General features: G+C 37.8%; 1 protein-coding gene and 1 long non-coding RNA gene across 2 annotated transcripts; one reads left to right on the top strand and one right to left on the bottom strand.

Moving 5' to 3' along the window:
* Positions 1 to 8,038: 8,038 nt before the first annotated feature.
* Positions 8,039 to 50,978, bottom strand: slc6a17 (solute carrier family 6 member 17). Its single transcript, XM_007232972.4, has 12 exons — positions 50,651 to 50,978; positions 33,266 to 33,689; positions 25,436 to 25,593; positions 22,640 to 22,766; positions 19,283 to 19,464; positions 18,493 to 18,603; positions 15,604 to 15,845; positions 13,669 to 13,861; positions 13,387 to 13,579; positions 11,191 to 11,350; positions 10,518 to 10,680; positions 8,039 to 9,261 (listed from the first exon to the last, which is right to left on the bottom strand). Exons 2-12 carry the CDS (start codon positions 33,561 to 33,563, stop codon positions 8,893 to 8,895), a joined length of 2,196 nt encoding a protein of 731 aa, XP_007233034.2. The 5' UTR covers positions 33,564 to 33,689; positions 50,651 to 50,978; the 3' UTR covers positions 8,039 to 8,892.
* Positions 50,979 to 63,110: 12,132 nt separating this feature from the next.
* LOC111190596 (uncharacterized) lies at positions 63,111 to 63,785 on the top strand. The gene is made up of 2 exons (XR_007441489.1): positions 63,111 to 63,290; positions 63,404 to 63,785. It is a non-coding gene; the product is annotated as an uncharacterized LOC111190596 (long non-coding RNA).
* The last annotated feature ends 4,139 nt before the right edge of the window (positions 63,786 to 67,924 follow it).

Genomic DNA, 67,924 nt, shown 5'->3' with positions numbered 1-67,924 from the left:
TGGAGCTGCATTCATTTGTGCTTGGAATGATGTGCTGGGTGTATGTTATAATGTAGCTCATTACAGTGTATTTTTCCTGCTTGCTGAGTGTGTGTGTGTGTGTGTGTGTGCTTTAGCTTTGTGTTAGTAGTGTAGCAGTGTTTGTTCCCTCTGTTTGTGTAGATCTAGTTTGTCAGGGTGCTGAAGACAGTTCTGATGTTTGTACTGATGGTGCGGGTGGAGGAGAAGAGCCCACGCTGGAAATTTTAACAGAGAGCCTTTACCCCTGTATCTCTCTCTCTCTCTCATGCAATCACTCAGTCTGTCCGTCTGTCTGTCTGTCCATCTGTCTGTCTGTACTCATTATTCAGTCCAGGCAATTAAGTGCTGCTGAAATCAGCTGGGGCTGAATAAACTGTGGTGAACTCTGAAGCTCTACACTTTCTTATATGTAGATTTACTGGTATTGGGATTATTAAGGTGGAACTTTGAAAAGAGTAAGTAACCTGGCTGCCTTAAATGTTAAGATTCTATTAAAAGTAAATACCATTGTAAAAAAAAAACAGTGTTATAGTTGTAACACAAGTATGTATATACAGATGCTGGACAATGAAAATGAAAACACATGTCATTTTAATGTGGGAGGTTTCATGGCTACATTGGAACAGCCTGTTGGCCAATCTTCATTAATTGCACATTATTGCACCAGTAAGAGCAGAGTGTGAAGGTTCAATTAGCAGGGTAAGAGCACAGTTCTGCTCTAAATATTGAAATGCACACAACATTATGGGTGACATACCAGAGGACAAATTGTTGGCGCATCTGTGACCAAGACAGCAAGTCTTTGTGATGTATCAAGAGCCACGGTATCCAGGGTAATGTCAGCATACCACCAATAAGGACCAACCACATCCAACAGGATTAACTGTGGATGCTGTAAGAGGAAGCTGTCTGAAAGGGATGTTCGGGTGCTAACCCGGATTGTATCCAAAAAAAACTCCAATAAAACCACGGCTGATCAAATCACGGCAGAATTCAATGTGCACCTCAACTCTCCTGTTTCCACCAGAACTGTCCTTCACCACAATAAATTATTGTGGTCTAAAACCAGGAGTTTCAATTTCATTGTCCAACCCCTTTATATATATTGCATCATACAATGCCATTAGGTAGAGCTGATAAATGCTTGGATCACGTTAATTTTTTACACCCCACTAGCATCAACTGAATGAAGTAAAGCATTCAGCATCACTTATCTCGCTTGTTATCTGTTTACTCAGTTAATTACATTTTCAGAAACTGGCTGTTCTGCAGCTAAAAGCTAATCCCCACTGGTACTAGCCAGGTTGGAAAGAGCAAAGTGTAATTAATTGATGTAAAATAGTTAGGACTGAACATAATAAACAAAATGCTATTTGAGCAAAAATGTTATTCAGTGTGATAAAAATATATATAGGCCACTCACATTTTAAGGCAGCCAGTGAGTAGCATCATGAATTTGTGCCTTTATTTTAATCTTATTAAAAGCCATATGCAACTCAGGCTCAATTTAAATCAAGAAAATTCTATTCTAAATTCACATTTACATTACATTTATGGCATTTATCTGACGCTCTGATCCAAAGCGACTTGCAAGGAGAATTACATCCTATTACAGGATTGGTGGGACTAGTGCTGAGCAATTATGGCCTAAAAAAAATAACTATGATTTTCGATCATAATCAATTTTTCCCCCCTACTAAATATCAAACTACAGAAGACAAAGAAATTGCTTGAAACTAGGTTTACTTGTAAAAAAAAAAGGTGTTTGGTGGTCAGACGCTTTTGGTTAAGTCGACTCATTGAGTAAATCAATGATTCAAAACATTGTTTACAAGCTCATGCCTTCATATCTGGGGCTGATCTCGTATCTACACAGCCACAGAGTTACTCACACACTGACAGATGCTGGATTATACTTCAGAGCACGGGTTTGTGACTGAAAATTTAGAAATAACGAACTAAATGAGTCACAGAAGAAACTTTGAAGGAGAGATTATTATTATTTTTCATGATTAATCAAGGATCCTAACTGGAGAGCGATGGCGCTGCTGTTTTTAAAAGCGGTAGGATTTATTTCTAGCTAAATATATGCTTTATCCCACCGGGTGTTTCTGTGGAAAGTGCTGGAACAGTGCTGGAACTGTTTTCAGTACGAGCTCAGTCCTCAGACTGAATGTTTAGAAAATATGCCTGTGTTAGTCTGTAGGAGGCACACCTCAGAAATGAGGAGCGTTTTTAGGTGTTTTCGATTAAAAAGAAAAAAGGTCTGTATGTAAAATCGTGATTACTCCTTTTTGAAAATTGCATTAAAACTGTAATTTAAATGAACTGAATTAATCGTGAAAATCGCCCAGCACTATATGGGACAAGGTTGTGCCTTAAAACTCTTATTGCTGTTGCACAGCACTCAGTCACCCAGACCTGGAATTGAACCCCAGTCTCCCACCTGGTAGCTCACTGGCAGGCAGTGGTGTTATCCACTACTGCACCTCACCAACCACACCAATTCATGAACATTCTGATGATCCAATGGCGACAAAACCAGAAATTACAAAAAATAATCTGTCTGTGAGCTTCCTGTCTGAATAAAACCTATAAACCCCAACAGTATTTCACACCTACAGACTAAACATCAGAACGGCGTTACAGAAATCATTAATAGGCACTGTCTCGCAGCTGTGCTGAGGAAAGCGGGGGAGGTGGGGGCTGTTCCACTGACATTTCGGAGATGGCGTGGGGGAGCAGGAGGCTCAGAGACACACCTTCAGCTGTCTTTAACTGGCAGACGATGACACACTGTGGCTACAATACGCTACTACAGACAATACGACAACAACTACTCGACAAATCAGGGGCGCACAAGTTCAGTTCAGCTGGGAGGGGGTTCAGTACATCCTGGTGATTACCTGCTCTAACTTACCTAATCCAAGCAATTAACCAGCCAGGTTTTATAATGGAATGGAAACATGCATTCAAGTAAATACTCGTGCTAAAGAATGAAAAGTTGTACTGTCAGATTTTAAAAATAAATATTTCAGTGTTTTTCCCCTGATCTCAATCTGCTACATCTGTATCGTACAGTTAATTACAGCAGATAAAAATAATCATGTGGATGCATTTCCCTGCAATTAGAAAAGGACAGAAGGTCTGTTCATTCATAACTAGAAGAGTTCAGTTTCTATAGTGGCGTATGTATTTCATAGTGCCATATGAAGGAGGATATCACCATTGAACTGTTACAAATTATACTGAAAAAAATATTTTTCAAGTCAAAGGTGCCATAGAATGCATTTATTCATTATTTTATACCATATAGTTGCTCCCTGTCATCCTGTAATAATACTTTTGAGTGCCACTAAAACAGTAACAAAGCATTATAGTCTCACATTCTGAAGAGTGAGTGTGTGACAGTGTCGCCATTTTTTGCAAAATCATAAATATATATGAGTTAATTTTGGGGGCGTAAATATAAATGAGTCAAGAATGTTCATTTTTTTGTGACTTATAATTTTACCCCACTTTCTATCCAATTCAGAAGGCCAATTACATGAAAATCTAATTTACATGAAATCCCCCATCACTAGTAATCAGTTTTGAGATATCAGATACCTGTGTTGACCAATATCACACTAGGAGAAATGCCCAGGGAAGAGAGCGCCATCTACCCACCCAGAGAAAGCATGGCCAAGCACAAAGCATGTGCTCTCTCGGACTTCGGCAGCTGATGCCTTTGAAATTGAGGGATTTTTTTTTTTTTAGTATAAGCTTTATAGTATAAGACTACAGTACAGTCAGTCAGTTCTATGCACTCTCTATTTATTCTATCTTTAATTGGCTATGTCTGAGAAAATAGAGTTTTTTTTTATTCTATGGCACCTTTTACACAGATTATAACACAGATTTAACAGTTATAACAAAAGAGAATTTATTTTTGTATTTTACTTAATTCTAGCAGTAATTATATTGCCAAAATATATATTTAATATTTATGGCTATATTTTCACACATACTTGTTTATATTTTACGCATCACTTAGTAATTATATGATATTGGTAAAATATAATTAATTTGTATGGCTATATTTTCACACATATTTGTTTATATTTTACACATAATTTTTCACATTGTTTCCAGTGAGTGGGTTCCCTCAGCTTGTTTTTTTCATGCTGTGGATGAGAGCACTGAGTGGTTGCCAGGTTGCCAGGGGTTCTACTCTACGAAGCTCTGGTAGAAACAGTACATCTGTGCTGGGAATTGCCCCCCTCTCCACCCTCTGCCTCGCCCGGTGAGAATTCGTTAGCATGCGGCCTCGCTGTGTATGACACGGGCTCCCCTGGGCACCGGATGCTGCGCGCCGCTATGTTCGCCTCTATTTTTACATCGTGAGCCGTCGTGCCAGCCGAGGGAGACGACACACAGAGCGGCCTGGAGCTGCCTAGTTATCAAACGTTCTACTGCCTCGCTTACTGAGGAGCAGAAAAAGGGAAAATGGGGCTTAAGGTGTGCAGGTTTTTAGTGATGAACACACTAAACCAGGGTACAGATCAAGAAATCCAGTGTAAATGCCTATTCCATACGACTTGTGCACAAAGGTGTACCAGTTCTAGCGCGTCTGGTACGTCTTGGTCCATTAGGTACGCTAGGTGCTATCAACAAGGAGGCCTATAGAGGCTATAACCATTGAAGTGCAGTGCAAGTGATGTGAAATGATAGTTATACACAACGACATGTTATCGACATACATACGTAACATATATAACATATATAAAAATATCCTGTATTTATCTTCTTCTGTATAATTACATCCATTACTGTCAGAAAGGGTGGTCCTCGCTAAGCACAAAAACTACCACTTGTTGCTTTTTTTTTGAAGAGCATTAGTACTTGTTCACTCCAAAAGGTGAGCAAGCTAGGCTAATTAGCTTGCTTAGGTTAAAAGTTCACCAAAAATTGTGCAATTTAAATATTTCTGAGGAAAATTTGTTGGCTACTGTTATCACTGGCCGCTTTTCCACTGTTCACTGTTTTTGCTGTGTTGCTAAATCAGGACCAATGTCTCTAGTTTACATTCTTACCCTGATTTCACGAAGGTAGCAAGTTTGTATGCTATGTTGTAAAACATAGAGCATACATACTGTAGATCAGGGCTTGGCAATTAAGTTTGGCTGTGGGCCAAAAACAAAAATTCTGTTTTGTAAAATGAAGTTTAATGGGATGAAGTGTTACAGACTAATAGCTCTCCAGCCCAGAGGGTTGTTGAACCCAACTGCAGAACAGCTGATCTCTAAGCAGGTAAACCTAAGAAAAAAGGAAAAAAATAAATAAATAAACACACCGCTTTTCATGCGGGATCGAACCTGTGTTATCAGGGTCGCGGTCCAATACATTACTGCTGGCCCTGCTAGTGAATTGGGACACGGCCATGGAAAAAAACGCCCTTATAAGAGGATAGGGAGCCCAAGAACGGGCAGAAAAAATGAGAACAAGTGCGACAGAGGAACGGGGAGGAATGTAAACACAAGCTCGCCAGAGAAGCATTTCATTCATTTAATTTCTTTTTCATTATCATTCGTTATAGTTCAAACATCCTTACGGACCAGCTATTTAATGCTTGTGAGCCACATCTTGGCCACAGACTGCCTATTGGCGACCCCTGCTGTAGATAATTAAATTTGAAACAGAGAACTGAAACAGAGAGCCTTTCCGAATACATCACTACTGCAAACTTAGCATGTAGAATGCCAGCATCGCTACTGCAGTGCTAGCACATTGGTTACAGGTGTTGTCCAGCATTCCTACTGCAGTGTTAGCAAGCTGGCTACTGGCCTCATCCCACATTGCTTCCGCAGTGTTAGCATGCAGGCTACCAGTCTACCTCAGAGTTAGCAAGGCTCAGCTAGCTATCAGACCTAATTTCTTAACTTCTTAGTTAATAATTCTTCAAGTACAGTTAGCTATCCCTGCTGAGAAAACCGAGCCCAACCCGGTTTGTTACTCGTTTGATCAGGGCCCAGTTTCTTGAAAAGCATCTTAACATGAAGAGAGAAAGAAAGAGAGTGCTTAATGGTAAGCTCTCTCAACCATCCAAGAATCACCTAGAATAGTGCTAAGAACATTTTGGGAAATCCAACTCAGAACGGTACAGCCTCTACAGTGGAAAAGCGGCCAGTGAGGATCATTTTTCTGTCAAAATGTTTAATATATTATAGATTTTATTTTTTATTATATAATTTTATATACTGCACTTTTTATGCAGTTCTTGTGCTTGGTTAAGACCTTGCCTTTGCATGCCTTCTTTACTGTTATTGCGATTCCAAATATACCAAACATAAATGAGCTTTTCTTTTTGTGCTATATCTGTTTTTCTTTTTTAATCTGGCAGTCATTCAACTACTAATACAAAATAATATGCTTTTAAAAATCTTTATCTAATACAGACTTTTCTTAAAAAAATAAATAAACCCTAAGAAAAAACTATGGCAAAATATTCCTATAATCACAGAAGCGAGCTGTTGTTGATTGATACTGTGTGAGTGATACTGATGCTTTGAGACTAAATGCATTGTGGTTGACTGTGTGTTTTGTTTAGTTATTTATATATATTTTTTGGTATATACACTGCCCCCTACTGGAGGCATTTGGTCAGTACTACGTGAGATCATGGTAGACTGTGACCGACCGGCCTATCTATCTATATCTTATGAGCATGAACACTTTTACAAAGGACAAGAGTTAGAGTTAAGAGTAATAAATACTATTGATTATATCAGTATTATCTATACAGTATATTCCTCACTGGTGTTTTGGGTGCAGTCAGGTCTCTATATGTGCTTGGCTACATCACCATAAATTAGATTATTTTCTTTTCCTTGTTGTTGTTGTTGCTGCCTTCTTTCACTTCTTACTTTCTTCCCTGCTGTGTAATGTACAGTATTCATGTAAAAAACACTCAGACACACAATAAGAGGTCTAAAAGCAGCTTTCAGTGCCTTGAACAGGGCTGACTAACCACTGCATCGACTTAGCGACGTAGCGCAGTAGCTAAAGCTACAACAGACAGAAACCCAGTACTGAAAATCCTTACACACACATATATAATATATATATATATATATATATATATATATATATATATATATATATATATATATATATATATAGTACGTATATGTGCTTTATCCCTCCTGCATTCATTAATTACTGGACCCAGTAAGGCTTGCCACACACATATATAATCAGATAATCAATTATGTGACCAATAAACAATAAATCTTTAGTCTTCACTCATTGTCTAAAAGTAGCTGAACCCAGAAGGAATCAACCGACAGGAATGCAACATGAAACTTGGTGGGTAGCTGTGCAAAAATGACAGAGGGTCATCTTCAGTGACGAGTCCTGCTCTTGCCTTGGTGGAGAATATCAATAATCAGTTTGTGGAGAAACCATGATCAGTGGTTTGGTGCATCAATGCCACATTTGCATTGCAATCAGTGGCGCTAATTTTTCTAAACACACACTGTTTCAGCAGGACAATGCTCGTCCACACACTGCTGCCCTCTAAAGAGCCTACCTTGATACTATGCCATGGCCAGCTGCATCACCAGAGCTATTCCAGATTGAAAATATGAATTGTGGGATGTTAACAACACTTATTAACTCACTTATCAACTATCAACCCTGAAGACTCATCTTTTCTAAACTAGTTTCTAAACTAATCATATAAAAAAAAAAAATCGGTACCACTTTAAAATAAGACTACCTTTATAAAGTGTTTAAAAATGGTTTACAATTAAGTTTATTAATGGTTACTAATTAGGTTGTAAATGCCTTAAAAATCATTATTAATTATTAATAATCAGTTATAACACATACGTAGAAAGGGCAACAATATAGATGGCTGTGGGTTCACTATTTGGCAAACAACAGGTCATTGTTGCCCTTTCTACGTATGTGTTATAACTGATTATTAATGACTTTTAAGGCATTTACAACCTAATTAGTAACCATTAATAAACTAATTGTAAACCATTTATAAACGCTTTATAAAGGTAGTCTTATTATAAAGTGGTACCAAAAAATCTCCTAGGGTTCTAAACATGATCAAGCTCTATGTATCTCTTGATCCTAGTCTACAAACTAGCTATGGATATTTTGAATTAACAATGAAGCACTGTTGTAGGGCGTCTGCTAAATACCTCAAATGTAAATATAAATGTAATGTAAATGTAACCCATACTGCAAAATCTGCAGGAAAAAGGCATGTTGGGTTACATATGTGTTTTAAATGTGATACAAAGCTGCTCATATTAGTTTAAATAAAATTGTATTTAATTTATTTGATCTGTTTTTATTTTAATTCCTTCTGGGTGCAACTATGTGAGTATTTGACGATGAGTATATTTGTAGTAGGCAAATCTAGATGTAGAATGTGACCAGGGCAGTCATAGTAAAGCACTCACCAGAGGGCAGAGTGAACCTCTGTCAGTATTCAGTATTGTGAGGATGATTCAGTGTGATCTCTATCCACCCCCTCATTGCTCATTGGTGGAAATGCTTAGCAGCTTTAGTCCAGATGGGTGAGTAGGAGAGAGACACGGTGTTTCAGAATTTACCTTCTGGTGCTTTCCCAGCTAGTTTTAGTGACTTGGTGAATGCAGTTTGTTTTATTTTTTTTTTTTTAACTGTATTCCTGTATTTCATCCTCCTCCCTCCATCCTTTCCTCTGTATGGCTTGAATTAAAGTATGTGACGTATGCTGTGACTTCATCCATCTCCCTTTCTTTTTTTTCCTCTCTCTTCCACCTCCGCTCCTTCCCTCCGCTGCGTCCAGCTCGTCCTCGGTCCCGCTGGGACGGGCTGGTGGGCGGGGCTTCACGACTCAGACTTGGGCGGGGCAGGGTTGGTCTGGTAGCTGCTGCCGTAGCCGCTGATGGAGGTGGAGTTGGTGATGAGCTCCACGGGCGACGTGCTGCCGGGCCCCAGGTATGCGCGGTGGCTGGGCATGGGGGAGGGCGCCTCGCTGGGGTTCTTGCCCAGGATGAAGCGCGTCTCGTCCTCCAGGTTGGACGTGTCCTTGGTCAGGCTCTTGCGGTAGGACACGGACAGCTTGTTGGAGCCGTCGGGCAGCCAGTTGAAGTGGCGGGCGAGGAAGACCAGCGGCAGGGGAAGCATGGCCGTGATGATGAGGGCGAAGCACATCGTCAGCGCCCACGGAGGATAGCTCTGGAACCTCTCTGAAGCCTGGAGGAGGAAAAAAAAACAAGTACACCTTATTCACCTTATTCAGTTTATTCACCAATACAGTCCATAGGACTTCCTTAACCCTAGAACACTAATGTTAAAATTAGTAACACCATCACTAACATTGGGTATACACTGTATGACTGAAGTTTTGGAACCCTTCTTTAATTTTACAACATACAACATCACATAAAATAAAAAAGGTACCATGGATGACCCTATAAAAAAGCAGAAAAAATATTGGAAAAATCAGGTAATCCCTAACAGGTAATGTCATAACAATAAAATAATAATAATGCTGCTGGGAACTTGGTCTTTGTTCCACCCATTCCTGGAACATGTGAGCACCTGATTTAAACACACAAACACACTAACTTAGATCAGGTAAATTACACTCATAAAATATCTTACTCTCTATCACTAACGTCGGATGAAAAGCACCTGAATGCATGCCTCTTAAAAAAACATAGATGGGAGCCCTGAAGCTACACAAAGTCTCATGCAAGTCAGACAGCAGCAACACAATGAAAATGACATGAAAAAATTGTGTGGGTGAAAATCACCTGGCGTTAGCATTCTAGGGTTATAAGAAAAAAGTGCCCTGGTGATCCGTTATAATGGTGCTTTATTCTGCTGGAGGAGTGGAGGGGGGAAACGATAGGCTCATAAATATTCACACATGCAAACATATCACCTCTGATTGGCTAACAGCAGTTTTAAAACACCACAGTGTCTCTGCTGGACTGAGAATAGTCTACCAGCAGCTTCCTGTGGACAGCATCCTATATGGGCAGCATTCTATGACCACTCATGAAGAACTAAAGAATGATCAACACTGTAAACTGTGCAGTAACAGAGGAGCTTCTGTCTCTGAAGACAGAAGGTGGAGCAGCTACTGTAGGTAGGAGTGTGTAATAGAGTGGAGCACAGTGAGTGATTTAACACAGTGTTTAAAAACTCCAGCAGCACTGCTGCAGTATCTGATAACTCTATTCATAATGGAATTTAAATGTATACATAATTTACTGTGCATCAGACATGAAGTATGTGAAAAGTAAAAAAAAAAAAAACACAACACAAAGCTTTAAGACTTTAAGCGAGGGAAAAACATCCAGTATCAGCAGATACTTAAGGAGGCAAAATCATATCAGTGTTAGATTATAAAAATCTGATCACAAAATTAAACCAATGTATTGATGCTTTTTACACTCCTAAGTTTAGAGACAAAGAGATATTTTAATTTTTATTCTACTCACCAGGTCCTGAACCCAGGCATTATATCCAGGTGGACTGATCGCCATCTCCACGACTGAGGCAGAGATGAGCACAATAAGGCAGACTGGAGAGACATACTTCCAGAGGTAGAAGTAAACTCTGTACGGTTTAAAACCCAGCATGTCCTCTAGATCCTGCACAAATCTGAAAAAAAAAAAATCCCCATCAGAATATTCAGGCATTATACAACAATAACAATTTTTTGCAATCGATATGTTGTCCCAGAAATTATTGTGATAAACGATATTGTTGGCATTTTAAGACCATTAAACGGCACTAATATAATGATAACATAATATCTTAACAAATTAATTGGACCCTTTTAAAGACAATAAACTTTCCATTTCTGTTCACGGACCTAATTTTGGAACCCGAAAAGTTCCCAGCTTAAACCAAAGTAAGTTATAGTCATAAATAATATAAATATATACACATTGTTAAGTGCGGAGGCAGGGGAACCGTAGGTGCACCCCACACCATGACGTGTAGCCCCGGTCTGTCGATAATTTCGACGATAAAGTCGATAATTTAATTATAATGTGACAGGCCTACTTGGAACACAGAAATTAAATGTCTCCAGATGAGGAAGTGTTCAGTATTCCTGTAGTTGGACACTTGTCCACAACCTCCATAAACTGATTGTACACTGCGTACCTCTTGGTGCCATATATCCAGGCCACAGACACATTTTCCAAGATGACTACGATAGTGAGAGGCAGGCCGGCGGAGTAGTCATCAAACATGGTGACAAAGTAGTTCCCTGAGCGCTGGACGAACAACAGGCCGCAGAAAAAAGCCACGATACAGCAACCCACTGAGGACACACAGGGATAAAAGGTTTTTAAGGTCTGCCAAAATGTCTTTTAGCATGTTAGTAACCCAAAGCAAAAGAAAAATGGAAATACTGCCTTATTTTTTTTATATTTTCATGTTTTATAGAACAAAATGTTAAATAAAATAAAGATTTTATTTTATACATATATATTATATATATATATATATATAAGTGCATCTCAAAAAACATTTATATCATTGAAAAGCTACTTCATATCAGTAATTCCGTTCAAAATGTAAAACTCATACATTATATAGATGTATTAAACACAGAGTGATCTATTTTAAGCATTTTTTTCTTTTATTGTTGATGATTATGGCTTATGAAAATAAGAATATTATATAAGACCAATTGTTATTTTTGGCAGTGTGGGCAGTGTGCCAAGTCCTGCTGGAAAATGAAATCCGCATCTCCATGATTGTCTCCAAGTTGTCAGCAGAGGGAAGCATGAAGTGCTGTAAGATTTTGCTGCACTGACTTTGGACTTGATAGAACACAGTGGATCAACACCAGCAGATGACATGTCTCTCCCTTTCATTTTCCAGAGGATTTGGCACACTGCCCACACTGCCAAAAGTACCAACTGGTCTTATATAATATTCTAATTTTCTGAGACACTGATTTTTGGGTTTTTATTAGCTGTAAGCCATAATAGATCACTCTGTGTGTAATACATTTATATATATAATTATATGAGTTTCACTTTTTGAACTGAATTACTGAAATAAATCATTTTTTCAATTATGTTACATTTTTTTTTAGATGTACTAGCGTATATAAATGCTAAAAGGCATGTAGAAAAAGCTCAAAAGCAATGTATTAGTACAATACAAAATCTAAGAAATCTATCTATAATCTACCCTGTCAAGCTAAATCATTAAGTCCTGGACATTTTGAATGAGAGTTAAATGTTTAGAGAGTAAAACAAAAGGTTTCATTGTGTTTGGGATTGACCAAGATGCACAAACATTGGGAAACAGTTGTTCATGCTTACTGCCCTCCACTGGAATCTTTAATTTAATAAAGAACACCAACTCCCAAGAATCTCCCACAGCAGTCAAGTGTCTCCAGCCAATCAGTACTAAATGGTAAGATCAGCTTCACCTGAGTTCTAACTTGTTTCAGCTGCAGACTCTGTTTGTCTATATTGTTGCGAAGTATTGCCAACCTGTATTTAAACTGATCAGTTTTTATCAATTTTTGCCTTTTCTTATATTATGAATGCTTTATGAATTATGCTTTTGCCTTGGTGTTTTGTGCTGGTTCTTACTTTGGCTTTATTCTCTGGTTTGTTTTATTTCCTGTTTGTTTCTTTGCCTAGCCCATTATATACCTTTTTGCTATTTATTTATTCTTAACTTTTATTTTTTTTATTATTTTAGTTCTTCTCTTTGTTCTTTATTTTCTTTTTATTTTTTTCCCTTATTTTATTATTATTATTATTATTATTATTATTATTATTATTATTATTATTATTATTATTATTATTATTATGTTTTTTATAGTTTTTTATTATTGTTTTTTAACTTATTTTGATTTTCTTTTATTGTTATTACTATTATTATTTGTATTATTGCTTTTATGTTTTTAGTTCATTTATTTATTTGTATTTTTATTGTATTATGTTAAAGTTAGTTTTAGCCCAATTTTAATTATTTTTTGTTGTATTAATCTTATCTTTTTTTTCATCTTAATTTTTTTCAATTAAACCAAGTTTTATTATAATTGTTATTATTATTTTTTATTCTAATTTTATTTTTTAATCCTTTTTTTATTTACTGATATTTTATAATTAAATTTAACTTTTTTTTTATAATGTCAATCCCTGTTTTTGTAAATGCTCAGCTACATTAAAAATGAGGGTTGCCCTAAATGTGCTTACGAGTCAAAATAAAGGTTGTTTGGTTGATTGATCTTTTTTATTGACTTAAACCATATTTGACCCATATTTTGTGCTCCTTTATGAAGAAAACACTTTTTTAAATTCTGTAACAGCAGTGTATGAAAGCTCTCACCTGTAAGGATCTCTTTGCGGATTTTGAAGGTGTCGAGGATGGGCGTGGTGATGCCGGTCATGGTGCCGATCATGCTGCCCAGGCCGAGGTTAATCAGCATGAAAAAGAACATGACTGACCAGAACGGGGACGCTGGGAAATGCGTCATGGCCTCTGTGAAAGCGATGAAGGCCAGACCAGTGCCCTGAACAGCCTGTAATTAATAAAAACATTAAACAGACCTTTTATTTATGTATAAACTAAAACAGATATGAGTTTTATCTCAGTGGAGAAAGACCTTACCTTATTGAGCTCATTCTCCAGCAGACACTGCTCCAGGCCCAGCTGAGCAAAACTGTCCTCCTTTACAATTTTAATGACTTCATACATCTCTGCGTAGTCTGAGGCGGTCAGGTGGGAGAAGTTGACGTGAGGAGGGATGAGATCATGGCTCAGGACGTTTGAGTTTAAGAGGCCCAAAATCTTTTCTGCATTGCTAAATAGAGAAAAAGGATAGATAAACCATATTAAAGCTACTCTTTACATTTCAAATTATGAAAAATTATCATTAAATCATCCATTACATACAAATATAGCTACTGCTTCAATGCCTAGGAAATGTGACATGAAGTGTAGACTTATTCATTCATTCATTCATTCAATATTCATAATCTTGCTTATATATAATACACTGACATGCCAAAAGTCATGGGAGAGTAGTATGCAAATTGATTATAAAGGGTTACCACAAGAGACAGCTTGGTAATGCCCACACCTGGATAAGTTATGAGGCGTTATCTTGTGAGTTACGTTGAACACTGGCCAGTGTGCTCATGGCAAGGTGACATGAATTACACACTGTAAACCCATATGTTGTTTAAACTGTTTTACATAAAGTCTGTTTTACATAAAACTGGAATTTTCTAAACAATACTCAACTATTTTGATACAATATATCGTGACACAGAAATATCATGATATTAACAATCCATATCGTGATAATAGGGCTGTTCTGTCTTAAAAGTAGTCTATTATTTACTGTGAAGCTTTAGGTTTATTTATTGTATAATTGGTTTAGTTTGCAGTTTATATGCATGCACTAAATATTCTGCAATATTTTTTGCTGCATTATATTATTTTATGCTATATTATTTATTTTGCCACATTATGATTATACTGTTTTACTATTATACTATATTCCTGAAATTAATTAATTATTTTAGTTTTCCTATATCGCCAAGTATATCGTTATCGCAAAAATACCCTGAAATATCGTGATATTATTTTAGAGCTATATCGCCCACCCCTAGTGAGCACATATTCATTTAAACTTATAATAGCTGAGTTTAGTCTGTTGCCATTGGCAGCTTCTTTTCCATTGGCTTCTGTCACAATCTATTTGCATACTGGGTGTGTCCAACAGTTTCTGACTAACACTCACCATCAGTGTGTAGTGATTCACCCTGAGCTACATTAGAAATAAATCAAGTTCCCCTTTAGTTGTAATAACTTGATGTTTTAATTTATGCTAACTCAAGTTTTCATTCCCCGTTACTTAACGTTTTTAAAGCAAACTGGTTTCCTCAATATTTTTAAGTAACTAAAAAATTTTTTTAAGCAAACCAGCTGCTTTAAAAAAGTTAAGTAAAGTCAACTTATCTGGCCTTAAAGTATAACAAAAAAAAAGTTAAATCAATTTCCCCTTAAGTTGTAATAACTTGATTTTCTAAGTTATGCTAACTTAAATTTTCATTATCCATTACTTAACTTTTTTAAGGCAACCGGTTTCTCAAAATATTTAAATAAAAAATTCAACTTATTTGGCCTTACAGTGTAGAGGAGGAAGTTGGGATGAGGTCTGATAGGGATGATGTCACATAAGTAGAGGGAATATGTCATAGAAGGCTAATATTACCACTAACAGTGGACAGCACAGCACAGTGGGTATAAGTAAGTACAAATAAGTAACAGAATTATCATGTATTATCACGACATTTGAAATATATATACCATATATTACTGCTGTCAGGCAAACGCCATTTTTTGAACCCAATTTTTAACAGAATTTTAATCTGGCATTTTTTTTACTAAAATTCAATATAATCTCTGTACACTGATTTCCAGTAAATATTAAGGAGTTTGTAAAATTTCCATTTTGAAGATACAAGGTTTGTGCATGACAGTGGCAATATATTACACAGTATTTACAGGCAGCTTCAGAGAGAGAGAGCCACTCACTCGACCACGCATTTCTCATTCAGGATGTTGGCCTTGAATCCGAGCACAGCAAACACCACCAGCGTGGCTAAAATGGAGGTCAGGAAGTTGATGACGGAGACCAGCACTGCATCAAAGTGGCAGTTATTGTCCCGCTTGTTGTAGCTGGAGAAAGCAATCACTCCACCGAAACCCAGACCCAGAGCGAAGAACACCTGAGTGGCAGCCTCGCGCCACACCTGCGGCTCCAGCATGATCTCCAGCTGCAGAGGTACACGATGAAAAAGAACATGTGGTCAGTTTGCAGATGAACCAGGTTCTAAACCTGCAACGGTGCTGATTTATGTCCATTTCTGAACCCTGAATGAAGCATAACCCATACATGGCCATGATGCTTTAGGTTAGGGCTGGGGAAATAATCAGAACATTTTTAGAAATTTTAAGAACTTTCTATTGACGTAATATTGACCATGACCATGATAAGAAGAATATATATATATATATATATATATATATATATATATATATATATATATATATATATATATATATACAGCTCTGAAAAAAAATATATTTTCTGCTTTTGTTTGGGTGGAGATTAGGCACCCTTCAACTGCATGCTATTTATATACAGCTCTGGCAAAAAAATAAGAGACCACTTAATGATGTTTTTCCTTAATCTTATCAAATTGAAAATCTCTGGAATATAATCATTAGGAAGATGGATAATCACAAGACATCAAACCAAACTGAACTGCTTGAATTTTTGCACCAGGAGCAGCAAAAAGCTATTCAAAAACAGTGTGTAAGACTGGTGGAGGAGAACATGCCAAGATGCATGAAAACTGTGATTAACAACCAGAGTTATTCCACCAAATATTGATTTCTGAACTCTTAAAACTTTATAAATATAAACTTGTTTCCTTTGCATTATTTAATGTCTGAAACCTTGAGCCTTTTCAAATTTTTTTTGCAAATAAATGCTTTAAATGACAATATTTTTATTTGGAATTTGGGAGAAATGTTGTCTGTAGTTTATAGAATAAAACAATGTTCATTTTTACTTAAACATAAACCTATAAATATATACAAAATCAGAGAAACTGATTTTGAAAACTGAAAAATGTCAGAGCGGTATATATGTATATTTATTTACTGTTCTTTAAAAACATACTACTGCATGTGCAATCAAAAACCATAAAAAATAATTGAAAGGGACTCTACTAAATACTAAAGGTAAATGAAAAATCATTAATTTATCATAGTTGAGATCAAAAGTTCAATTAATTGTGATCCTGAACTACATTAAGCATTATGTAAAACTCTTGGCTCCTACGACTCTTGTTACCATCCTGAGTCAGTTTCCTCTGGCAGGAATAATTTATTACTGTAAAATTAGACCCCAGTATCTACTTATAGTCCCCTCCTTAGTACCTCATTTATCAGACCCCTCCTATGACCCGTGCTCCGCTCGGACACGCATGAGTAATGACTAATACATTCATCTCAGTGTGAATAAGCGTGTAACTACACTCAGCTCTCCAGCAGGGGGAGATACAGGTTAAAGTGATGAGCTCTGAGAGAGAGAGAGAGAGAGAGAGAGAAAGAGAGAGAGAGAGAGAGAGAGAGAGAGAGAGAGAGAGATAAGGTGGAGGATGTAAAGCTTTGGATTCAGCCCTTTTTGACTACTTAAGCCCTGCTGGAACTGCAGCATAATGAGTGCCCTTGCCTCTCTGCTTAGAGGTGTGGAAAAAACCCTCAGTCCTCTGATTAGTTTTAAGTGCGAATTTGTGAGTCTGCTCAATTATATATGCAGGGTATCTGCAGATCCTTTAGAACGCTTAAAAAATATAGCAATTATATTAAAAAATATTTTATTTATCTTCTGAAGTTCATAAAACGGCACTGAGAACTTTGAAAGTTGAACCAGGTACCAATTATACCACCTATTGAGCTGCTAGTCAGCTGTATATCCCCCATTACTAGTGATGCCTCAACACCAGGAGGGTGACGACTAGCACATGCAAAGTCAGCCTCCGCCTCTTTTCCAACTGCTGCTGATGCAGCATTGCTCAGTAGCATCACAGCGCACTCGGAGGAAAGCGCAGCGACTCGGTTCAGATACACCAGCTCACAGACGCTTTGAGCTGATCGACATCACCCTTTGGAGTGATGGAGGAAAAAGAGTGCCATCTAACCACCCAGAGAGAGCAAGGCCAATTGTGTTCTCTTTGGGCTCTGTCAGATGCTGGCAAGCTGCATAACCGGGATTTGAACCAGCAATCTCCTGATCATAGTGGCAGCGCTTTAGAATGCTCAACCACATGGTGCCTCACAGGTAATTTTTTTTTTTTATGAAAAAGATAGGAGCTGGTGGAGCTGGAGTTGGCAAATATGGAAAGATGGCAGAATATGGGGATTATTCATTTTGAAATCTGTTCCCCTATCCTACCTATTCTTTTTTCCTTTTTGTTTCTATTTTTTGTTTAATATATATAGTATAAGACTATAAGATGTTTCTTAATCTTTATTCAGGGAAAGAAGACCACAGTCTAGATGACATGAAAAATAATAATAAACCTGTTTTATTTACTATATGTGTATAGAGTTTTACAGGCATTCCCAGTGAATTTTATATGATGTTTCCTGTTTTTATTGTCATGTGACTTCATGAAAAATTATTTGAAATAAATGCAATAAATGAATCCTCCCTTTTTCATCAGATAAGACTTTAGTCTGCAGTTTTATAGAAACTAATAACAAATAAAACAAATAAAAAAAAATTCTGTATTTTTACAAAAAAGACTGTTGCTATGCAGATACTGTATTAATCTGTCAAATGCAAGAAAATTATGAAACTAAATGTTGTTTTACAGACTGTTGTTTTTACAGCGTGTGTACTTTTCTTACCTTAGGGGTGAACATGTGGGCGATGCCGTCCACAGCGCCTTTCAGAAACATTCCACGTACCAGGAAGCAGAAGAGCACCACGTATGGAAACAGTGAGCTGAAGTACATCACCTAAACACAGGATGATTGATAGACACAGAGAAAGATTTTCACACTTTATAAAAAAAATGTACCTAACACTACTTATAAATTTTTTAAATAACAAAAGTTAAGACACTTGTAATCATCAAATATTTTTTAACTAATATCTAATTCATTATTAATTACAACATTCGCATGCATTCCAATTTAGTCATTTTAGTCCTATACAGCTGTATATCCACTATCACTACTGATGCCCCAACACCAGGTGGGTGAAAACGAACACATGCCTCCTCTGATACTTGTGCTGATCGACATCACCCTTTGGAGTGATGAGGGAAAAGAGCGTCATCTACCCACCTAAAGAGAGCAAGGCCAATTGTGCTCTCTCAGGGCTCCGGCAGCTGATGGCAAGCTGCATGACCGGGATTCGAACGAGCAATCTCACGATCATAGTGGCAATTTTGGCAAAACCAAATTTAGTAATGTTTATTAATGTATTAACTAGTGTCAACTAATAATTCGTTGAGATATTTATTACTGTCGTAAGCACTGTTAATTATGACCCTTATTGTAAAGTGTTACACTACAAATTTTCTTATCACATTAATTTTTACACCATTTAAATGACAGGATTAATAGGAGGTCAGGATTAATATTAATGATTGAACTGCGGTGTACCTTCACAGTCTACAGGAACCACACTGACCTTCCCTGATGACTGGATGCCCTTAATAACAGCCAGACAGACAATGATCCAGGCTCCCAGCAGAGACAGGGTCATCCTCCAGTTGAGCCCCCCACTGTCTGCGATGGTGCTGGTGATGTTCAGTGTCTCTCTGTACCAGAAGTAGGTGGTGGCAGAGCTCTTCTCGCACTCCGGCTCCACGTCTGCTCAGGCAGAAAAAAGACAAGAAAACAACTGCACTGCATCACTGTACCGAATATCACACAGCTGCTGATCTGAGTTCAGATCATATAACACGCACTTACATTCCCGGCGTCGTGTAGCCTTCGATTCTAATGTGATCCAATTACCAATAGTCTGTTTTGTGCTTACTGGAGTATTACAGCATCTAACAATAACAGACTTTATTTATATACTACCTTTCATTCATTAAAAAACAGAGTAATGTAAAGTATGTTACAGTTTAATCAGTACTACACTTTAAACAGCAGTAAATAGAATATGATTACATAATAAAAATAAAAAACGTGGACTGATTTTGTTCTTAAATAGAGATACTATGATATAGTTTATAGGTGGAAAAATGTTTATAGGTGGAAAAAGAGAAATTCTATTACAATATATTAATGTGATTTGTATTGGTGAAATGTATTTTGATGATTGGTGAAATGCTCTTTCATGTATTTATATACATTGTATATACAAACAAGTGAAATTATTAAACACCCTTGTCTTTTTTAATACATACATTTAAATATAGAGACATTTGGTTTTTATTTTCAATAAATGTAGGTATTATACAATACCAGTCAAAAGTTTGGACACAGCCCTTTTGATGTTTATTTTCTTTATTTTTATTATTTCCTAAATTTGTAGATTAATATTAAAGATATTTAAAGATATGAAGCAACGCATATGCAGTTATGAAGTAAACAAAAAATTATTTTTTATGTCAAATCGTTTTTATGTCAGCGGGTTTTTATGTCAGATCTTTGTGAAGTCCAAACACTTTTTTGTCTACTATCTAAATGCATGTGTTCCTTCATAGTTATAAATATGAATAAAAATGTCAATTTTTGACTGGTACTGTATCTACACAATTATTTCTTAGTGCTTTCCTAACAATATGCAGTCATATAAAATTAAATTACAGAACTGTCTTTAAAATACATTTGAAAATGTAACTAACAGAAATGCAGTTAAGGAATACACAAAAGTCACAGTTTGGCCCACAATAAGATTTGAAACTTGGTTTTATACAAATGCAGCATGGAAAATCATCCCATAACTTTTGGCATGTCAGTGTATTCTTTTCAAACACATTAAATGCATTTCTCTTAATTACATTCTGTGACGCCACAGACTGGAGTGATGGTGCAGATAAAACTAGGAGTGACTTTAATAAACAGGGCTGAACCAAAAAATGTCAAAATCAGAGTTACAGACTAAGGTAAAAAACAGAGACAAGCCTAAACACAATATCTGAGCCAAAACACAGTTCAAAAGCGATAAACAGCAGAAGAATAATAGGGGTCAAAAACTAGAGCTAGAGAGTAAAAAAGCTAAAAACAGGTCATACACAAAAATAGACAAACAATGAAACACTCAGCATGAAACTGAATCTACAGGGGCAACATATAAATGGGTTAACAGCTGAATGGAATTAAAACTCAGGTGAGGCTGATCTACCAATCAGGTGCGAATTGGCTGTCTGAGACACATGACTAAGAAGTGCATTCTGGGAGTAAGAGTTCACAAAGGTGGAAAGGTCTGGTGAGGAAGTGTGGAGTTATGTTTAAAAGACGTCCATGTCCTATTTTCTTATATGACTGCATATTGCTAAAAAGCGCTAAGAGTTTTTTTGGATGAAATTATTTTGAGAAACATTAGAAAATGCCAACTGCCTTTCACTTTATATTGGGTTAGCATTATGTGACGAACCAATCAACAGAAAATTGGAAGTTTACAGAAATGTAAACTTTTTTTTTACCAGTAAAATTAATTTTTAGCTAAAATATCTTCTAGTTTTCTAAAACACTAGCAGTTTCTTTTCTCAGTTTTCTCGATGCTCTTTTAGACGAGTCTGCCCCTGTCCCGCTGCCTCCAGCTGCCCACATGTGCTTCAGCTGGAGCAGCAGGGAGCAGATGTGACTGCAGGGCTCACAGCTTGTCTGCATCAGTATGAACTCCAGTCAGTCACACCGTGGACACTCGCTGCAGGGCATGCTGGGACAGTCTACTGACAGCCAGGGCCACCAGGACGACTGCTAGTATAGAAATATACGGCAGGGCGAGGGCTAGGTACAATCATACAGTTTCTGGAACAGTATGTAGAAGTCAAAATTCATAGTAATGGGCTTCCAAATGGCGCAGCTACCTAATTGTAGGTGATGCCACAGCCATACATAAGTATAAGAGGTATATAAAAGGTATAAGAGTATCACCCCTCCCTAAAGGCCAATCCACGCTTGTTAGACCTAATTGAATTGGCATTTAGCAATTTGCCTGAAGGAAGCACATGCCAACTTTAATTTATACTACATCATGTGTAATATACAGAGTCTTGGCTATTGGGGAGACCTGGAAATTATTAATACTTATGGTAAAATATGTGTTAAAATCCATCAAACTCCGCTGGATGTTGTTGGGTCAATGATAGGTCAAAATTAATTGATTATAGGATTGATCTTAAAAGGAACTAATTTCTTAAAATTTACATTGTGTCAGTAGTATCACATATTCATAAACAAAGCGTCTGTCAAGTTTGCTTAAGTAATGTAATAACAAGCTCATATTCATAAAGTTTTAAGGGTTTAGAAATTAGTATTTGGTGGAATAACCCTGATTTTTAATCACAGTTTTCATGCATCTTGGCATGTTCTCCTCCACCAGTCTTACACACTGCTTTTGGATAACTTTATGTCACTCCTGGTGCAAAAATTCAAGCAGTTCAGCTTGGTTTGATGGCTTGTGGTCATCCATCTTCCTCTTAACTATATTTCAGAGGTTTTCAATTTGGTAAAATCAAAGAAACTCATCATTTTTAAGTGGTCTCATTTTTTTCCAGAGCTGTACATAAACATGAAAAGTAAATTTAATCATCAGTATGTTTATTCAGTCGTTTTTATATCTCTATTATGTATCACGTATATGGTCTAACATGCTGTTTGTTATCTGAATGTTTGTTTTCTTGTGGTCTATAATCAGATTCACGTCAACTTCATCAGGCTGCTCTGAAACTGATGGAAAAACACGGCACTTCAAACCGCAGTTTATTCAGCACACTACAGATGCTAACCATCCAGGTCAGCTATTTATATCTGAGAGAAGAAGAAGCTGCTGAAGAGTTTGTGGTTTTTGGTATCTCAGTTCACTCACAGGTTTGGCTTCCATTTCTCCTGATGGGACATTCGCTCCAAGGTAGAGGATACTGGAAAGACTGGAAGAAGTAGAAGATGCTCCAGCCTATGATAACGTTATAGTAGAGCCCCACAAAGCCACATACCTTCAGAGAGAAAACAAAGAAGACATGATAAATCAAGAATAAGATTTATAACACAAGATTTTGTGTAATATTATACCACAGTTAGTTCTGATCCTGCAATGTGCTTGGCTGAGAGGCTTTCTATGAGTACCATTATCAGCCAGTAATGCGCTGTAACCGAAGCTCTCCATGTATTACCTCGCCACATAAAGGTAACCTAGAGACGATGCAATGCTTACAAACCAAACAGAGCAGTAGTGCACCTATTTTAACTCAGAGTACTTACAACCAAACGGATCATATTTTTTTCGTCCTCTTTAACTCGAAATCGTTAGCGATTTGGAACTGTGGAACTGTGGTATATTTGCAATAATACACTCGAGGTTTGTGCTCGTGTAGTATTGCGACCGCAGCACAGCAGTGCCAATACTACACTTTATAGCACGAACCATAAGTGTATTATTGCTCTATTTTACATGCCATTGAAAAATCAAGACTTACTTCTCAAGAAAATCTACTAGACACTGTAAACATTTCCTAAAAAGCTTATATAGCCCATATAAGTTGTTGAAATCTGCCCCTTATGGGAGATGAGATGTGTAGGATAGAAAAAATGGGCAAAATGGCCAAAACATGGAGGACTAAACTTTAAGGCTAAACTTCAGAGAAGTGGACATGGGTTTTGACTGGTTTGATCTGGTGGTGGGGAAAGTGAAGAAACGGTGCTTTCTTCAAAAGGATATATACTGTAAATGTGGGATTGGGACTGAAAGGTTGCTGGTTTGATTCTATGGAAATACTGAGAGTGGTGTTGGTGGTGGGTGTGAAGGAACAACACTTTGTTCTAAAGGTTAAGAAACCAAGCATAGAACCCCTGTATTGATAAGTTTTGGAGTAGTGACACAAAAACACATTTACCTAAAGCTTGGAACCGGTAGGTTCTTGGTTTGATCCCCTAGACCTGCATGCAGTGGTGATAGGTGGGAGCGAAGCAGCAGCATTTTCTTCATAAGGTTAGATTATGGACTTAGGGATGGAGGGTTGCTGCTTTAATCCCCTGGACTGTTGGGTTGCTGGTTTGATGCTCTGTACTGGCCAGAATTGGTGGTGGGGAAGTAAAAGAACAACACTCTCTTGTTCTTTGCAGTCTTGGGACTGAAAGTTTAATGGTTTTATCTACATTTACCCACAAACGTTGCAGCTGGGAATGTATATCCTGCACATGCATAGGCTGCCAAAGCTGGCGTCCAAGCTGGCCCATAATGTTAGATTGGTGCTAAAAACGATGATAGGCTTCCCTCTCAAAGTCTGTTAGCTGGGAAAAATGACTTTGAGTTCACCAAAAAGGCATGTCTAGCAGTCAAAGATCTCTCACCAAGAGGTACACTACCCTTTTGGAGCCTATTCATAGGGCAACAGTGAAAGCACTTTTACGCCCATGTGTGTGGCAAGACGCTGTGTAATAAGACAGTTTTAGCAGATATTACATAAATATTGGCTTATCTGTTCAGTTAAGGATCATCCTGCTGTATTTATTTATTTATTTATTTATTTACATATTCAAACAGAAATCTAAACTTCTCACTGGCAGTGACTACAAGTCAGAAGAGCAAATGGCTCCTGGCTACGTCAGAAATTCACAGTCAGAGGAGTTTATAAATTATTAAGGCATACATTCTCTGTCTCTCTCCCTCTTTCTCTCTCTCTCTCTTTCTCTCTCTGGCCTGTGCTCCTTTCTTTTTCTTTGTGGGTATTAATAGCACCCATCCTCCCTGCGGAACAGCTACAGACTGACTTCATAGTCTAAAACACTGACAGGCCTTCAAAGGAGAACCTACGCCGTCCTTCACCTACATGTTAAATTAGACTCATTTTGGGTCGGGATGGTTCTGCTGGAGGATTACTCATTGTGCTTTTATGAAGCCGGTCACAGACAGCTTCATTTACATTTGTCCAGAACTCCAAATTAAACTACAAATTATTTTAAAACACTATACTTTTCTCAGCAGAATAAGATGGTGACAGTATGGTCTGAGGAGCGCGAGTTCAAATCCCGGGTCATGCTCCTTTGGCATCAGCAGCTGGAGTCAGAGAGAGCACACTACTTGGCCATTGGCCATGCTCTTTCTGGGTGGGTAGATGGCGCCGTCTCTCTATATCACTATATGTATCTCTATATGTAGCTCAATAAATATGACCAAGAGTTGCCCAAATTAATTAATATTTTGTATAATTTACTGTTCCTGGTAACTTATTTGTCTTTCTGAATAGAAAGGTGCAACTATTTATTTGTTGATGAGTGTAATATTTCAGGACAGTTCTTCTACACTGACCCCTTTTCAGTATCCTGTCTAGACCTGTCAGTTAAACCTGTACTGACATCAGACAGACCATAATGAAACATGCAGTATGATGTATGAAGATGTGCTGAATAAATTAGCCTGGAGAGATTCAGAGATTTGGGCTTCTGTTCAGCTTCTGCTCTGCAGATTTGTCCAAACCTACTTCTGTACACCTCAAATCCAGACATAATCCAGACACAATGATCTACTTTTAGAAATGTCTTTTTTAGGCATGTGTGAGCTTACCAGACAAAGAAAAAAAAATCCAATCTATTCTGACTGTATTCCCTTCATTCCTGTCCACCATTATCCGCTCTATCTATCTGTCCACTTTACCCATTCACTCACCATTAAGCTGGACACGCCAATGCCACCCAGCCGAGGGTAGACGTAGTTCCAGACCCCGATGCTCCCCCTGCGGATCCTCTGACCCACAGCCAGCTCCAGAAAGAAGAGAGGGATGCCGATGAGGATAAGCAGGATGAAGTATGGAACGAGGTACGCACCTGAATGAAAAAGAATAAAAGATAACATCGTTTAGAGACACAATTGTGATAAACTCGTCGAGAGTCGCCTTTAATCAATAAGACGAGACGTTATCTTTTACCCAGGCCAGATTTAACACAGGGCTGACCACATTACAATCGACTGACCACTCGTGTGTTGCGGGTCTTATCTTCTACAAGTGTGCTTAAGTCTTGCATATATACCGTATTTTTCAGACTATAAGGCCCACTATAAATGAACGTCTAGTTTCTTGTCTATTTTTATATATAAGAAGCACCTGGTCATAAGGCTTTCTCTCCATTCTCTCCAGATTTCTCTCCTGAAAACTGTTTATTTGGGTGAGTAAAGCACTAGCGGAATGTAAGTGCCGATAGTGCTAAACTGATGAACCCTGAGTGTTCTGGTAATGCAAGGTGCTAACAGCTAGCGGTTCGTCAAACGTAGCTTGTTTTAACACGGCAAACACACAGACTACGGTCCGAACGGCGAAAGAGCTAGTGCTGCGGTTAGCGGCTAATGCTAATGCTGCTGCACCCAGCCATAGTGCTGGAGAATCTGCACTAAAAACTCACCCTTACAACTCTGTACTTTAGCTCCTTAATACCTGGCTGGTAAAACTGATACATAAATCGCACTGGATTATAGGGTGCACTGTCAATTTTTGGGAAAATTAAAAGGTTTTAAGTGTGCTTTATAGTCTGAAAAATTTGGTAATACACATTTGTAATATGATAGTCTTACAGTAAAAGAACACAATACAGTACATTTTACTTTCAACACACAAAAAGAAGGTCATTCCCATAATTTCCCCCTTACTATCTTTCCTACAAAGCTATTATATCTACACAGGACGAAATGTGGACTACGAGGGCTACCATTAGCCAATGCTAGTAACAGCCTATTACCTAAAATACCACAGCAACCACTATGTAAACCTCTAATCAACACCCAATAAACCACCTGTAAGGGAGACCATAGCAACAATATTGCAACCGCCTCAAATACTATATAGCAACCAATACTAAAACAAAAAACGAACAATTTCTATGCATCTCCATCACAGTCGCCAGTCCCCCTGTCCTGTTTCACACCCCAGGTTGCCAGGCACGGAGCGCATAACAGTGTGCTGCAGCCTTGGCATTCTTCTAAAGTGCTTCATGACAAGAGAGCTAACGTAAGTTTAGTAGCTGGTTTAGAACATTTATCACGACTGGTATGGAGTCATTTTAAGTATTTTCAACATTCAAGTCTCACATTTATGCACAGTAGTCCAAATGATGCTGGATTATTAAGGCTGAAATTATTTGAGATAGGTAAAGTGATCCAGACTAGTGCTGGAAAGCTCTCTTAAGCTTCAACATACTTCAACATACTTCAACATATGTATTCAATGAGTATGCACCATCACCATTTATCGCTTTAATCTTAATAAAGATATATTATATATCATCCCTTTCACTTCTAAATAAGGCCAGGAAACTTGTGCAGGTTTATTTTTAATGAGTGTATCTTGCTGAATCACCTAATGACAACCCACATCCCAACAAGCCTGAATGAGCAGAGGCTAACAAAACACAATGGAATAGTAAATGGTGACCCGCGGGCCTGACGTCACGCAGCTCCATGGTGACGGAGATTTCAGGCCCAGATTGACCGACTACACCTTGATCCTCCGTTTCACCAGCTTCTGTTTGAAGTCAGAGAGCACTCTGGAAATAACAGCTTAGAACAGCGGGGTTTATGTTACGCCCAGCACTGCTCCAGCACTGCTCCAGCACTGCTCCAGCACTGCTCCAGCACTGCTCCAGCTATCCACGAGCTTATGAGTGTAATTAGAGCCGGGCTGATCACAGACTGCTGCTCTTTGATGGGCTTTGATTAAAAATAAAAAGAGAGCTTCTTGCTCTCAGTCTGATAGTGATGTGTTGTTGTTTTTGGTACAGTGTTTCACGCTGCTGAAGCTTTCAGTCTGAGAGTTATTTATGCTGGACGATAATGAAAGGAAAATTACAGGTCTGGCTCAGAATAGAGGAACAGAGGACACAGGAAGAAAGAAAACTAGAGAAGGAAGGAGTGTGTGTGTGTGAGCATGAGAGAGAAAGACAGAAAGAGAAAGAACGTGAGCATGAGAGAGAAAGAGATAAAGAAGAGAAAGAATGTGAGCATGAGAGAGAGAGATAGAAAGAGAAAGAAGATGAGCATCAGAGAGAAAGAGATAGAAAGAGAAAGACTGTGTGCATAAGAGAGACAGAGAGACAAAGTGATCGAGAGACAGAGTGAGAATGTTTGAGAGAGACAGAGTGAGAGAAAAGTGAGTGAGCATGAGAGAGAAAGAGATAGAAAGAGAAAGTACATGAGCATGAGAGAGAAAGAGTTAGAAAGAGAAAGAATGTGTGCATAAGAGAGACAGAGAGACAAAGTGATCGAGAGACAGAGTGAGAATGTTTGAGAGAGACAGAGTGAGAGAAAAGTGAGTGAGCATGAGAGAGAAAGAGACAGAAAGAGAAAGTACATGAGCATGAGAGAGAAAGAGATAGAAAGAGAAAGAACATGAGCATGGGAGTGAAAGAGACAAAGAGAGACAGAGTGATAGAGAGAGAGTGAGACGGTTTGAAAGAGATAAAGTGAGAGAGAGACAGAGTGAGAGAAAATTGAGTGAGCATGAGAGAGAAAGAGATAGAAAGAGAAAGAACGTGAGCATGAGAGAGACAAAGAGAGATAGAGTGCGTGAGAGAGTAAGAGACAGAGTGAGAATAAGTGAGAGAGAATAAGTGAGAGAGACAGAGTGAGAGAGGGACAGAATGAGAATAAGTGAGAGAGACAGAGTGAGAGACCGTGAGAATGAGTAAAAGATAGAGTAAGTGAGTAAGTAACAGAGAATGTGAAAAAGAGAGAGACAGAGGGACAAAGTGAGAATGAGTGAGAGTGAGCGTGAGAGAGTGAAAGAAAAGAAAGTAAGTGGGTGTGAGAGAGAAAGAGAGAAAATGCTCTCGGGGAAAGAGTGAGTGAGATATGTTGTTTTTATTGCTTGAATGCTTTGCAATATTGTTGTCATTACAGTCATGTCAATAAAGCTTACATAGAGAGAGAGATAATGAGTGAGTGGGAGAGAGAGAGAGAGGAAGTGACAGTGAAAGAGAAAGTGAGAGAGTCTGAGAGTTGACGAGAGAGTAAAGAGAGAGAGAGAGAGAGAGAGTAGCAAGGGACAGCTAGCAAAGAAAAAAAGGGCCACTGGGATGACAAAGGGAAGAGATATCTCCACGGCTTCCAGACACGCCATTCCACACAATGACAGACAGACTACACAAAGCACTCACATTAAAACATACAGCAATCTCCAATTCAATTAAAACATCAATTAAAACAAAGTTATATTTAAGTGAGAGAATCCTTAAATACTGAAAATAATTTAAAATGTAGTCAAATGAAAAAGACTTGTTTGTCCTCCACATGAATCCCCTGATCTAAACCTGATGAACTGAGATGGTGATTTGAGGTGATTTAATTGGGATGAGCTGGAGCTTCACAGCGTGAAGGAAAAGCAGCAACTATTGTTCAGCACCTCCAGGAACTCCTTCCTTCAAGACGCTGAGAAAACTATCCCAGGTGATTCTCCCTTATGAAGACACTCAGATTAAAATCTCACCAAGAGTGTGCAGATCTGTCCTCAAAGATAAATGTGCTGCTTAGAAGAATCTATATATCGCAATAGCAAATGTTTTCCGATATTTCAGTATACATTGTTGTTTTTCTTTATAGGGCACATTGCATGTACTGCCATATAAATTTTTCAGATGTTTGTATTTACAGATTGTATTTGGCACTTTTTCTCTGTTTTTTTGCGTGAAATATATTGTGATTTTGGCCATATCATACAGTCAGTGAACATATACAATCACAGAAATTATATAAATCTATGTGTAAATGCAACAAGCCGAGAGCAAGAAGACAATCTCAGTGTCACATTTAGCTTTTTAAGCCTGGCTGAATCTATCTGCTAGCTGAGTTGAAAACACTCTCTTTATCCCTGAATTTATGAAGCTTCATTCACACTAAAAACCCACAAGAAACAGAAAACAAGCATGCATCACATCGAGCTGCATTCTTTTTCTATTCTAATCACATTTTCTGCTTATATCTGCAAAGACCATCTCGATAAAAATGATGTATTATGTAGCATGACATTGCTTCTACCGCCTCAGATGGTTGAGAAGGCTCGGTTTGAATCCGTAGGACTTTTTAAATCTGCACTGTGAAGAGTATTCTGATGAGATGCATCACCACATGGTACGGAAACTGTACCGCGGAAACCCCAGCACATCACCAGGGTTCAGCTTCTAAAGCTGGATATTGGATTTATTGTATACTCCAGCTGCTGTCTGAGGAGGTCCAGGAGGACACCACCCACCCAAGCCAATGCCTGTTCTCAAAGCTACCCAGCAGCAGCAACAGCAGGTAGAGCAAAAAAGCAAAAAGACTGGAGCCAGCTGGTTCCATAACAGCTTCTTCCCACAGGCCATCAGGTGGCTGAACTGCCAGTTGCATCTATCACAACTCACTATCACTATCTCACTATGAAACATATCACATCTACACCCCAAACAAACTCATTCTGCACCCTACACTTTCTCCCCTCACACCTTGAATTTGGATTCACATCTTACCCAATGTGATTACAGCTCTGGAAAAAAGAGACCACTAACCATTAAAAATGATGTTTCTTTGGTTTTAACAAAGTATAATCAAGAGGAAGATGGATGATCACAAGCCATTAAACCAAGCTGAACTGTATGAATTTTTGCACCAGAAGTAAAGGCATAAAGTTATCCAAAAGCAGTGTGTAAGACTGGTGGAGAAGAACATGATGCCAAGATGCATGAAAACTGTGATTAAAATATTGATTTTTGAACTTATGAATATGATCTTGTTTTCTTTGCATTATTTGAGGTCTGAAAACTCTGCATATTTTTTTGTTTCCGCCATTTTCAGCTCAAATAAATGACAATATTTTTATTTGGATTTGGGAGAAATGCTGTTCGTAGTTTATAGAATAAAACAACAATGTTCACTTCACTCAAACATATACCTATAAATAGCAAAATCAGAGAAACTGATTCAGAAACTCAAGTGGTCTCTTAATTTTTTTTCAGTGCTGTATGTAATTTGTAGTAATATAAATATATATTAAAACAGTGCAATAATTTTATGTTTGTATGTTTCAATATTTTTTTCTTTGTATATTGTGTTTTAGTTCTTAAACTAGATTTTATTTTGATGTAACTGTTTTTTGCTGCTCTATTGTTGTTGTATTACTGTATCATGCTGTTTCCTACAGCAGGTTTTAGTTTAGTATTCACAATGCATAGACAGACCAAGCACCCAGAGACTGGACTCTCAAAGGTTCAGTTGTGGACACTAACAACAGTGTTTTGACCCACTTAACCTAAAACTGCTCTATGACCTTTAGAGTAATTCTCAAAAGAAGCACTGGACAGCCTAAATGTAGGCTAAAATGTGAAAAGGGAAAAGGGGTGTGTCAGCTGTTCTGCTCTCTACCAATGACAAATATGCACACAACCAATAACGTGTGAGTAATAAAGTGATGTAACTTCGCTCAGACTAGTGAAAACAATGGGAACAGGCATTTACATTTTTGATGTTTTGGTTAAGTAGAGATTCATTAAATGAGATACGGATTAAGTCTAGAACTAGACTTAATTCATGTGCAAAAAAATCAACTGTGTATGTCTAAATACTTTTCACACACCCCTTAAAATTAATGCATTCAGCAACTTCAAAGAGCTGAACTTGTTCCTTTGAATTTGTATAAAACTTATATATAAACCTTTCCTAACCTTTAAACCTCTGCAGCACCCTCTCAGGTTCAACTGTGCTATAGGCAAGGATGATGTATCTGTGTACTTTGGTACGCAGACACATCACAATATGTAGATCAATCAATCAATAATATCAGCCCCCCTGCTAATGTCCAACCATCTGCGTCTCGCTGCTGCATATCAGCCAATTAGCTCTCCCTCCTGCCCCGCCCCTAAACCCATACATCACTCAGTGCCTCTCACAAAATAACCCCTCCCATTTTTAACCTTTTTCAAATTTGAGCTTGGAGTGGAGTCAGCAAAAAAGAATAAACAATCACACAAAAATGACTTTTACTGCATCACAGCAAAAAGCAAAATAAACACAAAACAGACCGTTTTCAAGACAGTATACTGCTATTATCACAGTATGGATTACTGTGTCAAGGTATATCAATTATGAAAAGATATGGTACACCCTTACTGTATATACAACCCAACAAGAGACTCAGAAGATACGATGGTCCTGTCGAAGGTTATCACCACAGTCTTAAACATTATGAAAATCCAGCCCCAGAGTGACGACATAAAATGTCTAGCTCTGCCCCAGCCCTGACTAGTCTGTTTATAAATCACCTGCACTTCCAGCCTCAATAAATAACTGCACAAAACCTCCAGCTCAGTAAATTCAACACACGAGGAATACACAACCCAAATCTAACAGAGTCTAAAATCCATTTCATAGAGGTAATTATACAGAACTAAAATGTGCTTAATAATTCAGACACAAACATCCTAAAATGGGTTCAATCAGATCGCTTCGTCATGTTAACAAAATAATCCTATTGAAGTCAATAAATTTTGCCAAACACTCTTAAAAATAAAGCTGCCAGAAATAGTTCTTTAGAAAAACACTTCTGAGACCTTTCAATGAATGGCCCTCTAAACAACGGATGCAATGTGTGAGTGTAAAAAAACTTATTTACTGTTTAAAGCCGTAGTCATTAAGATTTTTTTTGTTAAATTGAATGCAGTAACAGGGCGCTGAGTGGTCCAGCGGTCTAAAGCGCTGCCACTATGAGCGGGAGGTCGTAGGTTCGAACCCTGCTTGTGCAGCTTTGCCATCAAGCTGCCGGCGCTCAGAGGGAGCACAATTGGCCCTGCTCCCTCCGGGTGGGTAGCTGGCGCTCTCTCCCCACATCACTCCTAGGGTGATGTCCGCAGCACAAGGCGTCTGTGAGCTGATGTATCAGAACCGAGTCACTGTGCTTTCCTCCAAGTGCACTGTGATACTCAGCAATAATGCAGCAGCTCTAAAAGAAGCGGTGACTTCGGTGTGTTAATCTTCACCCTCCTGGTATGTTGGGGCATTACTAGTGATAGGGGGAGACCTAATGAGTGGTTTATGCAAAATTGGCAGTGCAAAATTGGGCAGAAAATGGGAACAAATAATAATAATAATAAAAAAAGTATATATATTGAATGCAGTAGTATTGCTGTAGTGTGGAGGTGTCAAAAATTGTAATAAATGGTATCTATGTGCTGACATGACCATCTCTTATCTGTCTGCAGAGTTTTGGCATTACTAGTGATGAAGGACATACAGCTGACTAACAGCTGGCTGGGTGGGGACAATTGGACATTAGAACAATTAAAAAGGTTCATGCAGTGAAAAAAGTAAAATAGAATATTTTTATATAGATCCATACATTTAAATGCTATTTTATTTTTATAGTAAAAATAAAAATACAAAGGAAAATGTTTGCTTTTGCATCATGTTGCATTTTCCTGACACTGACATGTCTCTAAAAGACTACAAACTCTAAACCTACAAACCAGGCCATTAACAGCTTACCTCCTCCGTTCTTCTGGCACAGGTAGGGAAATCGCCAAACGTTGCCCAGACCCACTGAGAAGCCCACCTGGGCCAAGATGTACTGCAGCTTGCTGTTCCAGGCCGGCCGCCCGTCCTCCAGATCGGGCGAGATGTCTGGCTGCTTGCCTATTGGCGGAGGTCCTCCTCCCGCCATGTTCATGCTCATCTGACTGCTCTTGTAGTCCATGGGGGCCTCCAGGGCCAGCAGGTCGGCCACGGACTCGGTGACATGCTCGTTGCTGTGCTCTCGCTGGGTCACTTTACTGCTTTTGGGCATGGCTGCACCGGACTTGGGTCAATCCCAGCAAGTGAAGAGGAGAGAAGAGCGCGGGACAAGACAGTGGATGAGCTACCCACCACCAGACAGACCCAGGAGATGGAGCTGAAGACTGAAGAGTTTGTGCTGCACAGGGTCAGAAAAAGAAGAAGAAAGAAATACAGAGATTAGAAACAGCAGAAATTAAATAGGAAGGTATTTATCAGAATATTGTGATTGCGAGCTACACAACAGGATGGACCATTTTATTAAAATCTGGCATTTAATGAAAAAGTGGTTGACCAGGAAAAGCAAATAAATTAAATTGTTCTTGGTGATGTTGTTCTCTTAAAATATACATAAATATTGAATTACTAGAATTATTCTTATTGCTCAAGCTTTACACCGGCTATGAATGGGGACAATATGCATAATCTTAAGTGAAATTAATATTATTAATTGCTGAACATTCAGCAATCAGTAGCATTTCAGTCACTTCAAAACAAAACTGTATGAAGGTTATGATGTCACCCATGTCATAGGTTACTTTCTTAAAGAGGTATGGTTATCCCATGGGCAGGACATTTTTGGTCATGTTAAAATAGCTTGATATTTAAATGACAAAAAGCAATAAAATAAAAATTCATGTTTTGTTTGTATAATTTTGTGAACAACAAAGACTGTCCAACAAAAAACACGGATTTTCAATTATAAGACTTTTTTTTACTTTAAATGGAACTTAAAATAAAATTCATTTAAATGTATTAACACAGAGTAAAGAGTAAGGAGCTTAAAAGATAGAATCTGCATTTTGGTATATTTGAAAAAAAAAAAGACCTGGCTTTTAATACTTTAATCATTAAATATTTAATGGCATAATTCATAACTCAGAATTTTAACTATGTTTTTTGTGTTTTTAAGATTTTTAAAAAAATACTCTGTAAAGAAAGACGAATATTCCAGAAGAACAACTATTTTTTTCCTTTAATCTTCAATTTCTCCACCAATCAGGCCAGATGAAAGCCACTACACAGTAAAAGGAAAAAGACAGCCTGCTTGTTTACCAAAAAGTGCCTAAAGGACTTTCAGACCATGAGAAACTAAATCCTCTGGTCTGATAAAACAATGATTGAGCTCTTTTGTCTGAATGGCAAGCGTCATGTCTGGAGTTGACCAGCAACACTTATCACCTGGCCAATACCATCCCTACAGTGAAGCATGGTGGTGGCCATGGTGGTGGCAGCATCATTCTATGGGATTATTTTTCGGCAGCAGGAATTGGACGGCTCCAGGGTCCAGGAAAATATGAATGGATGCTTTTGTTAATAATAAATATATTAATAAAATATTTATTATAATAAAATATTAATAATAAAATGGGCAATGTAGGGTATGGTAATTGACATTATAGTGGTTGTTGTTGTGCAGTGGATAACACCACTACCTGCCAGTGAGCTACCACATCATGTGAAAGACTGGGGTTCAATTCCAGGTCTAGGTGACTGAATGCTGTGCTACACCAATAAGAGTCCTTGGGCAAGACTCCTAATAGGAATAACCTTGTCAGTCGCTCTGGTTAAGAGCATCAGCTAAATGCTGTAAATGTAAATGTATGTAGAATTTTAAGGGGACAAATATTTTTTTATGAATCAATTTCGCAATAAAGCTGTAGCATAACAAAACATAAAAAATGTGCAGTGCTGTGAATACTTTTCAAATACACTGTATATTAAAATTGAAACAGTTCTACATTAAAAGCATGAACTCAGTGAGCTGTTCTAACCCACCCACAGTATATGATAAGCGCAGCGCTGTGATTGATGCTGCTGTCACCATGCAAATTGTAAAAAGCCTTGAGCAAGAAAACATATCCCATTATTCTGACACAAGAATGATCTGCTAACCATGTTTCCTTCACAGCCCATGTCTTTAACAGCTTATCTATGAAGAGAGATAACAGCAGTTAGTCAGTCAGTAGAATGAATCTGCCGAGGAAGTCCTGGATGTGTGTCTTTAGCGCTGTGTTGCGCTGCAGCTGCTGCTAGCTCTAAAGCTGAGTCGTATGGATGGCATTGACTAGGCAATAACGAGTCTGAAAGGGCATGTGCTGAATGTACTGCAGTGAACTGAGCTCTTTTCACCACGTGCTGAAATCACTGAGAGCTTTTAGAAAATCCTGGAATTCCTGAGGCTGGAGATCAGGAGCTCCTTCCAGCAGGAAGCTGCTTTATCCTGCTCAACTGGAGGAGCTCTGCTGGGTAAGATGATGGGTAGGAGGCCGCAATAGTTCCACTGACCTACTGAACTAACTTCACTCAGAGCAAAAGGTGATTTTTTTATCAGGTATGCATCACACAATTGTTTTATTATATATTCTTCTTTAAACTACTGGATTTACTTTGTCCCACAACATTACACAATATATGAAGAAAAATCAGCTGTTCGGTTTCAGAAAGCCGTGTAACCCCACCCATCCCCATAGGTTTCAATAACAAAACAGACAACTTTCAATCACGTTTTTTTCCAGTAAACTGTTATTCTATCTCCTTTATTTAAACGCAACAGCTAGTGTAACCTCTGCTTATATTGTCAAATTTTTATATCCCCACAGAATTCGTTTTTTTAAATGTTATTCAGCTCTATTCAAAAAGGTGTGGTTATTGTAAAAAGGCTGGGTTACACCTAGATACTCCAACAGCTTTAAACCACCTTCTTTACAAAATATCAAAAATATTTTGTAAATAAGTTCCATAAACACTATAAATGGACCTAAAATACTATAAATAATAATATTTCTCAAAAGCTCGATTGCACAAGTCAGTAAGACACAAGTTTAATAGTAATTTACAATATATTATAACTGAAGCCATTAAAGGCACTACATTATTAAAATCAGCCACAATTCCCTTCTTTCTCCAGTAAACAAATATAAAATTCAGTTCAGTTTGCATTAAAATTATCCTTCAAGCTACAGTATTAATACAGAAAACTTGGCCTTAACTTAGCATGTGTTCGTTTATCAAAAGACTGCCTGCCTTTTGATATATAAACTTTATTACAGTGATTTTAGTACCACTGCTCTGGTAATTTTATGATTAGAATAGAACTACGCAGATAAATTATGATAGAATAACACTGCTGAGGTAAATGTATGATTAGAGTAGCACTGCTGACATACATTTACGACTAAAATAGCACTACTGAGGTAGCAGCAGTAGTAGCACTGATAAGGTACATTTATGATTAGAAAGGCACTACTGAAATAAATGTGTGACTAGAAAAGCAGTACTAAGGTAAATTTACGACTAGAGTAGCACTGCTAAGGTACATTTATAATTAGAGAAGCACTGCTGAGGTAAGCGTATTGTAAATGTTATTGGTAAGTATGTTGGGATGCTCAAAATGTTGTAAATTCACTTGTGCTGAATAAATGATTCTGTACTCAGGACCGATTCTTTGCTTGTCTGTGGGACGAGAGGAACTCTTCTACGAGCTGAGGATTGATTGCGCAATTCCCTTCCTCTCTTTTGAATAATTGCTGTTTGCTGTTGTTTTTCTATTTTACTCTGACTAAAACACTCACACAGTGAGGAACAGTAGCAGGAGCTCCTCAGACAAAGTGCTGTTCTCATTTTTCTTCAGGCAGGACGGAGCATTTAACTCCACAGAACTGAGCTACCGTCACTCCAGTGTGTTAGCTTGTTATGCTAACTGGCTAGCATTAGGTAGTTAGCTGTATCTGCTTTTATGGTGGTGCTGATTGCAGCCAAAAGCTCAAATAGGGGTTCACTAAAATGTGTCTGTACATTTTTAACTCAAACACTTAAACTCATCTACAGGTTGCAACTCTACAGTCACCAAATGTGGCACTATTGTAGATCTAATTGTGTAGTTTCATGCTGTATCCTGCTTTTTGTATTCACCATATTTTTTCTCATAAAAATGAGAGCAACACCCTAGAAACCACATAGCAAAACCATAAACAGCAGCAGATAAAATATATTGTCTCAGTAATTTTGTGTTGGTGCCAGATCAGCTGGTTTGTTTATTTCTTGAATTTGGTGATCTCCTGAGTTTGATACTCTACACTTTCTGAACTTGTCCCGTATGTATATATATATTATTGTGTGATTTCCTCTGGGTTAGAGATTTTTGCCCCCTCTCCCCTACGGATCTACTGATGGGATTACATGTTCCGGGATTAGAACGACCTGGATTAGAACTAATGATTAGAATCACTTATTTCTATAAATGGCACAAAGTGAAATAAACAAAATGTTCAAATGCTATCAGTAGTACACACTGTCACCAAGGCAATCACATGTAAAATCTGACAACACAAAGCATTTACAAGCTGTCATACAAGCAAAAAAAGATATTACTGAGGTAAATAGTGAATAGTGAAATAGTGCCCAAACATTAGCTTCAGGTCCTGTTTTATTTTGTATTATTTTGAAACTGTAAAATATGGAAACTTAGCCTTAGCATGTGTTTGTTTATCAAAAGACTGGTTGCCTTTTGCTGTATAAACTTTGACTCACATATGAGTCTAGCACTGATGTAAAATTATAATTAGAGTAGCACTACTGAAACAAATGTAGGACTAGAATAGCACTTCTGAGGTAAATGTAAGATCGGAATAGCACTACTGAGGTGAATTTATGATTAGAATAGCACTGCTGAGGTAAATTTATAATTAGAGTAGCACTACTGAAACAAATGTATACCTAGAATAGCACTACTGAAACAAATGTATGCCTAAAATAGCACTATTGAAGTACATTTATGATTAGAATAGCAATGCTGAGGTACATGTATAACTAAAATCGCACTACTGAGATAAATGTATGACTAGAGTAGCACTGCTGAGGTAAATTTATGACTAGAGTAGGACTGCTGAGGTAAATTTATGATTAGAGTAGCACTGCTGGTGTAAATGTATTGTAAATGTTATTGGTAAGTATGCTGGGATGCTCAAAATTCTGAAAAATGTTTAATAATACGTTTTTAAGTTGCTTTTTCTTTTTAAAAGAGTTTAGAAATGAATTTTGTTTTGTTCAGTGGTAAAAATGAATGAAATAAACCTTTCAAGCTTCTGCAAAAGTTTTTAGTTTGTCATAAAACTCTTTATGTTTATGTGTCTTGTCTTGTTTTTTCTGGACTTTCAGAAAATAACTTTTAAACACTGCTGTTGTTTTTGCAGAGCTGTATTTTTCTCTGTAGAGGAATGAAGGACTGATCGAAAGGCAATTTTCCCCCTCCATAGTGTCCGCACTTCACATTATAATAACAGGCCGAACGCGGCCGGTCTCACATAAGGAAGCTCTTCATATCACACACAGAGTCATGTTTGATCACTGAAGGTCAGAAAACCGCAAAGAATGCAGGCGTTGCTAAGCAATGCCCCCCAGCATCCCCCACCTCCTCACATGAACATAAACAACACGGCATGATCTGAACTCACCTCAGGCTTATTCTACAGAAATACAATCCACCACCCACACTCTACAACTGAAGCACACTTAAACACAGATCTACACACTTATTAACACACTTAACATCAGCTACTCCAGCTGCACAATCTGCAGTGAGGAGTTTTAATACACTGGGTTTTTTACAATTTTCACAATTCATAACTATAAACTAATTTTAAAGCAGTGCTGCACCACTGGCCACCAGCAGGGGAGCTGGGCAACGGAGGGAAAAAAAAAATCAGTGGAGTTAGGTCCAGAAACTCCAACTCCCATAATCCCTGGTGGTGATCAATGGCAACCAGCAAAACCAGCACTCTATATAAACCCAAGTCATACCACATATTTCTGTCGCACCTTTGTAGTGAGGTGACAAGTAACAGAGGGTATAAGAAAAGAAAAAAGTATTGTAATTGGCTCTAATACGAAATTTCATAGAATTTGGGACCCTTTTTGGATTATGTAAAAAATGTGCTCCGCCTAGAACCACTATGATGGTCAAAATGTTGTTTTTTGTTGGAAATGCAGATGAAATAATTTATCTGGGACTACATTGTGCACTAGACTAATCCTATAATTTATTTTATTTTATTAGTTTATTCATTTTAACTTGGGCGTCTTTGTTTGACTTGACTTTTAATATGGTGTTATTGTAAAAAAGGCATTGTGATTATTGTTTATTATATAGACTGGATGTATGTATCACCATGGAAAATCAAAAATAAACTAAATAAAAAAAAAGAAAATAAAAAAAGAAAAGAGAGATCTCAAAAGATATTACAAAAAATGGATGATGTATGGGTTTAGGGGAGGGGAGGAGGGAGAGCTGATTGGCTGGAGGTGCAGCAGCAGCAGTGTGCCTCTGATTGCAGTGAGATGCAGATGGTTGGACGTCAGTAGGGGGGAGGTATTATTGATTAACTGATCTGCATATAGTGTTATACATAGTGTATACATAGTGTATACATAGTGTCATACATGCCTATAGCACAGCTGAACCTGAAAAGCGCTGCATGGTATGTTTCATTACTTTAAAAGGAACAGATTTCAGATATAAATGGAAAAAATATGGTAAAGGGGTTTAGTAGCTCTTTAAGGCTTATTACTGTGAATGGAACAGTAAACTGCCAAATTGCACTGAAGTGACTTGATTCAAATATCTAATACATGTATATATTTTTTCTGTAATCAATGACTTTTTTATTTGTTATATATTTTATTTGTTATATATTTTATTTGTTATATACACATTTGATTCAATTTAGTGCATTATGTGTTCTAGGATATACTACCCAGCTGCTATGATACACAGCCACAAGAATGAAGAACAGACATCTGGACCAGCTGACAGGCCCTAAGAGGTGCAGGATTAAAACAGTAATAACATGCATGAATTTGACCCAAATTTCATTTTGACTGTCTTGTTTGCTCCAACGATAGGCCGAAGTCAGCGAGATTTCTCTATAGCCTGAATATAAAGTCTGGTTAACCCAGTTTATAAGATATTAAACACATTATAATCACTGTGTTCTGCTGTCAGTACCCTCGCTATTATTTATAAAGCTTTCCAGCAAAGCAGCGTTTATAAATGTGGTCTAAAGCCAGTCACTCAGAAGTCTTCCTGTACTGCAGCAGTAGAGGTTTGGAGAGGAATTCTTTTAGTATTCAGCATACAGAAGCAGTGCACTGTAAACACACACTCAGCCCTATTTCAGAACCGCATTAGAGCATTAGAGGTGGAAATGCCAATAAGAAACACAGCAAATGCAAATGCTGGTTAGCTGAGTAAGTGTAGGCTGTTAAGAACCTTAAAACACTGAAATTGATTACATCCACCAACCGGACTGCGCGTCTACTAAAAGCCCTGCTTAGCACTGCCAGCAAGAAGCGTTAGTGAGAGGAGTTCTATATATAGCATGTGATTTTGTGACTTTTAGCAAGAACAGATCCCTTTAGGTGTAAAACAGAATAATTTTCTTAAAATCTTTTTGAATACAGTATTTATCAATACACATTTAGGTGATTGTATGCCCAAACTTTTAGCCAAGCAGACTCACAAGTAGACATCTGGGTTATTTATATATGATTGATTAAACAAAAAGTAAATTAATGAATTGTTTTTATTCAAAATCTAACTTTGTGAAATGTGATTGGGACAGTCACACCATATGAGCTCTTTCTGGGTTGACTGAAAATTGTGAGAAAAAAGAAAAAGTTAATTCCATGAATGCTCTGTAAATTAATATAAAACAGTATATATATTTTTTTTAATTTAACAGTTTTTGACAGATTCTTCTATAATTTACATATATTTGACACACTGGACCAAAAAAAAGGCCACGTCATGTCAACCACCCATATACCAAACTTAACGCACAAACAAAAGTAGCTCCTACATTAGGAAAAATGGCAAAAAAAAGAATAATCTTTAGGGTGGAATCTGGAATCAGAATTTTCCATGCAAAAAGACAAGCGACTCACAGAAATCACAGTCACCACAATCACATTCTCTTCCACACAGCTTTGGAAGTGGGATGTGGTAAAAGTAATGGACACAATACTTGATCCTCTCACATGGCATGTGGCATATAATTGTATACATAACCCTTTTGTTTTTTTAAAGAATCTTACTTTAAGAATCTTACTTTTCCATCTAGAGCTCCGCAGTTCATCATAGAATATTTCATGAATTACAGTTTGCTAAACTGCAGGTGTTTAGACAAGTATCGGTATTTAAAGCATCCCTACTATTTACTGAGTCAAAAGTGGTTCTATGGCATTGTTAGTTGTGACAAATAAGATTTGGTAGGCATGAATGCATGAAAGCAACAAAGCAACAAACTACTAGATAAAAAAGAAAATACTAACAAACACAGAAGTCAGAAGATGAGTAAACAAGGAACACCTGGGGTAGATAACAAGGGGCTGGGTAATGAACTAGAGACAGGTGTGAACACACCTGAGAGGGCAGGGCTAGGGCGGAGACAAGACAGCTACAAACCAGAGCCATGTGCTAAAGAGCTCATGGGAGGGAAAACAAACAGGCTTGGGAAGACAGGCAAGAAAAAAAGACAGGAAAAGAAAGAACTAAAAAAGGAAGAAAAGACAGACAATAATAATACTAATAATACAATAATAGCAATAATGTTAATTCAGATTTACTGATGTGGACAAATTAGAAATCACTAAACTAAAGCAGATTTAGGTTATGATTTCTTTAACTAAATGGCAGTAGTAACAGTAGTAGACAGGGAATTTCACCTTTCTTTGGTGCCATACAGGTTGGTTTATGTGCTAAAAGATATAATTAAATAAGCTAATAAAATATCCACTGGGCTGCAAAAACATCAGTGTCAGACGAGCCAGACCAGCTTTACAGAAAAACTACACCTCTTACATCACTTCCTGTATGTTACATTTTAACTGTTCATTGGGGATGGGCGGTATCGCCCTAAAATAGTATCACAATATTGTATGGCATTTTCGTGATAACGATACTCTTGATGATATGACAAAACATTAAATTAAAAAAATACATTTTAGGAATAAACTACTGCAAAAAAAACTAATTACATTTTGTTTTTGAACATGATTTGGCACACCCTTAACTGAGATATTAAAAAATACAAGAATTGTATCAGATTTGTAACAGAAGTCAATAAACCAGAATGTTATGATACTAATAATGCACTCCATATATCTCTATATATCCAGGATTAAAGTAAAATAAATGATACTGGACAGTAGGGGTGTGCCATATCATATCGTACACGATAATATCGCCAACATTTTTTAATATTGTGAACGATATTTTACACTGAAATATCGTGCTATATCACCCACCCCTAATTATTACATCAGGGTTCTACTTTTTTGCTGTTTTTAGCAAAAAAACACTGTTCTCATTTCCCATTATATATCTACTAGAAACAGATTCTGTCCAGTATCATTTATTTTTTTATTTAATACTGGATATATGGAGATATGGAGAGCGCATTATTAGTGCCATGACATTCTGGATCATTGCCTTCTGTTACAAATCCGATAAATTTCTTGTATTTTTTAATATCTCAGTTAGGGGTGTGCCATATCATATCATAAGCAATAAGAAAATTTTATATTCATTTTGTTGCAGTAGTGTATTCTTGAAATCATTTTTTTAAATTCAGTATTTTGTCATATCGTCAAGAGTATCGTTATCACGATAATACCATGAAATATCGTGATATTATTTTAGGGCCATATCGCCCACCCCTACTGGACAGATATAATCTGTCTCTAGTAGATTCAGATTCAGATTCAGATTACTTTATTTGTCCCCAAGGGGCAATTTAAAAGGGCATAAAGAGTAGCTCAGAGAAGGGCACGCACTCCCTCCAACAAATACTACACACAATACACAGACACAACCACAGATACACCATTAGATTAATGTACCATCATCAGTTCATTTGAACAGTCATTTTTCAGCATTTAAAAGCTGGACTGCCCTGGAGATGAAGGTTCTTTTCCTCCTCTGCGTTTTACAATACGGACAACGAAGTCTGCGTCCAGAAGGAAGCCAGTCAAATTCGGGAAACAAGATATGAGAGGGGTCCTGTACAATCCTGTGAGCCAACTTCACAGTTTGCTGATCACATAGGGTGATAAGAGAACGGATAGGTCGTTCAATGATTTTAGAGCAGACTTTAACCACATTTATCAGACAGTTTCTATTCTGCAGGGTGATGGAATGAAACCAGCAAATGAAGGAGAATGTTATAATATTTTCAATGAAGGTATAATAGAAGGTGGTAAGAATATAAAGGGAAATTAGTACAGTGTGATTTTTTTTTTTTGCTAAAAAAAAAAGCAAACAAAGTATTGCCTTGATGTGATAATTAGGGGTGGATGATATGGCACAATATTTCAGGGTATAACATCGTTCACGATATTCAAAAATGTTGGCGATATTTTATAGCGTATCATACGATACGGTGCACCCCTACTGTCCACAATATTTCAGAACATTTCCACTTTAAACACAGTGAGAAAAATGTTATGGAAAATGTCTTATACCCAGTATATGTGATATTCTGTGATCTGAAGAACAGTCTAATCTCTGCAGTCACATTTCTTTAAACTGTAAAAACAGCACAGCTGTGCCTCAGCTGGTATGACTAGCTCTCACCTGGCAGTGATGGTCTCCAGAGACTAAAACCCAGCCTGCTGATCTAACACATTATGTTCAGACTGTCAGCTGTAGTGGGGACTACTCTAGTTTATCTCTGAGGGTTGCTAGGCAATAGGTCTGGGTGAAATTCTCACTCTCGGTGCTTCATCTGAACCTCTGCTTTCTCTCTTCCACACGATGCAGTTTGATTGACAGTTCCTGGAAACACAGAACAGATATACTGCAAAAAGAGAGGAGAAGAAAAGCACAGCTGCTGTAGCTGAGAAAAGATGATCTTGCTTGACCTTGATTCTCTGAGTCTTTTGATAATATTATGGAATGTAGATGTTAGATAGTAGATTCTGACCGTTCTTTGGAATTTTATTTTAAGGATTTTTTTTCAGTTCCTTGTGTGCTTTGCTGCTTTTGTGCTGTTTAGCTCTGCTCTGTTTAAGCTAGTCTTTAGATCATAGATCATCAAAGAAATTAGAGGACAATTCCAGTCACAAATTTTGGACACAACTTTCTTTCATTATTTTAAAATATTGTGTATTGCATTTTAATACTAAATTGATCCAAACTGTAAAAGACATTAGAATTATTTGGTAAACAAAAAAGTGTTAAATAAACCAGACTATGTTTTATATGTTATATTCTTCAAAGTAGAACCTCTTGGCTGCATTTTCTCAGTCAGCTTTATGAGGTAGAGTCACCTGGAATCCAGGCTTTCAGTTAACAGCTGTGCTGCACTCATCCAGAGTTAATTACTTGAATTTCTTGTTTCTTAATTTGTTAAAGAGCATCAGTTGTAAAGTTGTGAAGAGGTAGAGTTACAGGTATACAGTGAATAACTCTATTTGAGTAATGTTCTAATCCATATTATGAGAAGCAAGAACTTCTCAACTAAGTAAAGAAAAAAAATACTTTAAGAAATGAAGGTCAGTCAATCTGATTTTTTTTTTTTTTACATTTTTAAAAAAGACCACCAAAAATGTTACGATGAAACTGGCTCTCATCAGGACCGCCCCAATAAAAAAGAAAGAGCAAGAGTTTCCTGTGTTGTACAGTTACCAGTCTAAGAAACTGCAAGTTAACAGCTCCCCAGATTAATAACCACCTAAATGCTTTACAGAGTATTTTGGTAAGTGATTTCTTATGTGTTACTTCATAGTCTGGATGGCTTCAGTACCCTAGTGAAAATCAAGTATACTAAGCATTATTATGCAATAATGCACTAAAGTGTACTTAAGGCCACATTAATCAGTATATTTAAAGAGTTGTTAAAATGGAAGCCAATCCCAGCCGGCACCGGGCGGAAGTTAGTCTACCCATTGCACCACTGTGCCACCATAAATATGCTTCTTGTTCCTGTCTTTTGTAAGTAGCACACTCCTAGTACACTTCGTTGGGTATAAAAATATATTTTAATATACTTTACTACAATTACAACATATTACAAATTTACTTAATTTTTTTAAATAAGTAGTAGTAATTTAATTTAGTTTCTAAAAAAGTTACACGATCCATTGTACTTTTAGTGGACACACTTTGCTAAATATAAAAAAAGTATATTTGGAAATAAGTATTTTGGAAGTATATTCAATTACATTAAACTGAAAAGTGTACTTTATAGTAGTCTATTTTAAAAACAAATACACTATATTGTACTTTTTAAAAAGTATGATCAAACATTTGATGAAAGCATAATATTAATGTACTTTTAACACATTTTAAGTATAAGTACATAAGTCTGTTTAGATATCCATGTATATAAATGTATGTATATTTAAAGCATACTTAGACAATTCTCAATATGTTTAAGGTACAATTAAGTATATATATATATATATATATATATATATATATATATATATATATATATATATATATATATATATATATATATATATATATATATATATATTCACCAGGGTATTAATGTACTGAACTTAATGTAATGAAATGTAGGAGGTAAATACAAAAGTTTTTTTTTAAACACAGGCACTGTAAACTCCCTAAAAAGTGTCTGCTTTATTACTTCATAGGTGCAGTGAAACATATTGGTTCCTGTCACCAGTTAATGCATAATTCCTGGTATTTGCTTATTTTTTTGTTCTTTGTACTTGAAGCCACATTATTAATCAGTATATTTACAGAGTGCCAAAATGGAAGCCAATCGTAGGGCGGAAGGCAGTCTGCCCACTGCACCACCGTGCCACCATAAATATCTTGTTCCTGTCTTTTGTAAGTAGCACACTCCTAGTATACTTCGTTGGGTATATAATATAAATATATATATAATATATTTAAATATACTGTACTACAATTACAGCATACTTAGACATTTCTCAGTATGTTTTAAGTACAATTAAGTATTAACTGTAAACTCTCTAAAACTTGTCCCCAATTTGACTTACTATTACAGTTACTGCTTCATTACTTCATTGGTGCAGTGAAGAGAGTGGTTCCTGTCACCAGTTAATGCATAATTCCCGGTATTTGCTTATTTAAGAGTATTATATCCTCTTCAGTAACACAGATGTTGTGAAGTATCAGAGAGATACCATATGTATATCAAGTATTGCAGAATCATATTGATTCATTATGATATCATTGTTATTATGGGTAATGTATCGTGCTAATATTGTATCATGGGTTGCCCTTTTATACCCACCCCTATTGTCAATACCTCCCTTACTTTCATGCAATAGAATAGTACCACTTACTTTTTTTCAGCCTGTTTCATGGGTATATGAAATTTGCAAATAATTAAAAAAACTAATTTCAATTTACACAGTGTAAGTTAGCTTTATTAAAACAGTGAATAGGCTTTCACATGCACACGTATCCATGTAGATCATTTTACCTAGTGAAGATAACCGATAGTGACACTCCACCACATGCCTTAAGAATTCTATTCCGGCTCCACTGTCCTTGTCCTAAAGCAGTTTCCATTGTACGGGTTGAACTTGGCCGGAAGCAGTTTGCAGTACAGCACAACAGCACGTCACGTCCACATTCATTTAAAGGAATAAGGTTTCTGAGTAACATCTGAGACTCACCGACTGCGTCAGGTGTAACAATAAAGAGGAGCTTAAGAGTGACTCATGCACAAAGACTAATGGTTATCTGTGCAGGGTAATGGTGCACTGATCAGATAAAAGGGGTTTTATACCATAATTTCTCTGCATTTACCCTCAGCAATAGATTTTGGCCTGAGGTGTTCTCTGTCCACAGAATAACACATGGTTTCTCAGTAGAACTCTCACAAAACAGGTGCTGAAATGGGCTGTTTAGTGTAAACTTGTTGAAGGTATATGAAATCATCAGAACTGAAGGAGATGTAGAAACTTCAAAATTAAAATTAGTTGGAAAAGCATTGAATAGTTGGAAAAGTGCAAAAACAACTGGAACAGGTGTAGAAGCATCAGAACTGGAACAGGTGTAGAAGCATCAGAACTAGAACAGGTGTAGAAGCATTAACACTGGAACTGGTGTAGAAGCATTAGAACTAGAACAGGTGTAGAAGCATTGGAACTAGAACAGGTGTAGAAGCATTGGAACTAGAACAGGTGTAGAAGCATTGGAACTAGAACAGGTGTAGAAGCATCAGAACTAGTACAAGTGTAGAAGCATTACAACTGGAACAGGTGTAGAAGCATCACAACTAGAACAGTTGTAGAAGCATCAGAACTAGAACAGGTGTAGAAGCATTAGAACTGGAACAGGTGTATAAGAATCAGAACTAGAACAGGTGTAGAAGCATCAGAACTAGAACAGGTGTAGAAGCATCACAACTAGAACAGTTGTAGAAGAATCAGAACTGAAGCCAATTTAAAAACATTAGATCTGGAAAAGGTGTAGAAGCATCAGAACTGGAACAAATATAGGACTATCAGGACCAGAAGAGGGAGAGAATCCTAAACTCTAATCTAGGTGTAAACGCATGCTGGAACACGTGTAAAATCTTCAGAATTAAACTGGGTTTAAAGAACATTTTAACTGGAACACAAAGAAGCAACAGAACTAGAAGAGGTTGTGAACCATCAGAACTAAAGCAGGTGTGAACGCAGCAGAAATGGAACAAGTGTAGAAAAACCATAACGTGTAGAATCTTTGAAGCACTGAAGCAGGTACAAAAGTAGAACTGTAAAACTAGAACAGGTACAGGTATAGCATATTTAGAATTAAAATAGGGGTAGATGCATAAGAACTGGAGCATGTGTACAATCACGCGAAAACAGAAGTAAAAGCTTTGGAACTAGATTAAATATAGAATCTTTAGAAATAAAAGATGTTTAAAAACAATGGAACTAGAACAGGTATAAAATCCTCAGAATTTAAACAGCTGTATAAGCATCAGATCAGAATTAAAACAGTTGTATAAATATTGAATCAAAATTAAAACAGCTGTATAAGCATCAGATCAGAACTAAAACAGGTGTAAATGCATCAGATCGGAATTAAGCCAGGTGTAGAAACACTTAAACCACTAAAAGTGTTGCTGCATAAGAACTGGAGCACTGTTATCAAACACTCTGCTCTGAGCTGAAGATGCTCTTTTCCACTGCAGTGATTGACGTGGAAGTGTCTTTCACCGCGCCGCGCGCAGCATCACGTTCGCCTTTTTTCCGATCCTTCAACACCACCACGCAGCAGATGCGCACGTTTGTTTGGAAACATGAACACGTGGTGTGCGCGCGCGGGGAGCTTAGACAGCACCGTCACGTCCATGGGAAGAAGCGCGCGCAGCATCCTCAAGGTCAAACAAGTGGGTCACGTTTCCTCCCTAAAACGGGTATCTGGATACGTCACGGGGGGAAACGAGACCACTCGAGCACGAGCACTTATCGACTGCAAACGATAGCTATGTCTGATATTTATTACAGCATATTTCACATTGTTTTAAAAACAAGCATGCGATGGACAGCATGGAGGGGTGGAATATGAAATGAGATTCACGAGCTGAGCATCAAACAATGACCTCAATTCGACACTATTAGCTGTAAGAGCCAAAAATAAACAGGCAAAAGAAAAAAAATAACCATTTAAATTATTTACAAATCTTGCTACGTTCTTATCTCATGCTAAAGTAAAATGTCAGTGCTCCACAATTGAAGAATTCAGCTTAAAAGGCGAGTTTCTCCTGGTAACTGGTTTTTAATGGTCTAAGCTGGTGGCTGATTGATGCTGGTAAACCAGCTGGCTAACAAGCTTTTGACCAGTATATTGTATATTGCATATATTGCATTTTGACAATGCTATAGTCAACCAGCTTTGTGATGCTGGTCATATTGCCTGTCTAGCTTGGTCAAGCAAAAATATAGTTTCCCTACACTGGTCAAGAACTAAGTTGGTCTTGTTGGTCGACCAGCTTGGTAATGCTGGTCAACCAACATGGTCAAGCTTTGACATATTGGGTGTCTACTTTGGTTAGGCCAATCATGCTTGTAGACTAGTTAGCTAAACCTTAAAAATAAAAAACGAAACATATTTAATATACCCAGCCAAAATCCAAGCTAGTCATGCTGGTCAACCAGCTTGACCAAGCCTGACCATGCTGCTTATCTCGCTTGCTCAAAACCATATTATATACCAATCCAGAGCCAAGTTGGCCTTGTTGGTCAACCAGCTTGATCTTGCTAGTCAACAAATTTGGTGAAGCCTCACATGTGGTCTACCAACAGTGTCAAGTTTGGCCATACTGGTTGTCTAGCTTGGTCAGGTTGATCTTGCTTCTACACCAGCTAAATCATCAAACTTATACCCTGTGTAGGTCAGAATTTAAGCTTGGTGATGCTGATCATGCTAATTAAACAGCTTGGAGATGCTAATTCAGCTGCTAAAAAAGCTTTTTAATGCCTTGTCATGTTGGTCAACTGGCAGGATCAAGTTTGACCATACTGGTTGCCTAGATTGGCCAGGCCAATCATGCTTGGTGGTGTTGATGGTCAACCAGATTGCCAGATTAGAACAAGTATGGTCATGCTTGCTCTCACTGATTGTCCAGCTTTACCAGGTGTTTGCAAGTAACTCAAACTGAAGACCAAGCTGGTTGTCCATGACATGGCCAGCATCAGCACCAACAAAATCGCTGGTTGACAGCTGGTTAATTTGGGTCAACAAGTATGATCAGGCTTATCTAAGCATGACATTTATCAGAAATCCAGTGCAATGAAATTAACTTTTATTCGTTATTATTATTATTATTATTATTATTATTATTATTATTATTATTTAAACCCTGCCTCATCCTTATACCCTCCAAAAGTTGAAGGTCAACCCTGGTGTGATGCACTACAAGACTGTCCTGCATGAGTACAGCATATCTCAGCCCCAGTCACGCGACTGTAGGACGGGACAGGTGAGAAAACTCGTGCACATCCAGCTCCCTCATCATCACTAACCCAGCCAGTCCCATTCACGCGCTACCCGCACAGCACGCGCGCGTCACGTGAGAAAACCGCTGCAAATAAAGGACTTACCTTTTGTAGTGTCAGCGCGTGATCAGCCCCAGATCAGAAAGTCCTCTAAACGTTAAGCTGATGAAATGTCTAGAAAACGTCTGTAAAACGTCTCTGAAACGTCTCTTCCCTCTTCTGTTCAGCGCTCGAGCTGTCAGACTGTGCGCAGCGCGAGCCTGCCCTCCTGACGCAAAGCCCCCACGGGAGCGGACGGAGCGCCTCGTTATCCTCCAAAAATAGTAACTTCCAGCGCAAGCCGGCGCTCATATGCGGTGGGAGGGTCCCGCGGCCAGCTCCTGGATTCGCCCTCCAGCGGTACAGCGGACCCAGTTATACCGCAGCCGCTTCCCCGCTCCTCTAATGGCGATTGGCTGCGAGCAAATTAGCGAATTAGCGTACTATAGGTGCGCGTGAGTCACCACCGCGCTCCGACGTCAGCGCGCGCCCGTAACCTGGGTAACGCGGAAAAATTCTGATGAAATACTCATGCAGGTTACAGGGAATGCTAACGTTTAGCTAAGCTAAGCTAATGTTTACCTTCAGCAAATCTGTGCCACCACGGGCACTTTAGAAAAAGTGCTTCTAAAGTGCCCTCTGGAGTGGACAAAAAAATAAAAAATACACAAAGTGCTACTTGTCATATATGGAAAAATGGGGACAAAACTTGCAATATGCCTCTTGCACATCATCAAGACAACTAATAATGTATTTCAATAAGTGCCCTTAAAATATGTACAGTGCACACTTCTGAGTGGCAAAAATACACTAAGTGCCACTTGTCAAATGGAAAAAGGGGGAAAACTTGCAACAAATTACAACATGCATCTTAAAAAAATGTATTTCAATAAGTGCCCCACCATCTGGCGGCACATCATCATCATCATTTATTGCAAAAAAAAATTACCTTGTGTATTTTTGCCACTCTGGAGGGTGCACTGTCAAGTAAGGGTGGGGCACTACTTGACAGTGCACCCTCCAGAGTGGCAAAAAACACAAAGTAATCTTTTCTTGCAAAAAATGATGTGCCGCCAGATCAAGACAGTTTGATAATGTATCAATGAGTGCCCTTCAAATAGAAAAATGAGCCTTCAATGCCACACTTACTTGACAGTGCACCCTCCAGAGTGCAACTTGTCATAACGAAAAAGGGGGAAAAATTGCAATGAATTATGATGTGCCTCTAGATCAAACACATTTAATAATGTATCTCAATAAATGCCCTTCAAAAATAAAGGGTGCCTTCAGGGTGCCACACCTACTCGACAGTGCACCCTTTCAGAGTGGCAAAAAATGCACAAAGTGCCACTTGTCACATGGAAAAAGGGGAAAACGTGCAATAAATTATGATATGCCTCTTCAAAAATGTATCTCAAGAAGTGCCCCACACCTACTAGACATTGCACCCTCCAGAATGGCAAAAATTACACAAAGTTTCCTGTTGGCTGCATTTCTTGTAAAGGAAAAGGAGAAAAAAAACTTTTCTTGCAATACATTATGATGATATGCCTCTAGATTAAGCACATTCAATGATATATCTCAATAAGTACCCTTCAAATAAAAAAGGGTACATTTAATGGCACCCCTACTCAGTGTCCCCTCTTGAGTGGTAAAAAAAAAAGTGGGCTAAAAATGCATTGGCTGCATTTCCCATTGGGGGAAAAATAGAAAAACAAAACTTTCAATAAATGTATAATAGATTGTAATGGGAGAATAATAATGCCCTTTAATTAGGAATAGGTGCCATTTTAAAATGACTTATATACCAGCCCCTACTAGAAAGTATCATCTCCAGTGTGGCAAAAAATATGCGCCCTATAGATTAAGAAAATTTTATATTGTGTCTTAATAAGTGCCCATCTATGAGTGGCTCTTAAGTCAGCATGCACATTACCTGACCAGTACTCATTCAGAATATACAGGATGTATACAGGAGGAGCCTCCATGGCTAAAAGTGCTGCTAAAGTTGCAAAAAGAGACAAGGGCCTGATTGGCTGCACTTATAATTGGGGAAAAGGAAAAATGTACCTTCTTAGAATAACTTATGATGATCTAGATTAAGAGAATTTGATAATGTATTTTAACAAGTGCCCATACAACGGTGGAGGCCTGGATTCTCGCGTGTGGAATAATGAGCCAATAACGTCCTCATGCAATACAAAATGTGCCCCGCTGGACAGAGCTGTCAGCTTTCAAAACTTCCACATCAAACCTGTGAAAGCATGTGGTGTAAGTATTTTTATCATTAAACAATCTGCTTAAATGTTAATAAAAACATGTAAATAGCAGTTAAAGCACAGCAACGGCAAGTATATTATTATTATAATAATAATAAACTGTAAAATTATAAAAATACAGTTTCTAGTCACCTATATGACCATAACTTTTAACAGTAAAGGAAAAAAATAGATCATAGAAACCTATACCACTTGTTTTATGGGGTGGTCTGAACAAATACTGCCTGAAAGGCCCAAATTATTATGTGGAATAATAATTCATTAAAAACAATTTAATTTATGATTTGTTTGTTCTTTTTTACATCAAATAATTAAAAGTAACTATGTAACTTTTACTCAAAGTCCATTTTAAATTGAGTACTTTTTTACTTTTACTCGAGTAGATTTTTAGATGGGTATTTTTACTTTTACATGAGTAGAATTTTACCAAATTGTAATTTTACTTAATTACAATTTTCCAGTACTTTTTCCACCTCTGATCCAAACATAGTTGCATCCAGAAGGAATAAACCGATAGGAATAAAACTTGGTGGGTTGTTCCTGTTAACTTAATCTTCCTCCTCAATAGCACTGCACAAGTATACATATAGACATTGAGGAATCTTGTGGAGACTCTGAGGCACTTTAATAGAGTGCTGGAACAGCAGCAGAGGCTTTCACTGCAAAGATCTCAGCATCCACATGAGCTGGAGTAGTGTAGCTATGTGTCTTTAAGTCTTCACACAGACTATCTCATCACGTCTGAAGAGGAGTCCGACTGTGTCCGTCTCATTTTTCTTCCTGACAGGTCTAGTGAATTTATTCTGCCCTTGACTTTATTCAGCCCATCTTGGCAACAGTGCAGTCAGAATTGAGATGGATATCGAGCACAACTCATTAATGCTAGCCAAGAAAATAGTCCACGCTCTGATATCTGTTTTACTCTTCTTTAACACTTTGAGGTTCGGTGGTCACTGTAAGAAACCTCTGAGTTTTCTTCTCAGTCCTTACACTGCAGTTGTATTTCAAATGGACATTTTTGAATGTTTTCTGGGGTTAGGAAATGTTTAAATGGTTTAAAAAATGTAGCACGCAGGAAGTGATGTAAAAAAAAAAAGAAAGATTCTGTTGACTCTCAGCCAACCAATCACCAGCTTACACTGTCTTTAAAAGCAAGCATATGACTTACACTCTTTGTGTATCAGATACAGTGTTCCCCCCCACCCCTATATGGTTCCCATATGGCAGCACCTACATGGGTCCAGACATGACAGAACCCGGGCTGATGATGGGGCCTTTGTTAAAGACTATAACATATCAATGTTTAATATCTAATTGTTAAATTCTAGTAAAATTGATTTTTTTTTCATGCATTTTTGGATCATTCCGAAAGAACTATATTTTTTTGTGCAAAACTGGGTCTGGCCCTGATAACAGTGGATATTTTATGGCACCCAATCAAGGAAAATGCAAATGATATATGCAAAAGCAGTTAAATTACTTAGCCTTAGCTATTAAAATAACCCAGTAAGGTACACTGCTAAACTAAAAGAGAATTAACTCAAGAGCAGAGACAGACAGGTTTCCAAGGCAAATTTATTTTCCTCCACACACAAAAAAAAATCTTAAGTGTTTTTTTCCCCTTTACTTCATTTAAAAATTGGCACCAAATCATCAATAATGCAAATCGTCCAATAAAACACTGCATTCCTCATGAAGCAGAACACCACTACCCAATCCACTCATCCAATGGGGATGACAGGTAAACAAGAGGGAAAAAAATAAAATCTAACAAGAATCTGGTTATTCACACGTGTATAAAACTCCCCCCCCCCCAAAAAAAAAAAGCAGCTTATATACCTCAAACCTTAAAAACTGACAAGACTATTACCCTAACATTCACTCCTAAGTCCAGCCAGCCTGCAATGATATTATAACCCTTCAACCCCATAAATTTAATCAACTCAGCAAACCCCAAAATAACAATTATTAAAAAAAAAAAATAATAATAATAATAATAATACTCAAAACAGCAGCTAGCTAGATGTGGCGAGCCTACAAAAAAAAAGAAATTGAAAACTGTTAAGGCTTATATAAAACATACAAGACCCTATAAACATAAACAAGAACTTGTTTTTAACCTTAAACCCAAAAGGCTGGGTCTACCATACATAAAATCATGTCACCAATGAGGAACTAATCCTAATAAAACAATTATTCATTAAACACACAAGATAAGAAAAGCTGACACAAATAAGGACTACCACCTCTAGCTTTTAACCAAGTTACTAAAAGAAAGAACCCATATTGCCTTAGCTCCTTACAGCCTCAGCTTTTAAACAGCATTTAGCTTTTAAACTGCCTTTTGCTTTAAAACAGCCTTTAGCTTTTAAACAGCCTTTTGCTTTTAAACAGCCTTTAGCTTTTAAACTGCCTTTTGCTTTAAAACAGCCTTTAGCTTTTAAACAGCCTTTTGCTTTTAAACAGCCTTTAGCTTCTAACACAGCCTTTAGCTTTTAAACAGCATTTTGCTTTAAAAAAGCCTTTAGCTCCTAACACAGCCTTCAGCTTTTAAACAGCCTTTTGCTTTAAAACAGCCTTTAGCTTCTAACACAGCCTTTAGCTTTTAAACAGCCTTTTGCTTTAAAACAGCATTTAGCTTTAAAACAGCCTTTAGCTTTAAAACAGCCTTTAGCTCCTAAAACAGCCTTTAGCTCCTAACACAGCCTGAGCTCCTAAAACAGCATGAGATCCTAATACAGCCTTTAGCTCCTAACACAGCCTTTAGCTTTTAAACAGCCTTTAGCTTTAAAACAGCCTTTAGCTCCTAAAACAGCCTTTAGCTCCTTAAACAGCCTTTAGCTCATAAAACAGCCTTTAGCTCATAAAACAGCCTTTAGCTTCTAACACAGCCTGAGCTCCAAAACAGCCTGAGCCTTAAACAGCAGCTCTTAAACAGCAGCTCCTAAACAGCAGCTCCTAAACAGCAGCTCCTAAACAGCAGCTCCTAAACAGCAGCTCCTAAACAGCAGCTCCTAAACAGCAGCTAGCAGAGCCAATCAAATAAAAAGCAGGATTGTGTGTCTATAGTCTGCTTTTAAGGAAAACAATAGGGCTAATTTACAGGCCCTGAGCCAATCAGAGCATGGAAGAAACCATTTTGCTAATTATCCACTACATGAAGGGGGGACAGCAACTGAGAGCATAACCAGGAAGAGACAAAATGGCTGCTCCAGGAAGTGGAACACAGCAAGAAAACTAAAATAAAAGTCTATACAATCACAAATAGCCAACACAATTTGGAGACAAGTTACCCTACAGACAAAATGCACAACCCAAATATGCTGTAATTTAATGGACTGTAATTTGTCCAGATTTGTAAATCTGACATCTTGAAAGAAATTCACTGTGCACAGCTGAAAGCTCCACTATATTAGGAAGCAAGCTAACAAAAAAGGGGTTTTACAGTGTTATAAGTCAAGTCATGACCTATTTCAGATTCAGGGTTCTTGTATATAGGTTTCCACCTTCATGAATGTACATCAAATGGTGAGTGAGTAGTTGATTGGACATTTGCATGCTGGTGATCTCTGGGAAGATGGCATCTGCAGGCTATAACAGTAGGATTGGTATGATGCAGATCAAACAGTCCTGGATCAAATATCAGGAAAGAGAACAACAAACAGGATTAGACTCCTGTAGAGATAGTGATTGAAAGGCACTGTGCTTTTATGCTTGAGTAGTGTGTGTGTGTGTGTGTGTACGTGTGTGTTTGGATATCACACCCCCTGTGTTGGGAGATCAGTGCTGTGACACAGCTGTTTAACTGTAGCTGCTGTGTAGACCCTGGAACAATAAACAGGCAGGGAAATGTCCCATCCACCTGTTTGATGAATGAAAGATCATTTTTGGATGGTTTATATCTCATATATAAATATATAAATATACTAGCCTATTTTTCGGACTATAGGCACACTTAAAATCCTTTAATTTTCCCAAAAATTGACAGTGCACCTTATAATCCAGTGTGCCTTATGTATGAATTCTACTGGTCAGGTATTAAGGAGCAGTAAAGCCACTCCGCTGAAGCACAGCTTTATAAGGATGAGTTTTCAGTTTAGTGAAGTTTCTCCAGCACTAAGGCTGGGATGCAGCAGCATTAGCATTAGCCGCTAACACATTTTGAGTGGTTAATTTACTCAGTATGTATCGCTGCTTGATTTTACCATGCTATGCCTATGACTGTTGAAACATGGCATGACTGTGTGTGTGTATTTTGGAATATCTACAAGGTATCCTATCTATCTTAGTCAGTAAAGATGATTGCACCCATGGAAACTTTTGTTATTTATGCTCCTTGCTCCTTTATCTTCTGTATTCGTTTTCTTATTGTCTATTGCTTCACTGTTGCCAAATATCAAATCCTGACAGCAGTTCTGTAGAGACAGTTACTCGTAGTAGCAGTTCATATAATAGCATATCCAGGCTATTACCTTTAGATGTGGTCTAACTAGGCTAAACCTGCCCGCCTGCACATGACAATACACTTATTTGAATTCATCTAAACATGAACAGTATTGTGCAAATGTTTTAAGCACTTTTAAGAATTTCAGTAAAGAAAAAGCTTCTTATCTGTGCAGTAAGTGTTTATTAGCTTAGTAAAACACCAGCATTACAATAAATACAAACAGCAATTTTACAAAAAACAGTGCTTTTACCTTAAAACATCTCCTAATCTCTCCTCCTAATCTGAGTTTAATAGAGTTATTTCTAGTTCTCATCATATTAATCAACACCTGGTTTGGTAAATTTTGGTAAATGTGGTAAATCAGGTGAGCTGCTGATGGAACTGAACATAATATACACATGCTGGCTGAGGAGCATCCAGGAGAAATCTGGAATCTCTACACTTTGTTCTTCAGCTTGGCTCACGGGATTTGGGACATTCCAGGATTTTGGTACATTTCAGGGGTGGTCACTTCTGAAAATTTGATCTTCAATTTTATCATTTTTAGTCATATATTTATTTAATACAGGTAATAGATTATCAACAAGTTTGATTCGTCAAGCTCAGGTATCAAAGCAGTTTTTTTAAATTAGATTATGCAATATATTTGGTAACTTACAGTAACAGGGTTGCGAGTAACAGGGTTGCAAATCTAGGCTAAGTTGTGGTTTACCCCAGGAACAGATGCTAACTGTAAAATGTAGCTATGTATACAAGATCAAGGACAAACATGGTTATATAAGTATATAAAGTAAATTTTGACACTACTCATTATTAAAGGTATTAACGGTATTCGTTCTTTTGAATAATATCTAAGGAGCTTACTTTTCCACCATATTTTACAGTTTGTCTTATAACAAGTACAATTTTTCACAAAAAATAGTAATTTAGATATTTTGGATATGTACATTTGAAATTTAAGTGGTGGGACAGGAAATGTACCAAAGTCCTGGAATGTCCCATATGACATACTTAGTTAAGAATGAGAATTTCTTGTTGCGTTTTACTGTATGTATGTATATATGCATCTGTTCAAATCATATGTGGTGTTTTTTTTTAGGTAACAAACACTCATATTGCTGAGATAAATGGGTTAATGTTATTTGCTTTGGGGTCTTAAACTTTTGCACAGTATTGTACATATCTATCGGAATATATTTTGGAATGATTGGAACTGTGCAGTCAAGCACTAACAGGAACTGAGAGAATTAGGTCTGAGGAACTGTGCCGTCTCTCCTGCTAAAGCGAGTAACCTTGGGTAGAGTGGAGCACCCAGCGCCTGCAGTGTTTTCTTGTTTGTGTGTGTGTGTGTGTGTGTGTGTGTGTGTGTCACTGTCTCTGAAGGGGCACGCAGAAAGCTACTCGCCTCTATCATGTGACTCACCTCGCCAAGCCCCACTACTGGGATCTGTTGCTATGGCAACAGCAGATCATATGATTCTTACTCATTCTCAGTTTTGATGCCCCAATCCACCCCCCCCCTCCTCTACACTCACCCACCCACCCCTACGGAGCGTGAGTGCGTACGGGTGGGCATGAATGGGCCGTGCAGGCACGTACGGCACAATGACACCGGATATTAACACAACAGCACAGCCGCCGGCCGACCCGCCGGCCGACACCCAGGATCAAAAATCTGATTGCTGAGATGCATATGAGAGTTGATAATGTTGTTATTCATGTTTTATCATTTTATTTATAACAATAACACATAGTACTGCTGCTGCAGCATCACACGCTGTGCTGTGTCTCATTTATTCCACATGCAGCACAGTACAGCAGCAGCAGTGAAGGGTCTCCTTTTAATTATTGAAAAGTCCTCTGCATCACTGTAACCTTGAGCATGATGTATCTCAGCTGATGGACGCTGCTCACATTCGTATGAGCGCATAGTCCGTTACATCAGATTTGCTTTAGACCAGTCCCCTCTTTCTCTGTTCATGTCCAGAATAATCTAAAATACACTATATGGCATTGTACAGTTTGTCTAAGGAATTTTGAAACCATTAAATGGTCCATACTAGAGTTGGGTATATATGACAATATTTTGTTTTATCGTATTGTGAAAAGGACTTGAAGTGTGGTAAATCCTGCATTCCGAAATTCATTGCTTTTACTTGATGGTCCCAACAAGCCACTGGATTTCTCCTTTAATGCAGTAATTGTGACTTAAAATAACTGTAGTACCTATTTATCACTTTCTAAGAATCTGCAGCTACTAAAGTATTTTGTCTGCATGTAAATATATGACGATAAATACGGTGTATAGTAAAAATGACCACAGAAACTGTCTAACAACCACTAAGCAAATAGCAACACCATAGCAAACACACGGGATACTATAGCAACTGCATTGCAACCACTTAGCAACACTTCAGCAACCACCTTAATACCATACCAACCACATAACAACACTATTGCATCCATATACTAACCACTAAACAACACCACCTGAATACCATACCGCCCACATAACAACACTATAGCATTGATCTACTAACCACTTAACAATACCACAGTAACCACCTGAATACCATACCAACCACATAATAACACTATAGCACCCATTAACTAAGCAGTAAACAACACCATAGTTTCCATCTACTAACCACTTAACAATACCACAGTAACCACTTAATTACCATACCAATCACATAACAACACTATAGCATCCATCTTCTAACCATTAAACAATACCACAATAACCACCTGAATACCATACCTACCACATAGCTACACTATAGCATCCATCTTCTAACCACTTAACAACTATTAAAAACAACATAGTTTCCATTTGGGATGTGAGACCAAGCATCAAGCATCACCACAGCAACAAACTGGTATACCACTTGGCAACACCCTAGCAACAATAGAGTATACAACAACATAGCAACAACATATCAATTATTGGTTTTTAAAAAATGTACATTTTTAGTTTACATATATAAGTGTTAAATATACAGGAACAAAACATACACATTAATATATCAAATTCTAAGGCAGGGGTTGGCAATAGGCGTGAAACATCTGGCCCGTGCGGTTGTTTAAACTGTAATGAACAATAATGAAAAAAAATAAATAAATAAAATGCTTCTCTGGCGAGCTTTTGTTTACATCCCTCCCCTGTCTCTCTGTCGCGCAGCATGACTTTAGTTTCCGCCTGTTCTTGGGCTCCCTGTCTCCTTATAAGTGTGTGTTTTCTCCTGGCCGTGTCCCAAATCACTAGCCGGAGCAGCGATAGTGTATTGGGCCGCGACCCTGACGACACGGGTTTGATCCTGCGTGAGGAGCGGTGTGTTTATTTATTTATTTATTTTAACTGCTTTAAATTCAACTGTTATGCAATTGGGTTTAACAACCCTCTGGGCTGGAGAGCTACTAGTCTTCTCTACTAGTAATTTTCCAAAACATTTTTTTTTTGTGGCCCGCCACATAATGGCTTGTAAAATACCTGGCCCGCAGCCAAACTTAGTTGCCGGCCCCTATTTTAAAGCATAAATGGAATATTATGTAAAGTGCTAATGCAAAAGAAAAAAAAAATCAGATGAATTTTAAGCATTTTCTGTTACATTAGCTCACACAAATATCATAAGCTGAGTACACCTGCTGCTAATATAGTCTTCAAATAATGCCTGTCTCCTGCAATCTCCAAATCAGTTTTCCCTACCGGCTTCAGATCACCGACCACTCTGTGCTGATAGAGACGTCATGTGATGTGTGTACCGGGTTTGTAGGCATTAACTGCAGGAGGCTGACAGGCTGTATATTTATTACTGAGCTAATGGAGCGTAGAACAAGGCCTGGATTTACAGCAGCTGAAGCTGCCTTTAGCTCTGAATTTATGGGCGTTTATGTATAAATTTAATGTGTAATAGGTTTTAGATAACCAGACGTGCCATCACTCTGTGCTGCCAGGGCATGGGCCAGCGAGGTGTACAGTGCAGAACGGGTAAAAAAAATAAATCATCAGAGACATCAGGAGCTAAAGTATACAATATATTTGTTTAATTTTGTGTGAAAGAGATACATTAAGCTTAAAAAATAGGACCCATGCTTACACTGGATTTGATGGGACTGACAGTTGATGCTGCGGGAGCAGATTGACGAATGATATTTACTGACAAATAATAGTATTATATACAGTTTAAACAAAACAATCTGATACTAAACTCTTATATAACTCAAAACTTGCTATATAAATGGTACACTGTTGATCTGGCCATGTGCAGATGCAGATAAAAATATACTTTATTAATAAAAGTATCAGGCAAAATGATGGTCAGACAGAATAGGTTGAATAATAGCAAACAGCAGAAACAGAGAAAAAGAGATATCATACCAGACTGGGAAAACAGTACAGAGGTCATACAATGCAGGGCAATATCATAGGGCAGACAAGAATCGAGGTTGGTGGAAAAAAACAAGGTAAAAACAAAAGATAAACACAGGCAATAGGATGAAGATATGATATGTATGAAGATAGAACCGTCAAAACTCAGCACCATCTGAGAGCAAATGAGCCCATTTTATAGCGCTAAATCATGCGGCTAGTACTCAGGTGATCTGCTTCCTGGCCCTAAAATAAAATCACAATACCTCATGGTATTTTCGAGATTACGATACTCTTAACGATATAACAAAACACTGAATTAAAAAATATTTTAAGAATACACTACTGCAACAAAATGAAAATTAAATTTTATTATTGCATATGACATGATATGGCACACCCCTAACTGAGATATTAAAAAATACAAGAATTTTATCAGATTTGTAACAGAAGTCAGTGATCCAGAATGTTATGATACCAATAATGCACTCCATATATCTCCATATATCCAGCAGGATTAAAGTAAAATAAATGATACTGGACAGATATAATCTGTCTCTAGTAGATATATAATGGGAAATGAGAACAGTGTGAAATTTTTTTTGCTAAGAACAGCAAAAAAAGTAGTACCCTGATGTGATAATTAGGGCTCGGTGATATGACACGATATTTCAAGGTATAATATTGTTTACAATATTCAAAAATGTTGGCGAAATTATTGCGTACAATATGATATGGTACACCCCTAAATGAGATACTGAAAATTACAAGAATTTTATCAGATTTGTAACAGAATGATCCAGATCAATGATCCAGAATGTCGTGAAACTAACAATACACTCCAAATATCTCCATATATCCAGGATTAAAGTAAAATAAATGATAAATGATACTGTTTTTTGTAGATATATAATGGAAAATGAGAACAGTGTGAATTTTTCTTTTGCTAAAAACAGCAAAAAAGTAGTACCCAGATGTGATCATTTCAAGATATTTTTTCAAGGTATTTTCAAGGTATAATATCATTTACGATATTCAAAAACGTTGCTAATATTATCGTGTATGATACAAGGAGATTTTAGTTTAGGTGGTTTAAAAAGCTTAAGAACCACTACCATAAAAGACATTAGAGAGTAAAACCTTAGCTGCAAAAACAGCTTGTTTTAAACTGAAGTGATAAGGAGTGTTGTTACTGCAGAACAGAAGAGTTCTGTAATTATTAAAATAAAGAACTGCATTAAAAAATAACGAAGGCCATCTGGTGAACCATCTCGAGATGCTTCAAAATACGACCAGCGTTACCTGTACCAGAGTTTGTAAAGCTCTGCTTTATTAATCAGGAGATGAGAGTGACTGTCCTCAGTAGAGCACACTGTGATGCTAATGAGATTAGCCAGGCTCCTGGTGTCGCTGTTCTCTGCTGTAAATGACAGCTGAATATTTTATTTATTTATTTATTTTTCTTTGGTAAATGATGCAGTTCTACCACTCTACATTTTGGGCTTTTATTTTGAAGAGCTCCGCTCTTATTCTACTACCTCCTGTTATTAATGACGCTAAACCTTCTGTTCGAGTTCTCACCATAATGCTGTGCACGTTGCTCCAGAAACGGTAAAAAACATGAGAACAAATTAATTATTTATTATTTTCTGTGTTGACACTTTTGAAAGATATTTTATTGTAGTTTGCTCCGTTTTTTTGTGTCATTTGTATGTCACGCATAGACTGTCACTGAGAGGTGTGTGGAAGATAGGCTGTTGGCAGACAAAGCTCAAACTTAGCGCCCTTGGAAGCAGAAGGAGGTATGAAGAGACAAATTGTGCATTAATTCAAATGAGTGATTTATTTCATTTAAGACAAAGAGAAATGGTTATTATTATTTTATTTTCAGTAGGAACTGTAACTCATAATAACTTAAAAGGTTAAATTCATGTGGAAGTTTGCTAAGAATTACTAATTTAAAAGTTTAAATACTGTTCTATTCATTATCTGTGAAATATGGTACTATGGCATTTGTGTTTTGTATCTGTTATGTAGTTTTCACGGTGTCAAAACGTCTGTGGTGAGAAGAGGAGAGAAATAAAGTTGCACCAGTAGAAGCTCCGAGCATTGTCTTGTGATTAATCCAAGTGGGCCGCTACAGTGAAAACTCCTTCACTACAAGAGACCATCAGAGAAGCTGACACCTCATCTGAGATCCAGCTACCCAACTGATACCAGCCAGCTGATTCCGCTCACACCAATATCCTGCACAGGCAAGATTAAAAAGGGACAGCACACTTAAGGTACAATTACGGATTCTGAAAAGGACATTGAGTGCTAAAGAGCAAAGAGAACTATTTACAAATTGTATGTGTTTTCGTCTCAAAAAAAAAAAAAAAAAAAAAAACGCTGAAGCTATTAATGTTTACAATGATTGTTTATGACACTTGTTACTGTTTCATGCTAAAATTCCTTTGAATGTCCATGATTTGTAAATGCTTGATATAGATTTACTCTGTGGTAAAAGATAACTACAGCTCATAGGTGTGAATTCAGGCATAGGGTAATCAAAGCCACGCTAGACGTGAAACAGTTGCACAAAGATGTCACTCCCAACAGAAGTAACAGACAAGCCCATAGACATGCCACTCAGGTCTAGCTCACGAGAGAGAAAGCTAACAGAAAAAGGCCAAGAAATGTATGACCAAGATACTAAAAAACGGGAAAAAACATTTAACAAGGCCTATGACTCTTGGAAGCTAGCAGCAAGGGAGATTAGGACAAAATTAAAAACCTTCTGCTTATTAGAAGACCTCAATAAACTGCACGAAGATATTCAAGCAAAGTATGATGCTGTTAAACTGCAGTATGAACCTATTCTACGTAACTGTAACACCACGCCAGAGATTGTAAAAAAAATGGACGCTTGTGTTGTGCTGACAAAGGAAATTTGTGACCTCATAAGCAACCGTCAAGAAGCTATTGATGAAGATTATAATGATCAACTTGAAAAAGAAAGAGTAAGAGAAATGTTGAACAAAAAGGAATATGGGTCGGTCTTTGGCTTAACTAAAACTGAAACTGTAAGTTCATCAGAGTCACCAGAGAAATCAAGCAAACTCTCCAGCTCAACCAGTATCCATAACAGTAGAGTAGATGCAGAAGCAGAGCTTGCTGCTAAGCTGGAACAGTCAAAGGCCATGGAAGAAATTCAAGCACAACGAGCACATCTTCACAAGTTAGAAAGCGAATGGAAACTCAAAGAGGCAAAAATGTTGTCAGAAATTAAACAAAGAAAAGTGGAAATGCGACAACAGTTGGAACAAGAGAGAGCAAAACTGCAGCAGTTGCAAGCAACAAAAGAGGTCGCTATAGCCGCAGCTCGTGTCAGAGCATATGACAGTTTTGAAGAAGAAATTGACAGCAGAACTAGCTCAGCTCATAACAGAACACAAACAGAGCCTCGGTTGAATCCAGATGCTGCCTCGTTCCGACCTCACCAAGCAGTGCCTGAGGTGACTATGACACAAGAGTTGGCCAGCTTAGCACAAGCAATTGCTAGTTCACTGAGTATGAACCGCTTGCCAGTCCCTGAACCCACCACATTTAGTGGTGACCCTTTAAGGTTTACAGATTGGAAAATGTCATTCATGACTCTGATTGACAGAAAACCACTTCCAGCAAGTGAGAAAATTTTTTATCTTAAAAATTATCTTGCTGGAGAGGCCCGTAAAGCTGTTGAGGGTTTCTTTTATAGAGATTCAGAGGATGCATACAATGGAGCATGGAAAGTTTTACAAGACAGATATGGTAACCCTTTCATCATACAGAAAGCTTTCCGTGATAAGCTCATGAAATGGCAGAAGATCAGCACAAATGACCCGCTAGCACTACGAGAGTTCGCCGACTTCCTCCAAAGCTGCACTGAGGCAATGCCATACGTCAAAGGATTAGCTATTCTTAACGACTGTGAGGAAAACCACAAGTTGCTCAGAAAACTGCCAGAATGGATTGTTCGAAAGTGGAGTCGAATTGTTGTAGATGAACTTGACACATCTGGCAGCTATCCAGATCTTGCATGCTTCACAGGGTTCCTTAGCAGAGAGGCACGGATAGCTTGTAACCCTATTGCTTCTCCACTGGTGATAAATTTCAAACCTGTAGATGATAGAATTCCAAAGAGAGCCAAAGCTTTCAATACAAGCATACAACCAAACAGTTTTGTTAAAGAGAAACAAGAAACTAACAGTAGCAAACCAAAATTGCTTTGCTCTGTCTGTAAAAGTGAAACTCATGGCATCACAAGGTGTCCCACTTTCACAGCAAAGAGTGTTGAAGATAAAAGGGCATTCATTCATGAAAATCGGCTTTGCTTTGGATGCTTAAGAAAGGGTCATATGACCAAGGACTGTAAGAGGCGACACACATGCAACACCTGCAATCGTCGTCACCCAACCTGCTTGCACGAAGACAGGAGCCAAAGACCTGTGGAAGCAATAACGAACCGCTCCACTTCCACAGAAGAACGTGCAAGCCAGGAAACACACAAGGTCGTGTCCCATACATCAACACAACGCTCTTCTGCTACCTCAAGTATCGTTCCAGTCTTTGTATCATCAGTACAAGAACCACACAGAGAAATACTTACATATGCAATACTTGACACACAGAGTGACTCATCATTTGTCCTAGAAGATGTAGTTGATAAGCTCAATGTGGATGTTCAGCCAGTAAAGCTGAAGCTTAGTACCATGACAGCCATCGACACAATCATATCAAGCAAGAGTGTTCATGGTCTACAAGTTCGAGGACTCTACTCTGAGAGTTGTATTCAACTACAGCAGGCCTACAGTCGTGACTTCATCCCGGTGGATAAGTCCTACATTCCAACGAAAGAAACAGCATTTCTGTGGCCTCATCTCAGAAATTTGGCAGACAAGTTGCCACCCCTTCAAGACTGTGATGTAGGGCTCCTAATAGGATATGACTGTCCTTCAGCCCTGGCTCCTCTTGAAGTTGTCTTAGGTGACAAAAATCAACCATTTGCACAGAGATCAGAACTAGGATGGAGTGTAATAGGCTCGACAAACCCCCACCTAGACAGACAAGGAAGTCAAAGCTTTGTACATCGGCTAACAGTAAAAGAACTGCCAATGCCATCTGCAACAGATGTTCTAAAGACCTTGGAATCAGACTTTATTGAGAGAACCTATGAGGATAAATATGTGTCACACGATGATGTTCATTTCATACAGTTCCTTAGTGACCACATCAGGCAGAAAGAAGACGGGCATTATGAGATGCCCCTCCCTTTCAAAGGCAAAAGTCCACCCAACCTGCCAAATAACAAGAGGTTAGCCACAGTTCGCCTACAGTGTCTTAAGAAAAAATTAAAAGCCAACAAACAATACTATGATCAGTACAAAACATTCATGGAGGAAACCATTAACAAGGGTGATGCAGAGCTTGTCCCTACAACATCTGAGGGAAAGACGGAGTGGTACCTTCCGCATCATGGTATCTACCACCCCAGAAAACCGGATAAGCTGAGAGTTGTTTTTGATTGTTCGGCCAAATTCCGTGGTATTTCTCTGAATGACACCCTGCTAACTGGGCCTGATCTAATTAATCCACTGATAGGAGTGCTTTGTCGCTTCAGAAAAGAAGCTGTGGCCATTATCTGTGACATTGAACGAATGTTCTATCAGTTCTCTGTCACGCCTGAATCCAAGAATTATCTAAAGTTCCTCTGGTGGAAAGGTGGAGATTTGGAGAAGGAACCACAGGAGTACAGGATGACTGTCCACCTCTTCGGAGCTGCTTCGTCTCCAGGATGTGCCAATTTTGGTCTGAAGCATTTAGCGCGACAACACAAAGCTAACTATCCTCTGGCATCAGCGTTTGTGGAGAAAAATTTTTATGTTGACGACGGGTTAGTCAGCGTCTCCTCAGTTGAAGAAGCCAAGAAACTGATAACTGAGGCCCAGGAGCTGTGCAAAAGAGGAGGCCTACGCCTTCACAAATTCAACTCAAATGAAGAAGCTGCTCTGTCACGCTTAGACCCCTCTGAAAGAGCAGCAAACATTGAGCCTCTGGGATTCGATCCAACACCATCAGAAAGTGCTCTCGGCATTCAGTGGTTGATAAAGGATGATACTTTCAGCTTTAACATCAGTTTGAAGGATCAGCCCTCAACCCGTCGTGGGTGTTTGTCTGTCATCGCCTCTCTTTATGATCCACTCGGATTCATTGCTCCTTTCAGC

Source organism: Astyanax mexicanus, chromosome 12 (genome assembly GCF_023375975.1).
Source record: "Astyanax mexicanus isolate ESR-SI-001 chromosome 12, AstMex3_surface, whole genome shotgun sequence".
NCBI lineage: Eukaryota > Metazoa > Chordata > Actinopteri > Characiformes > Acestrorhamphidae > Astyanax > Astyanax mexicanus.
Note: the sequence above shows the minus strand (reverse complement) of the source record. Positions and strands in the feature narration are given on the sequence as shown.

Excerpts from the sequence above, each read along its gene's own strand:
- slc6a17 (XM_007232972.4), bottom strand. The coding sequence starts at position 33,563 with ATGCCCAAAAGCAGTAAAGTGACCCAGCGAGAGCACAGCAACGAGCAT. Across the intron at positions 18,604-19,282 it reads GCATCCAGTCATCAGGGAAG|GTGATGTACTTCAGCTCACT; the intron begins GTCAGTGTGGTT and ends TCCTGTGTTTAG. Across the intron at positions 9,262-10,517 it reads ATGCCTGGGTTCAGGACCTG|GCTTCAGAGAGGTTCCAGAG; the intron begins GTGAGTAGAATA and ends TTCCTCCTCCAG.